Below are 72,089 nucleotides of genomic sequence, written 5' to 3' on the forward strand. Positions count from 1 at the left end.
GTTGCATAAATATGTTCACTCAGTAACTCTGTTCTCCCATTGAAGCATCAGGATAGCTTTCCAACCATGACTCTGCTCTTATTTTCAGTTTGTCTCAGTGGACCATCAGTATAAGCAAGCACAAATATATAGACAAATTTAATAATACCTCATTATTTTTGTCCAACACCGTTATGTAGACAGAAACAAAACAAAATTCTGTGAAATTAAACGCATTATAAGCACTGTAAATATAGGTATCCTCGGTTGCCCAGCACACAATTTAAGCACAAATGTTGTTCAAATAAGAGACTTCTTTTTACACGTTTGAAGCAGGCTTTTTCTCATGTGGACAAAAACTACCATGAAAAGACAGTTCATTTGAGATTGTATACATTATGGAGGGACACCAAACACTCTAGGAAAGCATTTTCAGTCATTTTTCTTCTCTTAATTTGTTCTTCAGAGCCTAAGCTCTATTGCTCTACTGACACCAGCCTCCATAGACATCGCAGCCCTTAGGTAGGGACAATGCTTCACTGCATGATCAGGCTCGTTACAGTAGTTGCATTTCTAGACAGCCATCGCAGCCTTCAACAACTCACATGTTACAACACTGTGATCATCTTCTTTGCAATACGAGCAGATATCTGTTTTCTTCTTTGGTCTAGGTTTCCTTTTGGGCTTGGTTTCTTTCTTCTTCTCATCTGTTTTTGCCTTCTTCTTTTGAGCATCTTCTCATTGCTCAAGTAAAGTCTTTCTTCTCTTAGACTTCTCCGTCGGTCGCCCTTTCTTCGGCACACGTGCTGGGTTTTGAAGCATGGGTACCTCCCCGATATCGTGTGCTATACATGTGTGGTAGCCGCTTATTGCTACTGCGTGGGGCAATCTGGTTGCTTCTTTCTTGGATGTTTTGGCTGTTGTTGCTTTGGTTCAAGTGGTGTTTGTAGCTGCTGCATTTGGGGATGTTTTTGCTGATGAGTTGGCCCCCTTTGATGCATTGTTGTTTGCTGCCTTCCCCCTGTGTTGTGCTCTGATGTTGATCTGGTTGCTGCTATTGCGCTTCCTGCTGCTCTGGTAGTTCCCCTCTCCTTGCTGCAAGTATAATGGGCTCAAGCGCATGAGCTGCATCATTTAGTATTTTGTAGGCAACATCATTGCTACAAGCTTGGGAGGCCAACCATGTGAATTTTCTGCACAACGAGTTGTACTTGAGTGTATTGTTTGAAGGGAGCGCGAAATCGAGAAGATGGCCGCTACCACCTGTTGGTGTTGTTGCTCGTTCTGACCACCTTTCTAGCAAGTAGTGCTGCGGTATAGCTTGGACATTGAGGTGGACCATTACTCTAACGATGTGTGCACATATGATTCCATTCATCTCAAAACAATTGCAGCTGCACTCAAATGTCTCTTCTGCCAGCACAACATTCACTGTAAATATCTTGGGGTCTTCATAGTAATTTGAAAAGAGCACAAATCTCATGCTTCCAATGTCAGGAGAAGGAACTTGGTTCATCACAAACCCTGTGGAGGCAGTCACTTCTGCTTGAAACTTGCCAAACACGTTGCGGGTGTAGAAACCAACCGCCTGACGCTCAATTCTGTACCGTGAGTAAAGCGGGGTTGTGGTTGCTGCGCCAATGAAAGCTTGGTTGTCCTCACGGTCTAGCATAGTCTCTTGCAGCACCTCATACTGCTGCACAAACCTCCACACCGAGTCATGAGGATTAAAAATGTCTTGAAGTAGGAGATTCACTACAGGAATTAGCTACTTTGCCGTCCGCCAAGGCAGACGGCAAAGGCATGGATGGCGGACGGCAAAGGCCTTTGCCGTCTGCCGCGGACGGCAAAAGGCGCCGGCAGAGATAGCATCGGTAAAGACCTTCGTTGCCGTCTGCTTTCTGAAGCGGACGGCAAAGGGGCCTTTGCCATCAGCGGCTGACGGCAAAGAAAGCCGACGGCAATAAATTCGTTGTTAGTCCGTTAGGTGGCTAACGGCAGTCTTTGCCGTCCGTGGCTGACGGCAAAGAGTAGGCGGCCTTTGCCGTCGGCCAAATGACGTCAGTTGAACATCACTGCCCACCAAGGCTTTGCCGTCCGCCACTGTAGGCAAACTGACCAAATGGGTCAGCTTCCAGGAAACACAGGTGGCTGCCACGTGGCTTCTTTGCCGTCCGCGGCGGACGGCACAGAGCCCGTTGCTGTCGGTGGCAGACGGCAAAGAGCCTGCATTGCCTCTTTTTCTGTTTTTTTAAATCCAACAATTTTCACAGCAAATATATATGACATATATATATATATATTTCACAGGGCTATTTCACAGCAAACATATGACATATCCAGCACATAAGTTTCATCGTACATACATATATAGTTCTATCCATTCATACATAGCAAGTTGCACATACACATTGTTCCATCCATACATATTACAATGCAAAGTTTCATCAAGATAGCAAGTTCCATCATAGCAAGCTAGAAGAATACTAGAAGAGAATGAAGGAAAAAACAAGCACTCCATCATACCAAGCTAGCTTCCATGAAGTGAATGAAATCTGCAAAATGGCAAATAAGAAAGTTAGAAAAAGGTGACTAGAAGAAGAAGACTAGAAGAAGAAGTATATGTCATTTATGAGCTAACTTAGGTGAAATGGATAACTTAGGTGAAATGGATCATTTATGAGCTAACTTAGTTGAAATAGATTGTTTATGAGCTAACTAAGGTGAAATGGATCATTTATGAGCTAACTTAGTTGAAATGGATCGTTTATGAGCTAACTAAGGTGAAATGGATCATTTATGAGCTAACTTAGGTGAAATGGATCGTTTATGGGCTAACTTAGGTGAAATGGATCGTTTATGAGCTAATTTAGGTGAAATGGATCGTTTGTGAGCTAACTTAGGTGAAATGGATCGTTTATGAGCTAACCTAGGTGAAATGGATCGTTTATGAGCTAACTTAGGTAAAATGCATCATTTTAGAGCTAACCTAGGTAAGATGGGTCATTTTGGAGCTAACCTAGGTATATAAAATGGGTCATTTTAGAGTTAACCTCAGTAAAATGGATCATTTTGGAGCTAACCTAGGTAAAATGGGTCATTTTAGAGCTAACTTGGGTAAAAATGGATCATTTATGAGCTAACTAAGGTAAAATGGGTCATTTTAGAGCTAACTTAGGTAAAATGGATCGTTTATGAGCTAACTAAGGTAAAATGGATCATTTTAGAGCTAGCTTAGGTAAAATGGATCGTTTATGAGCTAAGTAAGCTAATTATGCCATTTTTGACATAAGTAAGCTAAGTACATGTCATTATTGAGCAAACCTAGTTAACTAAGCATATTAGAGCTAACTTAGGTCATTTTGGAGGAAACAAAGCTAAGTATAGATCGTTTTAGAGCTAACTTAGGTAAAATGGATGGTTTTGGAGGTCAGTAAGCTTATTAAGTCATTTTGGAGGAAATAAAGCTAAGTCTAGGTCTTTATGCATTTGTTAAGCAAAACTCTAGAGAAACTTACCGTGATCATGGAGGTGTAGGAGCGGGCTGGCTCGTGCCGGTAGCTGGAGAAGGATCGTGCGATGCTTGTCTGGAGTTACGCTGCACCAAAGATCATTTCCAATGTCTCGTTAGCATGATGACACTCAAATGTTAAGACTAGCAAGTAATGTCCATTCAAATTAAACTCGCCATGGTCCCAGTAGCAATCTTTGGCATCGGCGGAGCGGTCTGACCGGACTTCTCGCACACAGACTGCACATTTGGTTTTGACGACTCAGTCATACTAGTTAGTAATGAGACAAACACTACATGAATGTTTTGGCTAATCTGCAGAAGAAACTTACCACAAGGAGCTCGTACATGGCCCTTGCCTGCATGTCATTCTGTGCCCTCTCCTCCTCCAACATCTTTGTCGTCCTCTCCTCCAACTCCCGCTGCCGCCTCCGCCAGAAGTTTCTCCGTTCTATCTCTCTCACTCTGTATAGCAGCCTGCAACACCACTCCTCGTTAGCATTTGTAATCATTGATGGAAGCGCACACAATGTACTGGAGAAAGATAGCTGAGTACGTATAACTAACCTTAAAGGCGAGTTGGACTGGCCGTTCACGAGGCCTTACCTCAGGAGCGGAGCTCGACTGGCGTGCCTTGATCTCCGGGAGAGTGCTAGGACAACGGATAAGTCCATCTCCAATGGCTATCGAGCCATGGGACCTCCCGCCACCAGCTATCATCACCAGCTCTGGATCAATGGGACCCTGGCTCGGGTTAAAGTCCTCCCCTTTCCTCGCCTTCCCCTGATCTCTATATTTCACGAGCTTGTCGTGGGAGGAGATGTTGGTGAAGTTGTTTGGATCATCGAGGTCAGACGGAGAGAATGCCTTGACTTTCTTGTAAGAGGCAGTATGGTCCATGGCATAGAGGTCGTACACCTCTGGCACCTTATCCGCCTTATTGTAGCGTGCCTGAAAGAGAGAAACAAAGTAAATTAGTAATTAAAGGGCTCAAGCTAGCATGATGAATGAATTGCATGAATCATGAAGCAAACCACATACCCAGTTCTGCCCGAACTGATATAAGTTGGAGCTGCCTTGATGGTGTGGCACACCTTCCATTTGGGCACGTTTGTCCTTGGCCTTGTTGTGGACGGCTAGCCATTCTTTTGAGCACCACTCATTGACCAACACCTCCCAACAATCCATCCGATCCGCACACCATCTCGGAGGCGCCTAAGTTAGCAAATAGAAACTTGATCGCTACGGCTATGAATTACTAAATGAAGGAAGTAAGTGCAAGGCCTTAAGAATTACCTTCATGTACTGCTCCTTACTCAGGAACTTCTCGCGGCACGCCGGCTTGGGCTTCTTGATACCACGCAAGGCGTAGTAGTCTCGAACAGCCTGCACCCGAGCCTCGTGCCGTAAGTTCTGTAGTAGGCGCTTGCAGACGTTATCGATAACATTTGCCACTTCCTCCTCGTATCCCTCCTCGCACCTGTAGAATGTCTGCAATCAAATGAGACAATATTGATTAGTAAAATTAATAACTAGCTAGTTGAACATTTTTAATTGTGTAAAGGAGAAATTACCTAGAACTTTCTGATCACCACGTCTGCCCTCGTGTCGCACAAGACACCGTCGATAATCTCACCCGGCGGGGCCGGGGCAGCCAAGTAGTGCTCCCAGCTCAATGCAAGCTCTGGAAGCCGACCCTCACCAGGCAACGTGACAAACCCCGGGAAGTTTTGCCGGCAAAGCACTCCAAGGACGGAGTTGGGCCGGCGGACTTTCTCATGGTGGTCCCAACCCCTGCAGCATGACAAGGCCAACGCATTAGATATTTGAAGAAACATGAATGCAGAAGGTACAAAAAGATTAAATGCACTTACCTCTCCCCATCAGGGAAAATCAACCACCTCTGCTCGCGGGTCGCCGGCACGGACGGGAGCCGTGTACAACCACGCTGGTAGACGGTGCCCCCCTCCTCCTCAATATCAGTCGTCTCCCCGCCATCATCAGCATGGCCACTTGGCCCCTCAGGCTAATCCGGCCAGGTACCCCATCCAGACGTGTGCTCGTCCGGGGTCTCGTGGGCTGAAGGCCCGTCGACCCGAGGCTCGTGGGCCGAAGGTCCGTGGACCGGAGTCCGTGTAGCCTCCTCCTCGGACGAGTCCACCCTAGCAGTCACGTGCTCGGGTGAAACAGCCGGGGGTGGCGGCGAGGAAGGCACCCTAGCAGTCACCCTACCTCCTCTCCCGCGACCACGTGCTCCAACTCCTCTCTTCTTCCCTCCCTTACCTCGTCCCCTGCTGGGCACCGCGGTCGACGAAGAAGGGCCCGGCGGTGTCGCCATACTGTCCAGCAACGCTCGGCGGAGAGGTGCGTGTGGAATGGAAGACCTCCCACCATGCGCCGACGAAGAAGGGGCCTCGGAACGCTCCGGACCAGCGCCCACCATCTTTCAACACCTATCATGACAAAGAGTAAACGAAATTACTACAACATAAAAAAAATACCGACATGAATAATAATATGTATATCACTTGCACATTTAAATCAAACATCGCAGCGATGAAACAACTGCGCAGTTAAATCTACCTGATCAACACAATTATATATGATGTTTTCCATAACAAAATCGAAAAATATATGACCTAACTCACACAAATATATGACCCCGTCGGCCTCTGGTGTCGTGGGTGTCGTGTCGGGGCCGGGGTGCCGTGTCGGGGTCGGGGTGCTGTTTCGGGGTCGGGGTGTCGGGGTCGGGTGTGGTGTCAGGGTGTCGGGGTCGGGGTCGGGGTGTCGTGCCGGGGTGTCGGGGTGGCGTGTCAAGGTGTCGGGGTCGGGGTCGGGGTGTGGGTCGGGGTGTGGTGTCAGGGTGTCGGGGTCGGGGTGTCAGGGTGTCGGGGTGTCGGGGTCGGGATGTCAGGGTGTCTTCTTCTTCTTCTTCTTCTTCTTCTTCTTCTTCTTTCCTCTTTTTTCCTTTTCTTCTTCTCTTCTTCTTTTCTTCTTCTTCTTCTTCTTCTTCTTCTTCCTCTTCCTCTTCCTCTTCTCCTTTTTCCTCTTCTTCTTCTTTTCTTCTTCTTCTTCTCCTCCTGTTCCTCCCTCCTCCTCCTCTTCTTTCTTCTTCTTCTTCTTTCTTCTTCTTCTTCTTCTTCTTTCTTCTTCTTTTCTTTCTTCTTCTCCCTCCTCCTCTTCCTCCCTCCTCCTCCTCCTTCTACTCTTCTTCTTCTTCTAAACTAAAACTAAAACTAATCTAAAATAAACTAAACAAAAAATAAAACTAAAACTAAACTGAAACTAAAACTAAAGTAAAACTATAACTAAAACAGAAACTAAATTAACTAAAAGAAACTAAACTAAAAAAAGGGGGGAGATCACTCACCTGCAGGGGATCGCCGGTGGAGGGGGAGGCGGCGGCCCGATGGAGGGGGAGGCCGCGGCGGGTGGGGCAGCGGCGGCCCGGTGGAGGGGGAGGCCGCGGCGGGACTGGGCGGGGACGGCCACGCAAGGAAGGGGGCGGGGCGGCTAGACGGCCGCGGCGCGGCTGGCCGGCGTGGAAGGGGCGGCGGGGGTGCGGTGGACGTCGGGGCGCCGCAGGGGAGGGGTGCGGGGCGACGGGGCAAGGGGCGACGGGGCGGCGGGGGGTGGTGGGGCGACGGGGCAAGGGGGCGGCGGGGTGGCTGGTGGCGGCGGCGGCGGCGGGTGGCGGCGGTCTCGTCAGGGAGAGAGGACAGAAACAGAGAGAGAGGGAGGGGGCGGGGTGGGGAGCCGTTAGTTAGGTTATCTCTTTGCCGTCCGTGCCCCTTTGCCGACCGCTTTTTTGCTCTTTGCCGTCTGCTAGCAGACGACAAAGAGGGGGCCGTTAGGTTTTTTCTGAGCAGCTCGTTAGTGGGGCCCACCTCTCTCTTTGTCGTCCGCCAGCTAACGGCAAAAATTCTTTGCCGTCCACTAGTAGACGGCAAAGAACTGGCTGATGGCAAAGACCTTCTTTGCCATCAGCCAGTTCTTTGCCGTCCGTTTTCTGTAAGCGGACAGCAAAGACCTTCTTTGCCGTCAGCCAGCAGACGGCAAAGAATTGGCGACGGCAAATAAGGTAATTCCAGTAGTGTTTAGTCCCTCTGACCTCCCCGTAGTGCTTGTAAAGGGGAAAAACAGTTCCGGAAGAACGTTGGAGCCCAGGTTTCACGAGTCTTCCACATGTTGCATAGATGCCTATTGTCAACCAGGTCGAAGCAATGTATCATGTGCTGCCAATTCTCTGCAAATTCATCAACCGTGTCAGAATCATTGATGCAAGTGTAGAAAGCTTGCTCAAAAACCTCATCCCTACTCATTATCCTGCCCAACTTCTCACGCGCTTTTCGTTGGACGTGCCATTTGCAGCATCTATACACGGTATTGGGCAGCACTTGAGATAGGGCAGTTTCCATGGCCTTGTCCTGGTCGGTCATAATGTTCAATGGGTATTCATTGTTCATCGCAAGCAAAAAATGCTGGAACACCCACTTGAAAGTTCAATCTGTTCATTTGACAGCAATGCACAACCCAGCAACATTGTTTGCAAGTGGTTGTTCACTCCAACAATTGGAGCAAACGGCATGTTGTATCGATTTGTGCAAAATGTTGTATCAAAGAAGATACAATCTTTGTACTTGGGGTACAATGCCCTTGTCCTCCCATCCACCCAAAAGAGTCCTGTGACAGAGTTGGTCTCCTTGTCAACTGTTTTTGCATAGTAGAATTGAGGGTTCTCAGCTTGCCGCCTCTCAAAGTACTGAATTGTGAAATCCATGTCTCGGAGGTTTAGGTTTTGTCACAGCTTGGACCGAAAGTTTGAAACATCCCTCTTGACATATGGTAGTATCCTGCGGTCTCCGCCACGCACCCTTCTAAGCATTCCCATGCACGAAAAAGTTGAGAAGTTTACATCATGCATAGTCATTATGAGATCCTTATCTTCTTCCAGGATTTTGCGGTGTGAGCGGTAGTAGCGTACAAGCTCCGCTGTGGCATTAGAGGGTGCGTATGCTCTGCAACAAAATGTGATACAGCCCATTTATTGCCTTTGATCCCAACAATCAGGTGAGCTTTGCAATCATGTCGCAGCAGCCGATTCTTTTGACGCTTGCTGCCGACATCCATTTCAAACCAATTCTGTTTGCTAGACGATGCTGCTCCCATTGAGATCCCTTCATAAGAAGTGCTACTGTCCCCTTTACTTTCCGGCTTCCCTGCGTGCACACACTAGAAAACCTTCTTGATAAGTGTCGGAGGACCTCTCTTTTGGCTTTTTTAGAAGCGCAAATGCATGTGCCAAAGCCCATCTTGAATGCATATTCATTGTAAAATTCTTTGGCATCATCAATAGAGTCAAATTCCATGCCAACATAGGGCATAAGCGGCTGAGATGAAATATCATCATCCTCTTGATCATCATCATGCATTGCAGCGGTTGAGTTGTGCCCGGCATATGAAGACATTCCTCCATTTATTGCAACATGTGGTTGTGCATAGCTCTCCTCACCTCCTGTCTCTTCACCAGCACCCTAAATGTCCAACAAAAGTCAATACATCAGGGATTTTAGTACTAGTACCATTTGTCTTCTATGCAACAGTATTGTAAATGCTCAATTATATCAGTTAGTAATTACCATTTCAACAGAAGAAGGAAGAAGCAAGAAGCAATCATGCACAATTTTTCAGTTCAACACTTCATAGTGGAAACAATGGTTTCTGGATTTTTCAACAACAACAATCTCAATCTACTGCACCACTGTAATCATCAAGGCAATGAAAACTAAACTTTTCTGAACTTCTTCATTTTTTTTTTTGCAGAAGGAGTTAAGTTAATGAAACTAAACTTTCTGAACTTTTGGTATTTTTTTGCAGCAGCCTACAGTTTTTGTTTCTGATATTTTTTTCAAATGCACCACTGGAAACATAATACTACTAATACTAATGAAACTGAACATTTCTGAAAATTCTTTCTGAATTTTTTTCATCGACAGTATACTGAAGCTGCATTACCAACTGAAGCTCCATTACTAACTGAATCTGCTGCATTACTAACTGAAGCTCCATTAAAATTCTTTAACTGAATCTGCTGCATTACTAATTGAAGCTGCATTACCAACTGAAGCTCCATTACTAACTGAATCTGCTGCATTACTAACTGAAGCTCCATTACTAACTGAATCTCCATTACTAACTGAAGCTCCATCAACAGTCAAATTACTAACTGAAGCTCCATTGCAACAAATAATGCAAGCATGTGCGCTAGGGGTTTTCTAAGGAACTTACCCAATATGCAGAGGAATTGACTGTAGCTGCGGATGGTGGTTTTTCTGGGAAGAACACCGCCGGATTTCGGTAGCTGCTCGCCGCAGGTGCTTCGTAGCTCGCCGGAGTTGGATCCGTCCACCTGGATGCAGCGGATCCATGGGAGGTTGGAGCTGAGACGGAGGCGAGCATATCCCTGTAGATATGTTGCGCCATCAGGGTCGATGCAGGGGTCGGGGGAGACGCGCTGCGATGATTCGGGGCAGCGGGGCATTGCCGGATGTCCTGCAGATGTTCAGTTTTGGCGGCGGAGCGGCGCCGGAGGGTGGGCCGCTGGGGGTGGGGGAGCGGCAGCCGTCACCGCCCGCGATCTGCGGGGGCCAGGTGAGGTGCAGTATGTTCCGCCTTTGTTGCGTTGCAGCATAAGCGTCGTTGCAACGGTTTGTCGATGGCAACGGCCGCTCCTGGCCCAGTTTCTATCTGGATCGGATGGCGGGGACGCGTCCGATCGAACGGCTATCGAGGCGACTTAAAATTGGCAGAAATAAGCTGACTTATTTGTAGCATCCGCCAAACAAATAGCACCAAATGGTCGCTACTGCTGAAAGACTGGTCGCTCAAAAAAATCAGAAAATCCCAAAAACGCAAAAGTTCAAAAAAAATCGGGAACTCAGAAAAGTTCATGCATTTGACAAAAATCAAAAAAGTTCACGATTTGGAAAAAAAGTTTCCACGAATATGGAAAAAAAGTTCATGAATTCAAAAAAAGTTCATCGATAATGAAAACAAGTTCAAATTATTTTTAAAGTTCAATAATTTTATAAAACTTCATCAGTTTTGAAAAGGAGTTAAAAATTTGGAAAAAAAGTCCATCGATTATGATAAAAAGTCATCAATTTTGAGAAAAAAACATCGATTTTGGAATTAGTTCACAAACTTTTAATAATATCTCATCAATTTGGAAAAAACATAAATTTTGAAAAAAGATCATGAACTTTAACAAAGATTTCATCAGTTTTGGAAAAGAGTTATTCAATTTTATTAAATGTTTCATCGCATTTGAAAATAATTTGTGCATTTTGAAAAGTAAATATAAAAAAGGAAAAGGAAATAATACAGAAAATAGAAAATAGAAAAGAAAAAGAACAAAAGAAAACGGGTCCAGGAAAAACCAAAATAAATTAAAAAAGCAAACAAACCGGCCGGGAAACTTCCCAAAACCGGAAGGGGTCTCTCCCGTGGCACGCATAGATGGGTCGGCCCAGGTAAGACTCTTCAGCTCTAGTTAATAAATTGCACGTTAACGGGAGCTGAAGGCGTCAAATAGGAAATGCCACGTCAATGATCCGGGAAATTGTTGGAAATTGAGCGAGCGCCCTTCTATACAAGAGGGATACACGCAACAACTGCTGCGTGAGTTTTCTGTCGGGTGCGAGTTTACAAAGCTTGCGGCAGACTTGTAGTCAGCACGTGTCGCTCCTATGGTTCCCTTCTCATTTTCTCCTAGCCACCATGCATCATACAGTAGGACCCATACAGTAATACTCCCTCCGTCCGAAAAAGGATGTCCCGTGCGTAATACAGTGCTTATTTTGTAAAAAGGCCCGCGTACACTCAAAAGCTATGAAAAAAGGTCCCCGTCTCCTTCCTTCGTCCCCCGACCGTCGCCCCCCGCCATCCCGCGGCCGGCAACTGACGTGAAACAAATGTTCTGCCATCAGGTATATAAATAGTAAAAGCGAAAAAAAGAGTCCCGCCACCTACTAAAATACTGACATCTCAGACTCACCAAGTTGTCAACGTAGTAAATAAACAAGTGAATTAAACAAGAAAAGGCTGTCACCGACAATTTCTTTTTTTTTTAGGTCGAGCAAATATAAACTGGGCTTGGCCTGCCCAGCCTAGTACAAAGAGCAGCTAAAAGAAGAGTACCAAAAGGTTGAGAGCCAGCTTCCCGCAAAGAAAAAAAAAGGTCCAGGGTCTTCCATCAGGCGAAGATCTTCTCCGGTGAGCGCTGCGGCATGGACTTCCCTGGTGAAGCTTTGCTTCGCCCGAGCCTTAAAGCTGCGCCCTGCCATGTAGCTTGCGACGGTGACCGTCGCATTCCCTGTGCTCAGCCGGACAGTCATCATGATCCTTGCTGCTGAACAGTGTTGCCGGTGTGGAGGGCAGAGGCCATTCAGTGGATGCCACACAGATTGGCTGGGTATTTTTTGCAGACTCGGTTACATCCCACAGGCACCGCTGCTCGGAAATGCAGGGATGGAACTGAACATGTCTTGGCCTGCACCACGCCTTCCACCCTCTGCTGACCAAACTCTTATTAAGCTGGTTGAAAGGTTTCTGCTTTGGCAAAATTTGCGCCGTATTCCTGGAAGAAGAGAAACAACAAGCCAAGCACTGAAACTCTGGAGGGCAAGACATCAATTTCTTGTTAATAATTAAGTTGAGATAGTGTTTCATGGAGCTTTTTTGAACATAATTAACAAGGAAGCTATTCTATACCGATCAACTCAAAAAAAAAATGGTTGCACAGGTAGTCTACCTCTAAATGATGGCACACATTATATGTACAAGCATGCAATCCGATTGAATCATACCTGACAGATGTGTTTCATGCTTCCAGGTTCACCTATCCACCAAGAGTCTGTCCTGAACTTTCAGACGTTCTACATAAGATGTGTAAACAAAAAGTTGTATCATCAGAACAATGACTTAGATGCCAAAGTGAAGGTAGTTATATGTGATACAAGAGTAGTTTTTATAGAATTTTACCTGTTTGGTGGAAAATGTCCATATAAATGATCACAGGCTGCACCGTGGATATTGTCGTATATACCAGCTGTGCCTCACTGTATACAGCATAGTGTTTTGGTACCAGACTGACCCACCGTTGGAAAAATACAACAGCAGTGAATCATGCTGGGACACTAAATCCAGCTATAACCAACTTCTTTCTCAGTGGCAGTTCTCCTAATTTGACTTCTTAGACTATCAATGACGCCCCATCTATTTGTTGATCCATGTACACTGATGAGGTGCAGATAAGGCATTTTAGCAGAAGGATTTATGGCGATTAACTGACTTGCTGCATGCTCTGCCAACTTATCATTGCCACTCAATCTGCAGCTACTCAAGAGAGAGGTCCATATTGCTGAATCAGGTTCAAATGGCATTGACTTAACTAACCCTTCGGCCTCCTCAACCATGCCTCTCCTACAAAATAGATCAACCATGCAAGCATAGTGCGTTATATTAGGCACAATTCCATGATCGCGCGTCATCGTGTCAAAGAAATGTCTTGCTTCCTCTAAAAGACTCATGTGGTTACATGCAGACAGTACACCAAGAAATGTGATATCATTGGGATCAACTTGTGCCCTCTTCATATTCTCGAACATTTCAATAGCATTTTCACCAAGGCTACTGAATGCAAATCCATGAATTATTGTATTCCATGTAACCACATCTCTCTTAATCATCTGATCAAAAATATTTTGGGCTGTAACCATTTCGCCACATTTGCAATATAGGCTAATGAGTGAATTCTGAATTGGTAAACATAACTCGAGTCCAAGCTTGATAGTTGCGGCATGAAACTGCTGACCATGAACAATCATAGAATAGTGTGCAAAACAGCTTATGAGGCTAGAAACAACTGACTCGCTTGGGCGCACATATGTTAATAGCATTTTCTTGTACATCCCAATTGCATCATCAGTTAAACCATTTTGAGCGAGCCCAGTAATTAAACAGCTCCAAGTTACTGAATCACGAGAAGGTGATTCATTGAAGAGCCTGTAAGCTTCAGTAGCCTCGCCTTGATGAAGAAAACCAGCTATCATCACATTATAAGTGACAACAGTCCTTTTGTTCATCCTATGGAAAAGGTCCAGTGCATCATCCAGATATCCTTCTTTCATGTATCCAAAGAGTAAAGATGTGCAAGACATTACATCTGTTTGGGGCATACTATAAAACATATCCCGTGCTTTATCTAGCATTCCGTTGTCTACAAACCATGACATCAAAGCAGTAGCTGCTTCCACGTTCTTCTCAGGCATCCTTGAGTATAACTCAGTAGCATCAGTAATTCTTCCATCTCTGATATAGCCATTAATCATCGAGTTCCACGAGACCTTATCTCTTTCAGTCATGGAATCAAAAAGTTCTCTAGCCTCATCAATCTTGTCTGCATAAATATAGCCACATATGATGGCATTCCATGAACCGACATGCTTTCTGTCCATTTTATCAAACTCCAATTGTGCTTCATCCATGTCCAAGGAGTTACAGTACATCGCAACTAATGATGCCTCGATAATCAGGTCAAGAACAAATCCACACTTCACAGAAAACCCATGAATGCATCTACCTCCTCCGATACTTTTCAGACCAGCATACGCATTCACAACCTTAACTAGAACTGCATTTGTCATTTCCTCCCCATTCCGCATCAATCTTCTGAACAGTTCAACTGCCTCTCTGAATCGCTGATGGTGGACAAGCCCTCCTATCATGACACACCACGACACAGAATTCTTCACGGGCATCGAGTCAAACAGCTCCAACGCCAGCTCCACCTCGTGCACCGTAACATAGCCCTTTACCATGGCCGTCCAGGACACGACATTGCGACCGGGCATCTCATCGAAAACCCTGCGGGCGTCTGCTACCCGATGGTTCATCACGAGGCCTGATAGAAGAGCATTCCACAAGGCCACATTTGGCGTGTCGACGTCATCAAAGACTCGCTGCAGGCAACCGAAAACCCCACAGTTGGCGTACAGGGTGACGAGAGAGGCGCCCACGAACACATTACCCGTGGAGCAGGACTTGAGCGCGAGGCCATGGACGCATCGCCCCAGCTCCAGAGCCTCCAGCCGCGCGACGGCGGACAGCACGGTGGAGAAGGAGGTGTGGTCCGGCCGGAGCCCGCGACGCCTCAACTCCAGGAAGGCGTATGCAGCCTCCTGGTGCGCGCCCTCCCGCGCGTGCGCGGCCATGAGGGAGTTCCAGGACACCACGTCGCGCCGCGGCATTCCGTCGAACACCTCTCGAGCAGCGCCCGGCCTGCCGGCCCTCAGGTGGGCGCCCATCAGCCTGTTCCCGGAAGCGATGCCCTTGTCGTGGGAGCAGCCACAGAGCGCGCGCGCCGCGTCCGCCAGCGACTTGGGAGGCCGGGAGTCCACCGTTCCGAAGACGCCGGCGCGCCGCGCCGTGACACGCATGCCGAAGAAGCTCCCGCGGCGCTGGTAGGAGGCGCGAATAGCAGTGTGCTCCTTTTTTTGGAGGAACAGCTTCGTAAAACAGCTCTTCATGGGCCGCGCCACGAACATGTAATGTTTTTTCTTTTTAATATAAGTATATCAAAATTTCTATATATTATCTACAAAATTTATAAATCAGATTTAAAATAGAAAGTGTTATGTGTTCACATATATGCGATAATAAATGTTCCTATATTTGAAAACAGTTGCTCACAAAATTAGAAAACCGATGTTCACATGTGTGAAAAAAATTGCTCTATATACTTCAGAAAAGCCATTCATGGAATGAAAAGCTGTGAACTGGATTTCCGCGGATAACAGCATGAATGTGGAGGAGATGCAAGCCTCATGACAGGCCACAAGGTTGGACCCGATATTGCAAAAGTCGGGCATGCGACTTACCTTTGTATGTGCTTGACGGGTGGCTCTGTGCTAGTTTCCATCAAATAAAAAATGGTTTATTACTCTCGGCTTCGGCGTTAAAGATGCACAGAAGATACTGAAAATTCGAGCATGCCAGGGTGACTTCTACCTTTTTGCCTTTTTACTGACCTGTAGGTGATGCCCACAGCCCACCTAAGATGATCGCGGAGTTGGATGAGGAAGAAATAAGCCGGGAACAAAATGTTTGCCTTCTCCAAAGAAAAAAAGCATACAAATATTTTGTTTTAACCATGCATAAGAACCGCATGTGGTCTATCAGGGAGAAGGAAAACCGGGGAAAAACCCCAAGGAGTACAGAATACACGACCAGATGATTTGAAGGAGAACCTCGGCAAACTCTTCCAGACACACAGACAAGGAAAGGAAAGAAAGAAAAACAAAGATTTTTATCCGATGAATCAATCAACTTCCTAGTAGGAAAAAAAAATCCCTTCAGGAATACCTTGGAGGCAAAGAGGCCCTAAATTCACACCAAGAAGTACACAGGCATGTAAAAACTTGAGGGGGGGCTGTAATTGCGTGGAGTTTATTACGTGCCCGCTGTTGGATTGGATGCAAAATTAAACGTCGCTGGCCTTCCCTGCCTTGCGCATGCCAGCCAGGTGAGGGGATCCCGATCCGTGATGGCGCGGTACTGTGGTTGCTGGTGCCTTGATGAGGATGCGTGGAGGAGGGAGCAGAGCAGGGGACACTGTGGCCGACGGCAACGTACCGCGAACTGTACGTACGTGACCGTGAGTGCACCATCGATGCCATGCCATGTGCGCGCACACACACGCTGACACGCACCTCACCAGCGTCGCGACTCGCGAGAGGCCACGATCGGCGTACATGGCCGCATCATCGATGCGTGAATTGAAGGCAGGCAGCCCCAAACCCAAACCAGCCCAGCAGCCCTGCCTGCCACCGCCCGCCCCAGCAGCAGTCGATGGAGAGGACGGCCAACGGTGCCGCCCGCCCGATCCGATCCGATCGTACGGGTCGAGTCGGCCGAGCCGAGGGAGGGGCCGGGGCGTCCTCCCTTCATTCTTCAATGATGACACCTACGTGCGTGCGTACGTTGATGCCCTCCACTCCACTGTGCATCCCCATGCCGCCGGAGTGCCGGGCACTGGTCACCCATAAAACCCTCCGGCATCGCCATCGAGTCCACCATAAACTCCTCCGTCGTCCCAGTAGGCCAGCACGGGGGGGCTCCGGCCGGCTCCATCATCAAGGAGGTTTGGTTCCTTCCACCGGCAGGCCCGGCACGTGGGGTGGGTCGTGATGGGTCATGGGCGCGCGCCGGGCGGTCAAGGTCGGGTTCGGGTTTGGGTCTGTTTGTTGCTGGCATGACACGACGGGCCAGGCACACCAAGTGCGGGCGGGCGGGTTTCCTTGAGCAGTTGGTCGGTCTGCGGCGTCGCCTGCGCACCTAACGCCAGCTGTTATCATCCCACACAGGCGGCTGCCAAAGTGGCATGCCCCAACACATCTGTTTGCTGGTGATGATTCCGCACCAACACATCCGGGCACGCAGTGCCTGACCCAATGCGTGCCCGCCGCCCTAGGGGTACCAGCTGCCGGCGCTGCGTCAAATCCGACGTCCAACCTGCGTGCTACGAACCACCACTCATGAGAGCGGCATTGCACATGGGAGCTTCAGTTTTTTTTCCCGAAAAAGAGACTAGGAACGCAGTCTTCACGTCTCCACCTCCAGTCATGCACATCAAGGAGCTGTGCTGTGGTCGTGTTTTCTTGTTCACCAATCAAAGCAGCATCGCAGCGACCAAACGCCAGCCAGAGCCAGCCAAGAGACAATCCTCCGGAAATTCACTGCGCCAGCTGCGCACTCTGAGACAACTTCAACCGACACCCCACAAGAAAGAGCCCGTCTTCTATCCCTCAAAAAAAAAAAACGAGCCCGTCTCCTCGGAGTAGCGAGCACAACATAACTAGGGTCAAGAAATAAAGCCCAGAGTAAAATCATTTGACAGAAACAACGACGGACCATTTTCAAGCATGGGAGGAAACGCAGGAGAGCTGCGCTGCGATTCGATTCAACCAACAAGACAAGAGAAGAGAGGGGGGTACTAGGTAGGAATGTACAAATCATCAGGCTGTTACAAGGGATAGGATTTCGCCTCCACACACACATCTGGGCTAACTTAGTACACAAATTATTTATCCATTTCGCTCGGCATCCAAACACATGTCAAAAAACACAAACAATCCCAGCCGCCGCTGCCTGCATTCTTCCTTCTTCACCAGTCAGCTCAAATCACTATCACCACACACAAGCCCCTGCCTTGTCCCATAGTCGAAATTCCACCATTCTCCATCCTCCAAATTACTGAAGTACCACCAGTGAAGCTCCTCGTTCCACCCAAGGCTCTCAAATTCCACCATCTTCTCCCAAAACAGTTTGAACAAGCTGCCACCATGTTCGTTGCAGTCCCCGAATCAGAATGTGTGTGTGGCATATAAGATGCAGGTTGGGCTATGCGGCTTGGCTTATCCCCGGCACAAAATAATTCCTTCAATCAACCATTTATCCCCGGCAAGATTAGATTTTGCATCCCATAAGAACCCATGCTTGCCGTATTTAACATCTGAAGCGGTTATGCACTCTCGACCGGGAACAACCCAAGGTTTCCTTCGCCATGCGCTCGCTTTGGCCGCCACGTTGTATGAGCCTTGACCACATCCGCTCCAGACTCCAGCTGGAGCAGATGGTCGCACTGGATGGCAGAGTCTGGGCTGCCATCCACGCATTCACCCGAAACGTTGGTAAGTGACTGCAGCACGCTATCACGGCAACACTCCTTCCTGTAATCCAGTGTCATGCTTGCAAGCTCATGCTTTTCCAGTATGGAAATCGGAGCACTCTGAAAAGGGAATAAATAAAGCTCAGGAATCTTAAGCAGCCTTAAGATGATGATTGGGAATGAGAACAATCATGTCTACTTTATGAAACACCAGACCTGATGCTCCACAATAATAGATGCATGAATCGTCTGGTGGTACCAGCAGAGTTCATGTATTCGGATAGCCACAACATTTTGACCAAACACTAGAGAATGGGGAAAATAAATTACCTCAAGGATCCATCCAATATACTTCACATTGTTCACATGTTGGTTCACGTCAAGGTCGCCCCACTTGGGCTGTTGAGGATGAAGGAGTTCCCATAAGAAATAGAAATATTATGGATGACACAGAGACACCAAACTGAGTGATGGTAATTAAGAATATCTAACTGACTTACAGTAAGCCCCTTCCTTATGAACTGCTTGTTGGCAGGGTCCACAACTTTGTTCCTTGGCTTAGCCAACTTTTCACCCTGCTCCTCTGTTATGGCGGAACGATCGTTAAAGTGCGGGCCTATTTCACCTCTAACTTCATCTGGCATTTTTGAAAGTCTTCTAGTGGTCTTATTCATCATAACCCAAACACTGCAAACAAGTGTCAAATGGGAAGCACAATTAACAGACGAAAAAGATGCTACAAACAGCACGAGTCAAAATGCAAACACATGGAATCCAAACCTTGTAGCTTTCAAGATTGTTCTGCCCGAATTGTAGTCACGGATATGCCAATCTCGACGCATTCCATTTTTTCCAGCAGAAGCCACCCATGTGTCAACTTGGACCATATCTTCCCTAAAATTTAGCACATGAAAATTATACTAGGTCATTTTTCAGCCTATAAAACAGCAAGTAAAGCTACAGAACAACTAGAAAACTACAAACTGAAATTGCTTTTCCTTTTCCGCAAACTTAAGATTCAACCTCTTATCAATTCAACAAATGATCGTTGCTGACATCAAAGGAAAACTGTAGTATCAGGTACACAGACTAATAAAAGTATTTAAGAAAAATTATGCCAATCTAGATCAGGAGTTTCGTCGTTTGGCAGCCCACAGCACTAATTGCATACGAACAAGTCATTTAATCCAGCAATAAAGGCAACTTTCTGATCTCCTGAGGCCCGGCCTCTTTTAATACGAATAACGAAGGACAAATGGGCCAGCACCACTTAATTTAGTAGCTTCGAGCATTTAAATACGTGGTCTTATCAATCAAACTAGATTCCTCTACCTTGCACACGGAGACACAAGAAAAAGATGATCGTTTATTCATCAAAAAGCAAAATCTACGTCTGTTACACTCAAGTGGAACGATCGATCTAAGGTGTTCCACACGTGAAACATACTCTGTGAGCAGAACTTCTGATTGCTAAAGAAGCATTCTAAATTCTAGCAAAAGCGAAGCAACAATCTAACACATCTGTGTAGGACAACAGAATCAGAAACATAGAGGGGGGAGTTTTTCATGTAGGATGATAAGCAGTACACATGAGCTTCTGATTGATAAAACAATCATTATAAATTCTAGCAGGAACTAAGCCTGCACTGCTGACATTATTTTTCATGGCATACATAAAATAGTCCTTAACTTGTATTGCCATTCCATAAATCGTCACTGTTTTAGCAATCGATGTGGTAAATAAGACCACAAAGTTGAGCATAACTAGGACATGATGTGTTGTTTGTACTAAAAAAGTGGGCTTAGAGCATGTTTGAGTGGTGCATAATCTCTCCAAATATATTGCCTGTACTTAACTATGGATTTCTCATAGTATGACGTAAGGCCAACTTAGTTATAAGAAACTTTTAATGGTTAATATGACAACCAACGGAAGTTCATATTGACAAACTCAAAAGGCAATTTTTGTACAATGTTATGATGCTAAATAGGAAAGAAATAAGACTAACTCCAGGTTAGCTAAAATAAGATGCAAGATACAAGTATGACTTCAAAATGTGTACCAAAAAACATGAGGAAAAAAAACTACTCCGGTGAAAGGGTGCACATCTATAAAGAATGCACATGAATAATTCAAGCTAGGAATTTGACTGGAAGTCTGAAAGTGAGAAAAAGAGAGAAGATTTGCCAGGAAAATGACATCAACAATTATGGCTTGCAGAAAGTACCATGAGGGATAATGCTCTACAAGAAGCTGAATTTTGCTGACAACCCAGATCAAGTTCCGTTTACTCATCTCAGGAGTAGCACCAAAACCATCTCCAAGGAGACCAGCAGTTTTCACATGGTTAAGAGCTGTTTCCTGCCAAAATTCAACTGGTTTTAGACGACTGGTGTGAACTGATGGCATCAATAGTGAAACGAGAAAAAAAATGAAAGGAATAAAAAATGGAAGCTGCATCCTGTCATTGTCTCACCTGTAAATGATTCATTAACGTCTCTATAGAAGCTGTACGATCTGCACCAATCTCGTAGGACCTAATCAAGAAGTTCTGCCTAAACACCAGCCCATCCTGGATTATTCTACCAAAGCCAAATGTGTCAACAAGCATGTCAGGTCTCTTGGGCTTCCAATCAAGCATGGTCCACTGCTTCTCTGCGGCCAGGAAGATGGTCGTGACAGCTGCAAGAAGCATGCTCCAGTCTGGCAGTTGGTTATAGAACGTCTTTGAGGAAGTGTAAGGCACTGTATCCTCCTTGTCTGAGCCTGTAGTCTTGAGGTTAACCTTAGAGCCATTGACCTTAGGAAGTGCTTGGGCCCGAGCCTTGACTTGCATGGACGCGGGAGGCGTGTTCGGCTTTGCAACCATCCCACGGACACTCAAAGACTCAGGTAATTCACCAGACATGTTCTTGGAGCCTCTGGCGGATGCAGCCGGGGAAGACCCCGGCGTGGGGAAGAACCCCGAGGCGACAGACCCCGCCATAACAGAGCCCTACTACAGCTTCAGGAACCAAGATTAAGCTCCAACCTGAAGGAAGAACGAACAAAAGGATGAGCAACAGGATTTATACATACCCACAATAGCTACGCCTGATTTCCCTCGTGGAGGAGAGCAGAAAGGAGACGAAATAAAATGTGACAGAACAACAACATTCACAAATAACAAAAGATTCCATGCAAAATTGAGATATATGAGGAACCGGATCCCGCTGTTCCTCATTTGGGGAAAAGGATAGGGAGCCTTAAATTTGCCCCATTCGAATCAATTTTCCAAACCTCCAACGACCAGACCCCGGAGACGGTCAGAGTCGTTGTTGACATCCAAACATCGTTTGTCATTGGGACCATGTTTGTAACCGAATTTACCATAACATAATAATCGCAAAACAAATGTCCCCTTCTCCTTGGAGCGCAACGGGGGAATCGACCCCAGAACGGGGACTTGTCCGCCGCTCGACCCCTATCCATGCCCACCCGTCCGTCCGTCCGTTCCACCCAAAACAAATCTAGAAAACATTACTAGTACATTGCCCCCAAATCCAACGCAGCCCGCACGAACCCTATCGCAGGAACCGAGGCGGAACGGGCCAAAACCGCGTTGTCGCATCGGGAAAAAAAATTCCCCCACCGCAAGGGGATGACGAGGATGCGGTCCGCCAGATCTGCCAAGGGAGCCCCATCGGGGCCAAAATGCGGAGCCCGTAACGGAGTCCCCGACGAAGGCGCCCGCCGCCAGATCGCCCGGGGAGGAGGAGCGAGGAGGAGGAGGAGGGGGAGGGGACTCACCGCGAGCGCGCGCTGCGCTGCCGCCGCCTCCGCGGGACGGACGAGGCCGGACCTGACGCAGACCCGCCGCCGGCTCCGGCGGCGCTCGGCTCCGCTCGGCGCGCCGGGAGAGGCGAGGTTGGTGGCGCCGCGCTGGGAGGGGGGCGCGAGGGTGGTGGGGGGATTCGTGTGGTCTCCGCTGCTTCCTCTACCTCGCCACCTCACACCACGAGAAGGAGAGAGAAAAGAAAAGGGATAGCGAGCGAGAGAGAGAGAGTCGGGGGCCGATGAGTTTTTTCCTCTCTCTCTCTTTGTTTGCGATGCGAGGCGGCCACGACGGGAGGGGAGGGAGGAAGCAGAGCCGTTAGCGCTCCCGTCCCGTCCCGGGTCGCCGTATAAATACGCGGCCCCGCGTACGGCTGGCTCACGGCACGGGCCCCGTATGCCTTGCGCTGGCGCTGCGAAAGGACGTGCGTGCCCCTCGGTGCGGTCCGACCGGCAGCGGTGGGGCCCCGGGCCGCGCCCTTTTTCTCCTTCTCCTTCTCGTAGCTGTCCGATGGTTCCTGCACCGCACGAACCTCCAATCAGCACGCGAATGGAAAACGGTGGGTTGAGAAAGCAAGGCTTCTCCCGGGACTCGACAGCTCACGCGACCGTGACGAAAATTGCTACGCCGCGAAAATTGCATAATTATAATAATTTAGAGAAGGCCACTGCGAATCAAATCACTGTAAGCATTTTTTTACAAAAATCTCGATGAGTAAGATCGATGTTGCCCTGCTATAATTCCTCTGGTTATTTCTCTGCTCTATCTGCACTCGCCCTTCCTCCCCCTTCCAACTCCGACGGCTTCGACCGCGGTGAGACAAGGGGGAGGGAAGCCGGCGGCTTGTGACTTGCATGTTCGTCATCCGATAGCCGAGATCAAGTCGAGCTCTTCCATTTTCTCTCTTGCTGGTCCACTTGGTCGCTTCGCTTGATTGAGTAGATGAGCAATGCTGCAAGCTTTCGGTGCTAGATTACCTATGGTGATTTGGTGCGATCTGGTTTTGTTTCCTTACACGTCGTTTACGTGAGCCCTAAATCTAGAGAACTTTGGCAATTTAGACCACCTACACGCGCCCGGGGAGCAAGCATTTTTTTTGCCAATTCCACTCAGATGTGGTCCTTTCTGACATCACACTTGCGTAGGCGGTCGAAACTACCCAAAAATCAAGCCTAGATGGGCATTTACGCAAGCTTGTAATTTATTTGTCGGTTATCGCCTTTTAGTGTTGTATTTATTGATGATCTGCAAAAAGAATATGCCTTCTTCTTTTCTCGATGGTTCATAAATAAAGACGATCGGACGCCTGGTGGCAAACACATTTTCTTTCTTCGTGAGGAAGAAAAGAAAGCGATCTCGGCCAAGCTAGTCTAGCCTTGTGTCGTCTACACTCCGCCATCGACTTCTTGGTCGTAGGTGGTGAGGGGTGTCGTCGGATCCGCACGTGTCAATCGTGTAGCTTTAGCTTTTAGGCCCTAGTAGCTTATGCTTTAGGTCATTCGACATATGGACTTCGATGACGGTGATGGCGGCCATAAATAAAGAAGCTCCAGATCCTTTCCCGACGAGGCGATCAATTCTATGGGCGAGGATGGATTTGGAAACTAGTCTGTTCAAGTGAGGATGGCGTGGGGACGACGACATCCTTGTGGTGGACTTGTGTCCTCGGGCTCCATCGTTGCGATGGTGTTTGCTTCAGTGCCGGCACGGAGCTTGGAAGGTAGTCCAGGAGTGGATGCAGATTGTGGTATGCATCGACAACATCTGGAAGATGGTGGACCATGTGCTAGATTTGTGTGTTTCGTGGCTACTGGGTGTGGTTCCCTCCTCCAAAGTTTTAGTCAAGCAGGGGGTGCTAGATCAGTCTTTGGTAAGCTACTTTGGAGTAAACTTGATCATACCCTGGACCGGGCTTGAAAAAGACCGAAGTGCAAATCCTAAGCCCAAGCCCGAAAGTATGTGCTTTCTCAAGCCCAAAAGCCCAGCCCAAATGCAAGCCTGACCCAAATGCAGTTTTCCAGTCTACTCACGTGTAAGCTTGAAACGAAGCCCAAAAGCCCGGCCCAAATGCAGTTTTTCAGTCTACTCACGTGTAAGCCTGACATGAAGCTCGAAAGCCCAGCCCGAAATGCAGTTTTTCAGTCTACTCACGTGTAAGCCTCACATGAAGCCCAAAATGTTGGGGATCATAGCATAAATTAAAATTTTCTACGCATCACCAAGATCAATCTATGGAGTTTACTAGCAACGAGAGGGGAGGAGTGCATCTACATACCCTTGTAGATCGCGAGCGGAAGCGTTCAAGAGAACGGGGTTGATGGAGTCGTAGTCGTCGTGATCCAAATCACCAATGATCCAAGCGCCGAACGGACGGCACCTCCGCGTTCAACACACGTACGGAGCGGTGACGTCTCCCACGCCTTGATCCAGCAAGGAGGAGGGAGAGGTTGAGGAAGAAGGCTCCAACAGCACGAGGGCGTGGTGGTGGTGGAGTGACAGTTCTCCGGCAGGGCTTCGCCAAGCACACGCGGAAGAGGAGAGGTGTTGGGGAGGGGAGGGGCTGCGCCTTGGATGTAGTGCTGCAGCCCTCCCCTCACCCCTCTATTTATAGGGAGAAGGGGAAAGGGGGGCGGCCCCTCTAGATGGGATCTAGAGGGGGGGCGGCGGCCAAGGGGGAGGTGGCTTGCCCCCCAAGCAAGGGGGGGGCGCCCCCCTTTAGGGTTTCCCCCAAACCCTAGGCGCATGGGCCCTAGGGGGTTTGGCGCCCAGCCCACTAAGGGCTGGTTCCCTTCCACCTACAGCCCATAAGGCCCTCCGGGGCAGGTGGACCCTCCCGGTGGACCCCCGGAACCCCTCCGGTGGTCCCGGTACAATACCGGTATACCCCCGAATATTTCCCGTGACCGTATGGTGACTTCCCATATATAAATCTTTACCTCCGGACCATTCCGGAACTCCTCGTGACGTCCGGGATCTCATCCGGGACTCCGAACAACATTCGGTAATCACATACAAACATTCCTTATAACCCTAGCGTCATCGAACCTTAAGTGTGTAGACCCTACGGGTTCGGGAATCATGCAGACATGACCGAGACACCTCTCTGGCCAATAACCAACAGCGGGATCTGGATACCCATGTTGGCTCCCACATGTTTCACGATGATCTCATCGGATGAACCACGATGTCGAGGATTCAAGCAACCCCGTATACAATTCCCTTTGTCAATCGGTACGTTACTTGCCCGAGATTCGATCGTCGGTATCCCAATACCTCGTTCAATCTCGTTACCGGCAAGTCACTTTACTCGTTCCGTAATGCATGATCCCGTGACTAACTACTTAGTCACATTGAGCTCATTATGATGATGCAATACCGAGTGGGCCCAGAGATACCTCTCCGTCATACGGAGTGACAAATCCCAGTCTCGATCCGAGCCAACCCAACAGACACTTTCGGAGATACCTGTAGTGCACCTTTATAGCCACCCAGTTATGTTGTGACGTTTGGTACACCCAAAGCATTCCTACGGTATCCGGGAGTTGCACGATCTCATGGTCTAAGGAAATGATACTTGACATTAGAAAAGCTTCAGCAAACGAACTACACGATCTAGTGCTATGCTTAGGATTGGGTCTTGTCCATCACATCATTCTCCTAATGATGTGATCCCGTTATCAATGACATCCAATGTCCATGGTCAGGAAACCGTAACCATCTATTGATCAACGAGCTAGTCAACTAGAGGCTCACTAGGGACATGTTATGGTCTATGTGTTCACACATGTATTACGATTTCTGGATAACACAATTATAGCATGAACAATAGACAATTATCATGAACAAGGAAATATAATAATAACCATTTTATTATTGCCTCTAGGGCATATTTCCAACCGTCTCCCACTTGCACTAGAGTCAATAATCTAGTTATATTATGATGAATCGTACACCCATAGAGTTCTGGTGTTGATCATGTTTTGCCTGTGGAAGAGGTTTAGTCAACGGATCTGCGACATTCAAATCCGTATGTACTTTACAAATATCTATGTCTCCATTTTGAACATTTTCACGAATGGAGTTGAAGCGACGCTTGATGTGCCTGGTCTTCTTGTGAAACCTGGACTCCTTGGCACGGGCAATAGCTCCAGTGTTGTCACAGAAGAGAGTCATCGGTCCCGATGCATTGGGAATAACTCCTAGGTCGGCAATGAACTCCTTCATCCAGATTGCTTCATGTGCTGCCTCCGAGGCTGCCATGTACTCCGCTTCACATGTAGATCCCGCCACGACGCTTTGCTTGCAACTGCACCAGCTGACTGCTCCACCATTCAAAATATACACGTATCCGGTTTGTGACTTAGAGTCATCCAGATCTGTGTCGAAGCTAGCATCGACGTAACCCTTTACGACGAGCTCTTCGTCACCTCTATAAACGAGAAACATATCCTTAGTCCTTTTCAGGTACTTCAGGATGTTCTTGACCGCTGTCCAGTGTTCCATGCCGGGATTACTTTGGTACCTTCCTACCAAACTTGCGGCAAGATTTACATCAGGTCTGGTACACAGCATGGCATACATAATAGACCCTATGGCCGAGGCATAGGGGACGACACTCATCTTTTCTCTATCTTCTGCCGTGGTCGGGCATTGAGCCGTGCTCAATCTCACACCTTGCAATACAGGCAAGAACCCCTTCTTGGACTGATCCATATTGAAATTCTTCAATATCTTGTCAAGGTATGTGCTTTGTGAAAGACCTATGAGGCGTCTCGATCTATCTCTATAGATCTTGATGCCTAATATGTAAGCAGCTTCTCCAAGGTCCTTCATTGAAAAACACATATTCAAGTAGGCCTTTATACTTTCCAAGAATTCTATATCATTTCCCATCAATAGTATGTCATCCACATATAATATGAGAAATGCTACAGAGCTCCCACTCACTTTCTTGTAAACACAGGCTTCTCCATAAGTCTGTGTAAACCCAAACGCTTTGATCATCTCATCAAAGCGAATGTTCCAATTCCGAGGTGCCTGCACCAGCCCATAGATTGAGCGCTGGAGCTTGCATACTTTGTCAGCATTCTTAGGATCGACAAAACCTTCCGGCTGCATCATATACAATTCTTCCTTAAGGAAGCCGTTAAGGAATGCCGTTTTGACGTCCATTTGCCATATTTCATAATCGTAGAATGCGGCAATTGCTAACATGATTCGAACGGACTTCAGCTTCGCTACGGGTGAGAAGGTCTCATTGTAGTCAACTCCTTGAACTTGTCGATAACCCTTAGCGACAAGTCGAGCTTTATAGATGGTAACATTTCCATCCGCGTCCGTCTTCTTCTTAAAGATCCATTTATTTTCTATCGCTCGCCGATCATCGGGCAAGTCTGTCAAAGTCCACACTTTGTTTTCATACATGGATCCTATCTCGGATTGCATGGCTTCAAGCCATTTGTTGGAATCTAGACCCGCCATTGCTTCTTCATAGTTCGAAGGTTCACCGTTGTCCAACAACATGATTTCCAGGACAGGATTGTCGTACCACTCTGGTGCGGAACGTGTCCTTGTGGACCTACGAAGTTCAGTGGTAACTTGATCATGATCGCCATCATTAACTTCCTCTCTAGTCGGTGCAGGCACCACAGAAATATTTTCTTGTGCTGCGCTACTTTCTGGTTCGAGAGGGGTCATCTCATCAAGTTCCACTTTCCTCCCACTTACTTCTTTCGAGAGAAACTCTTTCTCCAGAAAGGACCCGTTCTTGGCAACGAAGATCTTGCCTTCGGATCTAAGGTAGAAGGTATACCCAATGGTTTCCTTAGGGTATCCTATGAAGACGCATTTTTCCGACTTGGGTTCGAGCTTTTCAGGTTGAAGTTTCTTGACATAAGTATCGCATCCTCAAACTTTAAGAAACGACAGCTTAGGTTTTTTTCCAAACCATAATTCATATGGTGTCGTCTCAACGGATTTCGACGGAGCCCTATATAAAGTGAATGCGGCAGTCTCTAAAGCATAACCCCAGAATGATAGCGGTAGATCGGTAAGAGACATCATAGATCGCACCATATCCAATAGAGTGCGATTACGACGTTCGGACACACCATTACGCTGAGGTGTTCCAGGCGGCGTGAGTTGTGAAACAATTTCACATTTCCTTAAGTGTGTGCCAAATTCGTGACTCAAATATTCCCCTCCACGACCTGATCGTAAGAACTTTATTTTCCTGTCACGTTGATTCTCAACCTCACTCTGAAATTCCTTGAACTTTTCAAAGGTCTCAGACTTGTGTTTCATTAAGTAGACATACCCATATCTACTCAAGTCATCAGTGAGGGTGAGAACATAACGATAGCCACCGCGAGCCTCAACGCTCATTGGACCGCACACATCAGTATGTATGATTTCCAATAAGTTGGTTGCTCGCTCCACTGTTCCAGAGAACGGAGTCTTGGTCATTTTGCCCATGAGGCATGGTCCGCACGTGTCAAATGATTCATAATCAAGAGACTCCAAAAGTCCATCTGCATGGAGTTTCTTCATGCGTTTGACACCAATGTGACCAAGGCGGCAGTGCCACAAGTATGTGGGACTATCATTATCAACCTTACATTTCTTGGCATTCACACTATGAATATGTGTAACATCACGTTCGAGATTCATTAAGAATAAACCATTGACCAGCGGGGCATGACCATAAAACATATCTCTCATATAAATAGAACAACCATTATTCTTGGATTTAAATGAGTAGCCATCTCGCATTAAACGAGATCCAGATACAATGTTCATGCTCAAAGCTGGCACTAAATAACAATTATTGAGGTTTAAAACTAGTCCCGTAGGTAAATGTAGAGGTAGCGTGCCGACGGCAATCACATCGACCTTGGAACCATTCCCGACGTGCATCGTCACCTCGTCCTTCGCCAGTCTCCGCTTATTCCGCAGCTCCTGCTTTGAGTTACAAATATGAGCAACCGCACCGGTATCAAATACCCAGGAGCTACTACGAGCGCTGTTTAGGTACACATCTATAACATGTATATCACATATACCTTTGATATTGCCGGCCTTCTTATCCGCTAAATACTTGGGGCAGTTCCGCTTCTAGTGACCGTTTCCCTTGCAATAAAAGCACTCAGTCTCAGGCTTGGGTCCATGCTTTGTCTTCTTCCCGGCAGCTTGCTTACCGGGCGCGGCAACTCCCTTGCCGTCTTTCTTGAAGGTCTTCTTACCCTTGCCTCTCTTGAACTTAGTGGTTTTATTCACCATCAACACTTGATGTTCCTTTTTGATCTCCACCTCCGCTGATTTCAGCATTGAATATACCTCAGGAATGGTCTTTTCCATCCCCTGCATATTGAAGTTCATCACAAAGCTCTTGTAGCTAGGTGGGAGCGACTGAAGGATTCTGTCAACGACCGCGTCATCCGGGAGATTAACTCCCAGTTGAGACAAGCGGTTGTGCAACCCAGACATTTTGAGTATGTGTTCGCTGACGGAACTATTCTCCTCCATCTTACGACTGTAGAACTTGTCGGAGACTTCATATCTCTCGACCCGGGCATGAGCTTGGAAAACCATTTTCAGCTCTTGGAACATCTCATATGCTCCGTGCTGCTCAAAACGCTTTTGGAGCCCCGGTTCTAAGCTGTAAAGCATGCTGCACTGAACCAGGGAGTAATCATCACTACGTGACTGCCAGGCGTTCAGAACGTCTTGAGTTGCTGGGAAAACAGGTGCATCACCTAGCGGTGCTTCAAGGACATATGCTTTCTTGGCAGCTATGAGGATAATCCTCAGGTTACGGACCCAATCCGTGTAGTTGCTACCATTGTCTTTCAGCTTGGTTTTCTCTAGGAACGCGTTGAAGTTGAGGGCAACATTAGCGTGGGCCATTTGATCTACAAGACATATTGTAAAGGTTTTTAGACTAAGTTCATGATAATTAAGTTCATCTAATCAAATTATTAACGAACTCCCACTCAGACAGACATCCCTCTAGTCATCTAAGTGATACATGATCCGAGTCAACTAGGCCGTGTCCGATCATCACGAGAGACGGACTAGTCATCATCGGTGAACATCTTCATATTGAACGTATCTGCTATACGACTCATGTTCGACCTTTCGGTCCCTTGTGTTCCGAGGCCATGTCTGTACATGCTAGGCTCGTCAAGTCAACCTAAGTGTATTGCGTGTGTAAATCTGGCTTACACCCTTGTATGCGAACGTTAGAACCCATCACACCCGATCATCACGTGGTGCTTCGGAACAATGAACCTTCGCAACGGTGCACAGTTAGGGGGAACACTTTCTTAAAATTTTAGCGAGGGATCATCTTATTTATGCTACCGTTGTTCTAAGCAAATAAGATGTAAAACATGATAAACATCACATGCAATCAAATAGTGACATGATATGGCCAATATCATTTTGCTCCTTTTGATCTCCATCTTCGGGGCGCCATGTTCATCATCGTCACCGGCATGACACCATGATCTCCATCATCATGATCTCCATCATCGTGTCTTCATGAAGTTGTCTCGCCAATTATTACTTCTACTACTATGGCTAACGGTTAGCAATAAAGTAAAGTAATTACATGACGTTTCAGTTGACACGCAGGTCATAAATAAATTAAGACAATCCTATGGCTCCTGCCGGTTGTCATACTCATCGACATGCAAGTCGTGATTCCTATTACAAGAACATGATCAATCTCATACATCACATATATCATTCATCACATCCTTCTGGCCATATCACATCACATGACACTTGCTGCAAAAACAAGTTAGACGTCCTCTAATTGTTGTTGCAAACTTTTACGTGGCTACTATAGGTTTCTAGTAAGAACGATTCTTACCTACGCCAAAACCACAACGTGATATGCCAATTTCTATTTACCCTTCATAAGGACCCTTTTCATCGAATCCGATCCGACTAAAGTGGGAGAGACAGACACCCGCTAGCCACCTTATGCAACTAGTGCATGTCAGTCGGTGGAACCTGTGTCACGTAAGCGTACGTGTAAGGTCGGTCCGGGCCGCTTCATCCCACGATGCCGCCGAATCAAGATAAGACTAGTAACGGCAAGTGAATTGACAAAATCAACGCCCACAACAACTTGTGTTCTACTCGTGCATAGAAACTATGCATAGACCTAGCTCATGATGCCACTGTTGGGGATCGTAGCATAAATTAAAATTTTCTATGCATCACCAAGATCAATCTATGGAGTTTACTAGCAACGAGAGGGGAGGAGTGCATCTACATGCCCTTATAGATCGCGAGCGGAAGCGTTCAAGAGAACGGGGTTGATGGAGTCGTACTCGTCGTGATCCAAATCACCGATGATCCAAGCGCCGAACGGACGGCACCTCCGCGTTCAACACACGTACGGAGCGGTGACGTCTCCCACGCCTTGATCCAACAAGGAGGAGGGAGAGGTTGAGGAAGAAGGCTCCAACAGCACGACGGCATGGTGGTGGTGGAGTGACAGTTCTCCGGCAGGGCTTCGCCAAGCACACGCGGAAGAGGAGAGGTGTTGGGGAGGGGAGGGGCTGCGCCTTGGATGTAGTGCTGCAGCCCTCCCCTCACCCCTCTATTTATAGGGAGAAGGGGAAAGGGGCCGGCCCCTCTAGATGGGATCTAGAGGGGGGGCGGCGGCCAAGGGGGAGGTGGCTTGCCCCCCAAGCAAGGGGGGCGCCCCCCTTTAGGGTTTCCCCCAAACCCTAGGCGCATGGGCCCTAAGGGGTTTGGCGCCCAGCCCACTAAGGGCTGGTTCCCTTCCACCTACAGCCCATAAGGCCCTCCGGGGCAGGTGGACCCTCCCGGTGGACCCCCGGAACCCCTCTGGTGGTCCCGGTACAATACCGGTATACCCCCGAATATTTCCGGTGACCGTATGGTGACTTCCCATATATAAATCTTTACCTCCGGACCATTCCGAAACTCCTCGTGACGTCCGGGATCTCATCCGGGACTCCGAACAACATTCGGTAATCACATACAAACCTTCCTTATAACCCTAGCGTCATCGAACCTTAAGTGTGTGGACCCTACAGGTTCAGGAATCATGCAGACATGACCGAGACACCTCTCTGGCCAATAACCAACAGTGGGATCTGGATACCCATGTTGGCTCCCACATGTTCCACGATGATCTCATCGGATGAACCACGATGTCGAGGATTCAAGCAACCCCGTATACAATTCCCTTTGTCAATCGGTACGTTACTTGCCCGAGATTCGATCGTCGGTATCCCAATACCTCGTTCAATCTCGTTACCGGCAAGTCACTTTACTCGTTCCGTAATGTATGATCCCATGACTAACTACTTAGTCACATTGAGCTCATTATGATGATGCAATACCGAGTGGGCCCAGAGATACCTCTCCGTCATACGGAGTGACAAATCCCAGTCTCGATCCGAGCCAACCCAGACACTTTCGGAGATACCTGTAGTGCACCTTTATAGCCACCCAGTTACGTTGTGACATTTGGTACACCCAAAGCATTCCTACGGTATCCGGGAGTTGCACGATCTCATGGTCTAAGGAAATGATACTTGACATTAGAAAAGCTTCAGCAAACGAACTACACGATCTAGTGCTATGCTTAGGATTGGGTCTTGTCCATCACATCATTCTCCTAATGATGTGATCCCGTTATCAATGACATCCAATGTCCATGGTCAGGAAACCGTAACCATCTATTGATCAACGAGCTAGTCAACTAGAGGCTCACTAGGGACATGTTATGGTCTATGTGTTCACACATGTATTACGATTTCCGGATAACACAATTATAGCATGAACAATAGACAATTATCATGAACAAGGAAATATAATAATAACCATTTTATTATTGCCTCTAGGGCATATTTCCAACACAAAAGCCGGCCTGAAATGTCGTAGGAAAGCCGTACTATTAAGAGGGGGTCCGCTTTGGAAAGGTTTGGGTGGAATCATCACGTACACGTCTACTTCTTTGCACCGCCTTTCCGTTGGCTCTTTGGAGCATCCTCCGTCTTTTCATGTCTTTGCAATATGTCATGTTTGCTGAGTTGGGTCATGCGGTAGTACTGCTCCTAGGAGCGGTAGTACCGCAGGCCCTTGCGGTAGTACCGGCCTCGGGCGCGGTAGTACCGCAAGTGCCCCCGGTAGTACCGCTTCCTTGGAGCGGTAGTACTGTGACCTCCGGCCAAGCGCTGTGGCGGTTGCGGTAGTAGGGGCGGATGTAATTTTTTACATCCGCGCCCTACGCGGTAGTACCGCGCCAGCGGTGCGGTAGTACCGTGCGCTCTGGCCAGGCTCAGCAGCATGCGCGACAGTAGGGGCGGATATAATTTTTTACGTCCGCACCCCGCGCGGTAGTACCGCTCCTGGCTTACGGTACTGCCATGTCGGATTTTTGCACAGACTCCAACTCAGCGGAAGTTGCCACGGATGTATTTTTATATGTCCGTGCCTTCACTAAATCTGGATCATCCCTGCCTTGCGGTAGTACCGCAAGGGGGAGCGGTAGTACCGCGCCAGCGGTTCTACCGCCCTCTGCTTCTATGCATTTGGGTTGTCCAGGTTTCTGCTGCTCGGGCGGTAGTACCGCGTGGCCCTGCGGTAGTACCGTGTGCCCGTGTGGTAGTACCGCGTCCCCGGCGTGGTAGTACCGTGCTACGCAGGCTGAGTTGGTGGATAACGGTTGGATTTGTCCCTCCACTATATAAGGGGTGTCTTCTTCTCCGAGTTGACTACCTCTTCCATTTCTAAGCTCCATTGTTGCTCCAAGCTCCATTTTCGCCCGATCTCTCTCCCTAGCCAATCAAACTTGTTGATTTTCTAGGGATTGATTGAGAAGGCCCTGACAACCCACAAGTATAGGGGATCGCAACAGTTTTCGAGGGTAGAGTATTCAACCCAAATTTATTGATTCGACACAAGGGGAGCCAAAGAATATTCTCAAGTATTAGCAGTTGAGTTGTCAATTCAACCACACCTGGATAACTTAGTATCTGCAGCAAAGTGTTCAGTAGCAAAGTAGTATGGAAGTAACGGTAACGATAGCAAAAGTAATATTTTTGGGTTTTGTAGTGATTGTAACAGTAGCAACGGAAAAGTAAATAAGCGAAGAACAATATGTGAAAAGCTCGTAGGCATTGGATCGGTGATCGAGAATTATGCCGGATGCGGTTCATCATGTAACAGTCATAACATAGGGTGACACAGAACTAGCTCCAATTCATCAATGTAATGTAGGCATGTATTCCGAATATAGTCATACGTGCTTATGGAAAAGAACTTGCATGACATCTTTTGTCCTACCCTCCCGTGGCAGCGGGGTCCTAGTGGAAACTAAGGGATATTAAGGCCTCCTTTTAATAGAGTACCGGAACAAAGCATTAACACATAGTGAATACATGAACTTCTCAAACTATGGTCATCACCGGGAGTGGTCCCGATTATTGTCACTTCGGGGTTGCCGGATCATAACACATAGTAGGTGACTATAGACTTGCAAGATAGGATCAAGAACTCACATATATTCATGAAAACATGATAGGTTCAGATCTGAAATCATGGCACTCGGGCCCTAGTGACAAGCATTAAGCATAGCAAAGTCATAGCAACATCAATCTCAGAACATAGTGGATACTAGGGATCAAACCCTAACAAAACTAACTCGATTACATGATAGATCTCATCCAACCCATCACCGTCCAGCAAGCCTACGATGGAATTACTCACGCACGGCGGTGAGCATCATGAAATTGGTGATGGAGGATGGTTGATGATGACGATGGCGACGGATTCCCCTCTCCGGAGCCCCGAACGAACTCCAGATCAGCCCTCCCGAGAGGTTTTAGGGCTTGGCGGCGGCTCCGTATCGTAAAACGCGATGAATCCTTCTCTCTGATTTTTTTCTCCCCGAAAGTGAATATATGGAGTTGGAGTTGAGGTCGGTGGAGCGTCAGGAGGCCGACGAGGCAGGGGGCGCGCCCAGGGGGCAGGCGCGCCCCCCACCCTCGTGGACAGGGTGTGGGCCCCCTGACGTGGATTCTTCTTCCAGTATTTTTAATATTTTTAAAAAATATGTTCCGTGGAGTTTCAGGTCATTCCGAGAACTTTTGTTTCTGCACATAAATAACACCATGGAAAGTCTGCTGAAACAACGTCAGTCCGGGTTAGTTCCATTCAAATCATGCAAGTTAGAGTCCAAAACAAGGGCAAAAGTGTTTGGAAAAGTAGATACGACGGAGACGTATCAACTCCCCCAAGCTTAAACCTTTGCTTATCCTCAAGCAATTCAGTTGATAAACTAAATGTGATAAAGAAAAACTTTTACAAACTCTGTTTGCTCTTGTTGTTGTAAATATGTAAAGCCAGCATTCAAGTTTTCAGCAAAGATTATGACTAACCACATTCACAATAACTCTTAGGTCTCATGTTTACTCATATCAATGGCATAATCAACTAGCGAGCAATAATAATAAATCTCGGATGACAACACTTTCTCAAAACAATCATGATATAATATAACAGGATGGTATCTCGCCAGCCCTTTCTGAGACCGCAAAACATAAATGCAGAGCACCTTTAAAGATCAAGGACTGACTAGCCCGGTTCTGCACTAGTGTCATGTCGGTTTTCTTACGTCACTTGTATTTTGTTCTTTTTTTTGAACATCAGTACAGACACAAACGCTCATATACACGCGCATACACTCACCCCTATGAACGCACACACGCACACCCTACCTCTATGAGCACCTTCGAAAGACTGAGCCGGCATATCATCTTGAGATTTACGAAGTCACTGTAAGCTCCTCGTCGTCGACGGGATAGCACAGTCCCTCTAACCATCCACCACAGGTTGGTTCGCTTCTACTTTGATCTTTATAATATATAAATGAGACATGTATTACGATGAAAAAGAAAGATACGCAGACATTAACCCAGCAAGCATAGGTAGAGACCGACACCAACACGGAAGTCTTTCTTCTTTTCCAACATCGACCCCTCCCTCTTATCCGAGAAAACATATGTTTATGACAAGCTTCACTAAAATGAATTCGGTAGTGCAGCAGCTAACATGTGCCTTTCCTTTCCTTTCCTCCCCTAATCCCTCCTTATCCGTCCTTGCATGTTGTTTACCAATGATAGATAGCGCCCCATCATCCGCGGCGCTGAGGAGGCCTTCGCATTGCCACCCCGACCCCATGCATGGACACCGTCCGTTGCACTACGCACACCTGCGTACACGTACGTACGCCATGTCCCACACGTGTGTTAGCTAGCTACCGGCGCGCACGCTTGACCACGTTTCCTTCTCCCCGTTCTCGCCGGCCGGGAGAAGATTAGCTAGCTATACGTAGACCTCAGGTGATAATGGCCGCGTGTACGACTTAATTAATTAGGTTTCCGGTCCAGGTTAGCCGACGGCGATGGCTGTGGCTGATGATGAGGCTGAGCTGCCCTGGCCACCGCGACCTAGCCGCCGCCACGCACGAACGTTTCGGCTTTTGCGTATGCTGACAGGTTCGGGAGGAGGGGCAGTTTGGGGAACGGTGGTGGCTTCGAGAGAGAACGCGGGACAGGAGAGGGGTGATGGGTGTGCGTTGCCGCGGCTGTCCGACTGGTGACCGGCCACCCTAGCCACGTGCGTGCGCGCAGGCCCGTCCCGGTCCCGGCTTTCAGGCTGCCCCAACCAACTTCACCAAGAAACAATTTATTTTTGTGAGGGATACTTCACCCGATTAGTTGTAGAAAGCTCCCTTCCGCTTCAGCCATATACTTTTCTTATTAAGAATGCTGTTCTCCTTTTTTTAAAATAGCCGTGTGAAAATTTTAAATTCGTTGGGAATAGATAGAGGTGCTTGTGGTTCAGACGAAATAGGTTGGAGTTTAGATCAGATTAGTAGGATATGACTTGAATTAATATAATAAATCTAATAAATAAAAGAATAGTAACACGAGAATAAGGGCTAGCGAAGTTGACCGACATGGACAAAGAAAACCTAGCCGCCAATCTGCCTACCTCCCTTCTTGTTGTCGCCCAGAAGGGGGGGGGGGGGGGCGAAGGCTGATACTAGGTCACCGAAGAATTTGGTGTCCAAGCGCGGGCTTGGCCGGCGGCGTGCTCGCCCTTAGGCATGGATCTGACGTGCAACGACGTGGGCAACTTGGTTCATGTTTGTTCTATGTAGTCTACTCTATGCGCCTAGTTTGGGGCGGCAAGGCGGTAGCATCGACCCAACTTAGGAATAATGTCCTTCTCGCCCTATCTCTGTTTCATTATCGCCGGTGGAGGGTATGTAGAGATGTGTCTCCGGCGGGCCTTCCGGGATCTGGTCGGTTTTGAACTCTAGTGGATCCATCCAACACTCATGGCCTTCGAAGTTTTTACATGCCCCCGTTGACGTTTTCCTCTCCGGGGCGCGGATCGGGACCCTCGACACCAGTTCTACATCGATGGCTTCCTGACCATTGCTTCTACAAGCTCCTAGTTTCAACAAATTTGCTTCGTTGAGATGGAGGCCCATAAGAGGGAACAAGCTTTGCTCATGGCACATGGATGCAGGAGGAAGGAGACTTTCACACCCTCAATGAATTGGATGGGATTGTTTTCTTCTTCTGTAATGGTGTGTTTGTATTGACCTGTGATACTCAATATATTGACTTAGACCTTTTCCAAAAGAAAACAAATAGACATGTAACATGTCACCGCGGAAAAAGGTTGTATACTTTTTCATGTGAATGAAGCAAACACAAGTATACTTAACAACTACGGCTAAAAAAACGACTAAGGGCTGTCTTTTTTTTCCGGAGAAACTGCCGATCTCTTCGTCTTCAATCATGCCAGTCCAACGAATATCAAAAATAATAAAAATTATATCCAGATCCGTAGACCACCTAGCGAAGACTATAATCACTGAAGCGAGCCGAAGGCACGCCGCCGTCATCGCCCCTCCCTCGCTGGAGCCGGCAAAACGAGTTGTAGTAGACAGTTGGAAAGTCGTCGGGCTAAGGCCCCATAGGACCAGCGCAACAGAACAACAACCGCCGCCGATGAAGAGTAGCGTCGATCGGAAGGATCCAACTTGAAAACACACGAATATAGACGAACGATGACCAGATCCGAACAAATCCACTGAAGACAGATCTGCCGGAGACACACCTCCCCACGCCCACCGACGTTACTAGACGCATCATCAGGAAGGAGGCTAGGCGGGGAGAACCTTATTCCACCGTCAGAGAGCGGCCGTCGTCTCGTCTTCCTGAGCAGGACACAAATCATAATAAAACTCGAAGGAACATTTAAAAACGGAGCCCTCACACCCGGTAAGGGCCGATCCACCGTGCCTCCATGGCCCTAAGGCCACCGGAGTCGAGGCGGACCGACGGCAACGCCGACGGGGGTCACAGGAACACTAATTTCTTTAGGGAGACTAAGGGTTGTCTTTGATCCTTCATACTCCCTTGAGACATTTACTTTGGGACGAAGAGAGTATATACTACTAGGCATGAGCCAATCGAGTAAAATCGCCATAAGTATATGAGATTAGACGTCCGTTACTGGATTGTTCATGCATAATCTCCCGCACAACTCTGGGTAAAGCGTTGCATGGGTCTGGAAAACCGGGGATGAAAGCCCAATTGTTTTCTTATGCATGATTTGTTGCATTTATCATTGGGATGTCATGGTATACGTACGCTAGGGACCGGCCGGGCTTGCGCTGCACGGAATAGACAGCCATGGTCCAACTAAAGAAGGGCTAGCCAGATCCTAGATCGATCGATCGGAACCGGCCGGCCGGAGAGAATGAATGTGGCCAATGGCACCGCGCGTCGTGGCAACGGAGAATGAATGGCGATTTAATGGTGCCCACCAGTGCGTGCTCGCGTGATTTACTACGACCGTCCCATGCCTTCTGAACGACCTCGCCCATCAGTTTTCACCGCATCGATCGCGTATTACAAGGAAACAGGCAGGGGATCGGTCCTTTCTCAACTTCTGATCACCATTCACTGGTTTCGGCAAATTTCAATAGTGTGCATGTAGTATCATGTATGTACTTCCTCCGTAAAGAAATGTAAGGGCGGTTAGTGATCTAAATTCTCTTATATTTCTTCTAAATTCTCTTTCTCTTATATTTCATTACTGAGGGAGTACGTAATTACTGGAATAATTATGGTTCCAGTGATGGTGATCACTGCACTACAGCCTGGCTAGCTTGTCCCGGCAGTTCCCGCAAAAAAAAATAAAAATAAAAAAACTTGTTCCGACGAGGAAACGCAGGCTGGTCGATGCTGGAGTAGTGCCGCTAGCTAGCTAGCTAGCCAGCTTGCCCTGTGTCGTCGTGTTCCTCCGAGGACACGGGAGGTAATGACGCTGTCCATCGTATGCCCCGTACCGATCTTACTGTCACCGCGCGTGTCCGACTGTCAGTGCATAACTCCATGTCGTGAACACCAAGGGAGCCGTGTGTTAATTTCACGGGTGCAGACACCGTACGCGCCTAGGTCGATGTCGTCTGGGCACGTACGTACGGCATGTACTACCATATGCTCGGCATTGGAGATCACACGCGCCATGGTGGCTGGCATTGGCAGTGGCGGAGCCGGGTGGCATCGCAGTTCACGCCGGGGGCCTTGGACCCTTGCTCGGGCGAGGAAAGGCGGTGGAGACAGACAGACACGAAGAAGAAGAAAACCATGCGCACCGCAGATCACGCACCAAAGGGAGCAAGCGGCCGGGTCGATGATAAAATATGAGAATATTGTGGGTAGAGGCTGAGCTTCAGCATTTCCGAGGGTGGAGCTTGTCTGCCTCTCCGCCGCATATGCGTGGCCGTGCTCCTGTTGCTTGCCTTCTCTTCCTGATGCATGCAGGGTGTGCCGTCTACATGCAGAGAAAAAACGGGGTGCATTTTTCTTAGCGAAAGTGTGCCACATCTTCTTCAATTTTTTTCTTTTTGAGATATAATAGTGGACCGGCTTAACGAGCGAACCTCTGCGGGGAAGCATGGTGATTGCGAAAGCTTTGCATGGCAATTTGTGTTGGTCGAGGATGGCAAGTTTAGTTCGCAAGGATGGCAAATCCGCTTTAGTTCAATTTATTTTACCAGGATCTGTCGTGTTTGCAAACTAAATTTTCCATCCCCACATCGATATAAATTGCTGTAAAAAAACGTGTAATTCGCCATCCCCTCCTAGCAACCGTTGGCATAATAGAATTGCTGAAAATAATACTATTCATTTTCTGAAGACGTACCCTGAATAATGAGATTTTTTTAGACGGGCCCCACGCTTCCATTATGTCCACTTCCGGGCGACTTTCTCGACAACCCAAACTCCCCTCTAGCGGCGCAATTCCTATTGTCGCATTTCGTGGCAAATAGTCACTACTTCGCACAGGTGCGAGTGACCCAGCGAACGAGATAAACCGGTAGAATGTTCTACACAACCAGGTTTTGAGATACTTCTAGCACGTTCTTAACTGTATTTTTCTATTGTTTCTTTTACCGGTTTTGTTTATTATTATTATTTCAAAAAGTTCCTCTTTACTTTTTTTGGAAATTTCAAAATTGTTTCAAATTTCAAAAGATGCTCTTGCTTTAAGTTTTTGTTCCGAATTTCAAAACATGTTCCTATTTTCTAAAATTGTGCCCAGTTTTTTGAAAACATCGCGTTTTGAAAAATGTTCAGAATCTTAAAAAAATATTCGCAATTTAAAAATCTGTTCGTAAATTCAAGAAATGTTTGCAAATATTAGAAAAATGTCAGTGTTTTGAAAAAATGTTCATATTTTTTTTAAAAAAACCATGTTTTCAGAAAGTGTTCGAAATTTCAAAATAAGTTTGTGTTTCAAAAAATGTGCTCAAAAGTTAAAAAACCTGGTCGCTAAGGTAACACGGGTTCGCTAATGTACATGTCCAGCTCGCTAGCTCTCCACTCGAGCAACAGTTCATGGATGGGCCAGCCCACCAAGACGACCCCCTCTGTGCGGCAAACCTTCTATTTGATGCAAATAGCGTCAAATAGGGGGCTTCCTCTCGCAGGTCACACCCAGCACCATGCGCGAGATCCCTAGCCCAGGAATCGCAAGCTACAATCTCGTTCCTTTTTTCTAGAATCTTGTTCCGTTCCTTACTACGGTCAAACTGATACACATTTAAAAAGCTATGTTCGAAATTATTTTTGTGAATGTGAAAGCAATTTAATTAAATATTTTAAAAAAATTCTGCTATTAAAAACTGATCATGACATTTAGAAAACGTTCACACCATTCAATAAAACGTTCATGACATTTTAAAAATGTTCACATGTTTACAAAATACTTAATGTAAATAATAAAAAATGTTCAAGTAATTTTTAAAAATACTCGAGAAATTTCAGAAAACAATGATCGTGACAAATAAAGAATGTTCACCGATTAGTTAATCAGTATTAAAATTTTTCACCATGCATTCAAAATTATTTTAAAGTGTATTAAATAATACTCAATGTGTGTCTAAATTTTGTTTTAACCTGTATTAAAAAAATTGTTGAACATGGGTTTTAATTATTCGACATGTGTCTGAAAAGAGTTCAACGTGCTAGTTAATAGGTTTCTGATTTTTTTAATATGTATTAAAGTTTTTTAAGTGTGTATAGAAAAGTAGAATAAAAAAACAAGAATTAAAAAAAAGAAAAAGAAAAATGGAAACCGAACATGTATGACACATAGGAAAAAGGAAAGAACTGGACATAACCTTTCAAAAACTGTGGAGTAGGAAGCCAGTGTCGCCTGAAAGGACGCCTCTAGTGGTCCAGCTCAGCAGCAGGTTTTCGTATTTCTTTGATTTGTTTTTTCTCTCATTTTAATTTTTACTTTTATTTTTCTTCCGTGTTTTCATTTTTTTATTTTCAGGAAAATTCTATATACATATATTTCACATGAAAGGTTTGCAGTTTTGAAGATAATTATGCTGTGTTGAAAAAATGTTCATGCAACTTTAACAAATATCATTGAAAAAGATCAATGAGTATTTGAATTTTTTGAAACATACTCACTCCGTCCCAAAATAAGTGTCTCAAGTTTAATATAACTTTGTACTAAAGTTAGTACAAAATTGAGATACTTATTTTGGGACGGAGGGAGTATATTTGAAATCAAAGTGCAACCATGTTTTCAAAAACAAATGTTAAACATGTATGTGAAAAATGTTAAATGAACATAAAGTAAATCTTCCAGATATATACAAAAAATATACATTGTGTAGGAAAAAAGTAGACATGAAAACTTGTATCTAATTTTTTTTTATCATTGTATTTGAAAAAAGTTGAACGCGTATTGAAAAAAATTCTTTGTGGAGACGAAAATGCACAATCTATATGTAAAGTGTACACAAGAAAAATATATTATAAAAATGTTAATCATATATTTGAAAATTTTGAACGTGTATAAAAATAATGTTTCATTTGTATTAAGAAAATATACAAAATATATGAAAATAATAAACATAGAAGACGTATATGTAGGCCAAATATTAATAACGTATCTTAAAATTGGTAAACATGTATAAAAAATATTCTTAATGTATACAAAAAATGTAGACATATAAAATATATATTTTGAAATTTGTTAATCGTGCATTTTAAAAATGTTAAACCTGTACATAAAAATGTTCTAGATTTATAGGATTTTCTTTAATTTTGCGTTAAAATTATGTCATGTGTTGAGTAAGAATAAAAACGAAAAAAATACACCAAACTAAACTGAAGAAAGTAGTGGAACAAAGTGAATACCAAAGAAAACCAAGAAAAGATAAACAAAAAGGAAGAAAATTAGAAAAAAAAACCTGAGGAAACAATGTAGAACAGTCAAACTATTACTAAGTATTGGTCCTGCCAAATAGTGCCGCCCTGTAGGCGAGATGCAATATGTCTCGGTATGAGCGATATATAGCTCAGCCACCCAAAATCACACCAAACAATGCCCGCCTGATTGCTAATGGGCCATGGCCCGTATAGCATCCGAAAGACGAGCACTAAGATGGAATCGCTATAAGCGATTTATATTATTTCCGAATCAACAATCCTACATCTACGTAACCACGTACTTACTCTTACTTAAATTCCAAATTTAATCCTCTCCCTCACCCAGATTTTCGCGGGATGGGGCTCGGGCCACTTTTTTCAATCAAATCCTGCCAAGCAAGCTCTCACGTAGGTTACGCAGAATATTTATGTAGATGTAGCAAAACCCTTTGCGAATTTGAAGGCCATCAAGAATACAGTATACCGTGCAAGAAACTACAACCCGACAATATCACAATGATGCGATATGTTATCACACATGCAGTGCCAAAAGAGGAGTACATCTCCGCATATGCGCTAGCCTGGCAACGTACACATACTTCCAAAAGAAGTTCCCACTGAGTGAGATGCAAAGAACCATCATAATCGTGTCACAAAAGAAGTCCTCGTAGAGCATCGAGTTGTTCAGAAACCAGCTTACAGATCACGCTGAGCCTAGTGAGTTTCTCCGCATCACCATCTCCCACCTCCACCAACACCGAAGTCATCTCCATTGTTGTTAGGGTTAGCGATTCTGGAATTTGGGGGCGAGGGGAGTAGAGAGGAAGAAGATGGGATCTGGCCTTTTGTTGGTTGTACGGACGTGGCGTGAGGCATGCGCGGATTCCAGAAAACCCGAGGGTCCTTTTCGCAAATATCAATGGCCACATGGCGGCACCACATTACCCTACCGTAGACAAGACCATAGATGTTACATATTTGTGTATTCAACTACCGTATTGGAGCATTTCTCACCTTCAGGGGTGGTTATGATACGCGCCAATAAGTTATAGGATTAGCTTGTAATTTTCTCACAATTAACGTGTGGCCATCTGTTAGTGATTTCAGGTTCAATTTGGTGGTAACTCCTATTTATCAACCAACGCAATGGGACCTCTTTAATATTTTTGAGATTTCAAAAAGTTGCAAACTTTAAAAAATTATGAATTCATTTTTTCTTCAGGAAACCATAAACTCTCATGGATTCAAAAAACTATTCGTGATTTTTTTTAAAAATGTTCACATAATCTAAAAAAGTTCACGATTATGAAAAATACATTCTGGAAATTAATAAATCATGATATTCAAACAGCGTTTCTGAATTTGAACAAATGTTTGCAAATTCAGAAAATGTTCATGTTTTTATTAAATGTTCAAAAAATTCAAAAACTATGTGTGAATCACATAAAAAGTTCATATATTAAAAAATGTATGCTGATTCAAAAAATAGTCACGCTTTTAAAAGCATTTTGTCAAATATAATTTTTTTCATGAATTTCAAAAAAGGTTCCCCAATTTCAATAATTATTTTTCATTTCAAAAGCACATTTTCTGTTTTAAAAAATGTTCACAAGTTTCATAAAAGATGTTCACAATTCAAAAAATCTTTCTGAATTATAAGAAATGTTCGTGTATTCAAAAAGTGATCACAATTTTAAAAATGTCCGTCATTTCATAAAAATGGCCGAGAATTGAAAAAAATTGTTGATTTTAAAAATCTTCATGATTGAATAAGAAATAAATGAAATAAAAACGAAAATGAAATAAGATGAAAACTAAAAATAGAAGAAAAAATTAACATGAAACAGAAAGGAAAAATGTAAAGAAAAAAATCAAGAAAGAAGGAAAAGTGACAAAAGCAAAAGAAGAATAAAATCGAAATAAAAACACACACAAAAAAGAAATAAATTGGTTTTAGAAGGTTCCCAAAACCGCCAAGAGCTACTGGGCCCAAAATGTGCGTATAGGTACTTAGACCCGAGCATGGACAGCCACCTGAAAGCCCGACATCTAGGTCGGGCTTGAGCTCAGCTTTTCCGCCCGAAGGCCGACCCGTATGTCGAAGAAAAGCTCGAACAAGGCATACATAACTATTTTGTTAGAAATATACATATAATATATCATTTAAATATCCCAAATTTATTATTTTAATAAAAAGGTGCACTGTTAATTTGTTTCGGGCCGGGTTCGGGATTGGAATTTTGAGGTTGAGGTTTGCAAAGTGAAAGGATCGGTATGGTTGACTAGAGGGGGCGGGGGAGGTTGAATAGCAACTACTAATTTTAGCTCTTTTTAGCAAATTAGGGTTAACAACAAATAGGTTGTCTAGATATGCAACTAGGTGGACAACCTATATGATGCTCTCAACAACAACAACACTAGCAAGCACAAGATACAACACAATATAAGCTTGCACAAAGTAAATGTAAGAAGTAACCACAAGTGGAGTCGATGGAGAGGAGGATGTGTTTTCGAAGTTCCTTCCCTTTAGTGGGAAGTACGTCTCTGTTGGAGCGGTGTGGAGGCCACTAGGTCCACCGTATTCTCTTCATGCCCTCACACAATGCAAGATGTTGTGATTCCACTGGTGGTGCCCTTGAAGGTGGCGATCGAACCTTTACAAACAAGGTTGAGAGTATCTCCACAACCCAACACTACCACGAAGCTTCACCATAATGGATTTGTGGCTCTGAGGTGACCTCTTTCGCCTAGGGTGCCCAAACACCCACGAGTAACAAGATCCGCTAGGGATCAGTGGGGGAATGAAACATCTCTTGGTGGAAGTGTAGATCGAGGTCCTCTCAAGCAAAACCTAGAGCAACAACAAATTTTGTTGGCTAGGGAGGGAGATCGGGAGAAATTGGAGCTTAGGACAACAATGTACCTTAGGGGGAAAAGAGGTGGTCTTCTTAGCGAAGAAGACCCCCTATATATAGTGGGGGAACAATCCAACCGGTATCTGCCTCAAAGTTGTGCTCAAGCGGTACTACCGCTCAGAGGAGCAGTATTACCGCTAGAGGTGGCAGTTCCAACTAGTGCCTGTGAGTATGTAGATACAGGGGCGATAGTGCCGCCGAAGCAATACTACCATCCTCACCAGCGGTACTTCCGCATGGTGTCACAGAGCACAGTGGAATAACGGTAGCAGAGGTGGGTACAGCGGAAGTACCACCGAAGTGGTACTACCGCCTGCTACAACTGCGCTACAACCGTGGAGAGGAATGAACACTACTAGGAAAAAGCTTATAGGCAGACGCTTACTAGTAGCGCGGGTTTATACCCCTCGCTACTGCTACGAGGTAGGTGAAGTCCCCATATCCTCGGCCGAATCCCTCATCTCTCCCTCACCCTCCCCCATCTGTCCATAGGCTCTCCTATGGTGCTCCTGCCCAAGCACACCTCCTCCTCCATGGCGCCCAACGAGTTCACCTTCCCGCGTCGCTGGCGTCCAGGAGCTCACTCGTCTTCCCCCTCGCCTCTATGCCACCACGACGGAGCACCTCACCACCGACGACCATCCCCGCTGCTACCTCCATCTCCTTCCTCTCTCCCTCATTTTTCTTTCTCTCTCTCCCTCTGGATTGACCCACCCTCCCATGTCCTTGCCCGTGCAGGTCATCGCCATGGACGACCAGGAGCTCACTGCCTTGGCTACGAAGAGGAGCCCCACGCCGCCGCCTTGCTCGACCATGGATCCGGGCCCTCTACAGCCGCTGCCGCTGGATCTGGTCTGCCGCCACCCTTCAGCACCTCCGGCGACCCCTGCCGGCGCTGGATCAAAACATTGCTGCCATTGACAGCACGCACAGGATCAAGAATTTTTTTTGTTTTTGAAATTAATAGTAGTAGCGCGGGTAGCACCCACGCTACTACTAACGGGCGTAGTAGTAGCGCGGGTGCACCCGCGCTACTACTACAAGTTAGCTGTAGCGCCGTAGTAGTAGCGCGGGCACCCACCCTACTACTAGCTGTTTAACTCACGCTACTACTAGGCTTTTTCCTAGTAGTGGAAGGTTACCGAAGCTAGAAATATGCGGTAGTTCGTGCGGTTGTGGGAAGTGGTAGTACTGCTCAGGCGGTACTACTGCCCTACTACCGTACTACTTCTACTAGTTCCTCTAGGCTACATAGAAGGCAATGTGGTGGGGTATAGTACTGCTACCGCTGGAGCGGTACTACCGCCCAACTACCACTGAGACGAAAAAACATCACGGAACCCCAGAAATAGGCGGTTGTGTGGTACTACCGCCGTCCAGGGCGGTACTACCGCTTCAAAGCTTCCAAAACTCCGAGACAGAAAATAGAAGGAACTCTGAAGTTGTGGGAAGGGTATGTATACATGTTGATTCCACCCTAACCTTTCCAAAGAGAACCCTCTCTTAATAGTACGGATTTCCTATGACTGAATTCCACCAAAAAAGAAACGCCAGAAAGAAACCATCTTCACTCTATATCACCGAGGGGAAGATAACCGTCTTGTGCCATATGTGATAACATCTGAAATGCTCAATGCACACGGTTAGTCCGCAAATTGCATTGTCATCAATCACCAAAACCAACAAGGGAGAAATATGCCCTAACACAAAGCCCAGCCCAAACCAAGCCCGACCAGGAGGATGCCTAGGTTTAGCGGCAGCGGGGGGTTACGTGCTCGGTTGTTAACTAGCGGTCTATGCTCCAAATAGGATTCCCCGGCGTGATGGGATGGGATGAAACACGCACTCCCGCTCCCCGATGCTCCCTTTTGGGCCAGCCCATCCGCTGGGCGGGGCCCCCCTTTTTTCTTTCTTCTATTTCCTTTTTTAATTTTATTTTTTGCTTCTTGAAATCAAATTTAATTTCAAAACATGTTCATAAATAAAAAATATATTTTTTAAAAATGTTCACTAATTTGGAAAAATGTCCAGGATTTCAAGAAAATGTTTGTGGATTTAAAAAGTTCAAGATTTTCTAGAAATGAACATATTTTTGATTTTGATGAACATTTTTTTTGAATTCAATGAACTGATAATGGCACGAGCTCGGACACGCCACTGATTTGGCCCAATATTTCATCGCAAGACAATCAAATAGCAAACCTTCTAATCACGGGGTCAATCCATGCAACCTGAAGATAAGGAAACGAATCCGGAAAGCAAATTGGAGATGAACAACACACCTTTAATCTTGGCATGATAATCCTTGATTTCACAAGAACCTTCACACACACACACACCACCTATTCCTCTGGCGGCGCTACCGAAGTCCACCAATTTCCACGCTAGTTCATCGACGATTGCTAGTTACCTGCCGACAATCAGTGGGTCTGGATCAGGTAGCCCTAATCCAACGTTTGCATGGAGGATCTAGGCAGTTAGGAGGTCGGGGAGGGCAAGAATAAAGGTGTAGGAGAGGGGGAGTTGCAAGGAGAGAAGGGGTTGGGGGCGGGCTGGCACTGCCAGACCCGTCCAAGATAGATGTTGCTGATGGTGAAGGGAAAGCAAAAAACGCAGAGGCAGATCGGGAGGATGCGGAGGCAACTTACTGGGACCATTATGGCCCTGATCCAAATCTTGAAGATGCTTTTGAAGGACTCAATCTGCATGGCAAAGAACAGGAAAATCTTGATCTGTTAGGAGAGGTTGAGGAACTAATCAAAGAAGTCAGTTAGTTGGCACTTTTTAGGGTTCACAACTGTGCGTCCGTTCAGCCACACCACTGTTGGGGAACGTAGCATGCAATTTCAAAAAATTTCCTACGATCACGCAAGATCTATCTAGGAGATGCATAGTAACGAGAGGGGAGAGTGTGTCCACGTACCCTCGTAGACCGAAAGCGGGAGCGTTATGTTAACGCGGTTGATGTAGTCGAACGTCTTCACGTTCCAACCGATCCAAGTACCGAACGTACGGCACCTCCGTGTTTAGCACACGTTCAGCTCGATGACGTCCCTCGAGCTCTTGATCTAGTAGAGGGTCGAGGGAGAGTTCCGTCAGCACGAAGGCGTGGTGACAGTGATGGTGATGTGATCCACGCAGGGCTTCGCCTAAGCACTACGACGCTATGACCGGAGGAGTAAACTATGGAGGGGGCACCGCACACGGCTAAGAGAACTCTTGGTGTGCCCCCTGCCCACATATATAAAGGGGGGGGGGAGGAGAGAGGCCAGAGGCCAGGAGGGGCACGCCATGGGGGAGTCCTACTTGGACTACCAGTCCAAGTAGGATTCGCCCCCCACCTTTTCCTTCCAACGGAGGGGGAAAGAGGGAAGGAGAGGAGAGGAAGAGGGAAACACTACAAAAAAAAGACACATCCGTGACATTTTGGGCCGAACGAAATTTTTTCTGTCATACTTATGACACTTCTATGACGATAATTGTGACAAAACCCGGTATCATCATAGATGTGGTGGGCTCCTACTTCTATGACAAAAAATCATGACAGAAAATGGGCTTTTCGTCCTGGGCGGGCCGGAGACGCAACTGCATGACATTCTTTGGGCCGTCCATGACGGAAAAAAACCGTGGTAGAAGCGAGGGCGAGGAAAATATCAGGGTGTTCCCGGTTATGGTGGGTGGTCGGGGCCGAGCGATGCGCGTTTCTCTCGTACACGCACGCGCGTGGGTGTGAGGCGTTGGGCTCTAACTGAACCCAAGCGATTGCACTGGAGGCTACGTGTTACTGAACCCGAGCGATCGATCGATGGTTGTTAACTGAACCCGATCGAGCGATTCCTTCGCTACTGCTGAAGCTGATCGATGCTGCCTCTGGATGAACAGTGAGCGTTGCTGGGGGGGGGGGTTTGGATGAACAGTTCCCAGTGGGGGTGGATGAACAGGACCCCGTGGTGTTGCCTCTGGATGAACAGGACCCCGATCGATCGAGCCGGTTGCAGCTGGATGAACAGGACCCCGATCGATCGAGCCGGTTGCGGCTGGATGAACAGGACCCCATGGAGGGCTAGATGAACATGACCACCCCGTGGAGGGCTGGATGAACAGTAGACGGTGGAGGGCTGGATGAACAGTAGACGGTGGAGGGCTGGATGAACAGTAGCCCGTGGAGGGGTGATTGAACAGGAGCCCGTAGAGAGGGCTGGTTGAACAGTAGCCGGTGGAGTAGCGCGCGGTGGAGGCTGGATGAACAGGAGCCCGTGGATGAATAGTCGCAGGTGGAGGCTGGAGGAGGTCGACGGTGGATGAACAGTAGCCCGTGGAGGCTTGAGGGGGTCGACGGTGGAGATGAACAGTATCCCGTGGAGTCCCGTTTTGCGGTACACCACACCCCTCCCGATGAACAGGACCCCCGTTTCGACCGTAGCGCTCCAACACAAGTCCGTTTCCTCTGTTTTGCGGTACGCCACACCCCTCCCGATCGACAGGACCCCCGTTTCGACCGTAGGAGGTCTGTTTCCTCCGTTTTGCGGTACGCCAGACCCCTCCCGATGAACAGGATCCCGTTTCGAACGTGGCTGGTCGAACACAAGGCCGTTTCCTCCGTTCTGCGGTACACCAGGCCTCGTTTCCATCGGCTGTTCCGTCCAAGCCGGTTGGCTCCCACGCGTTCCGTTGCCTCCCGATGAACACGACGCATTCCGTTGCCTCCCCATGAACACGACAACGACGCAGTTTCTCCGTTCCGACCCAGCCATGTACACGAGTCCTGGCCGTACGTACGCGCGAGTAGGCGTTCGAGACCCCGCCCATATATACGTACGTGGCCGTATTTACTTTCTTGCACCCTGGCCGCTGTACGTATGTGTACATGCTAAGTGCGCGCCTCTACATCGACCAGTATGTACGTACATGTTCGCGACCAGAATGACAACGCTACGTACGCTTCGACCAGGTGGGTCCCGACTGTCAGACACTTCCTTCCGTGCGAAGATGTAGCTAGTGGGTCCCAGCAGTCAGGGGGCGAATCATTTTTTTTGCCCGGACGCACTTCCTTGCGTGCGAAGATGTAGCTAGTGGGTCCCAGCAGTCAGGGGGAAACGTTTTTTTCGCAAAATACGGTGGCCCGTCCGGTGGGTCCCTGCTGTCAGGTGGAGGAATAATTATTTTGTGCGTAATAAGGAGGCACTTCCTTGCGGCCACCGTGGACCCAGCTGTCAGCCTCTCCACGTACAGTACTCTTCCGATGGAAGTCGTTCCTTGACCACATTGACCACGCCGCGCCGAGAGCACCAGGGCGGTGGACGACGGCGAGGCCTAGGAAGGGGACGACGCGGAGCCGGGGAAGACACGGCAGTGGAAGCCCTCGCGGAGAGGAGTACGAGGGTTCACTGGTTTGGCTGCGGTGTGAGGCTGCCGTCGCCGCAGGGCCTGGCCAACGGTGGGAATATTAGGGGGCGGTGAGGTCTCCGCGGCAGCACAACCGGCCACGGGAGACAGGAGCATGCAGCACGACCGGCGCTGCTTTGGGTGGCTGGAGCAAGAAGACCAGAGGTTGAAGAAGCACTACGGCCGTTGGATGGACTTCGTTCGGTCACTGGAGCTAGAATCGTTCATATTGACTAAGTTGACAAAGCACTCCGTCCCCGTCAACTTAGTAGGCCCACAAGTCAGCCTCCCACCAAGGTGGGTCCCAACTAGCAGGGGGAGTATTCATTTTTTTGTGCGTAATAAGGAGGCACTTCCGGTGGGTTCGAGCTGACTGCGGGGGGAACGTTTTTTTTGCGAAATACGGTGGCCCGTCTGGTGGGTCCCAGCAGTCAGGGGGAAACGTTTTTTCACCAAATACCGTGGCCCGTCCGGTGGGTCCCTGCTGTCAGGTGGAGGAATAATTATTTTTCGCGTAATAAGGAGGCACTTCATTGCGGCTGTCGTGGACCCAGCTGCCAGCCTATCCACGTACATTACTCTTCCGATGGAAGTCGTTCCTTGACCACGTTGACCACGCCGCGCCGAGAGCACCAGGGCGGTGCATGATAACCCACAAGTATAGGGGATCGCAACAATTTTCGAGGGTAGAGTATTCAACCCAAATTTATTGATTCGACACAAGGGGAGCCAAAGAATATTCTCAAGTATTAGCAGCTGAGTTGTCAATTCAACCACACCTGAATAACTTAATATCTGCAGCAAAGTATTTAGTAGCAAAGTAATATGGAAGTAACGGTAGCAAAAGTAATATTTTTGGGTTTTGTAGTGATTGTAACAGTAGCAACGGAAAAGTAAATAAGCGAAGAACAATATGTGAAAAGCTCATAGGCATTGGATCGGTGACGGAGAAATATGCCGGATGCGGTTCATCATGTAACAATCATAACATAGGGTGACACAGAACTAGCTCCAATTCATCAATGTAATGTTGGCATGTATTCCGAATATAGTCATACGTGCTTATGGAAAAGAACTTGCATGACATCTTTTGTCCTACCCTCCCGTGGCAGCGGGGTCCTAGTGGAAACTAAGGAATATTAAGGCCTCCTTTTAATAGAGTACCGGACCAAAGCATTAACACATAATGAATACATGAACTCCTCAAACTATGGTCATCACCGGGAGTGGTCCCGATTATTGTCACTTCGGGGTTGCCGGATCATAACACATAGTAGGTGACTATAGACTTGCAAGATAGGATCAAGAACTCGCATATATTCATGAAAACATAATAGGTTCAGATCTGAAATCATGGCACTCGGGCCCTAGTGACAAGCATTAAGCATAGCAAAGTAATAGCAACATCAATCTCAGAACATAGTGGATACTAGGGATCAAACCCTAACAAAACTAACTCGATTACATGATAGATCTCATCCAACCCATCACCGTCCAGCAAGCCTACGATGGAATTACTCACGCACGGCCGTGAGCATCATGAAATTGGTGATGGAGGATGGTTGATGATGACGATGGCGACGGATTCCCCTCTCCGGAGCCCCGAACGGACTCCAGATCAGCCCTCCCGAGAGGTTTTAGGGCTTGGCGGCGGCTCCGTATCGTAAAACGCGATGAATCCTTCTCTCTGATTTTTTTCTTCCCGAAAGTGAATATATGGAGTTGGAGTTGAGGTCGGTGGAGCGTCAGGGGGCCCACGAGGCAGGGGGCGCACCCAGGGGGGCAGGCGCGCCCCCACCCTCGTGGACAGGGTGTGGGCCCCCTGACATGGATTTTTCTTCCAGTATTTTTAATATTTTCCAAAAAGATGTTCCGTGGAGTTTCAGGTCATTCCGAGAACTTTGGTTTCTGCACATAAATAACACCATGGAAAGTCTGCTGAAAACAGCGTCAGTCCGGGTTAGTTCCGTTCAAATCATGCAAGTTAGAGTCCAAAACAAGGGCAAAAGTGTTTGGAAAAGTAGATACGACGGAGACGTATCAGTGGACGACGGCGAGGCCTAGGAAGGGGACGACACGGAGCCGAGGAAGACGTGGAAGTGGAAGCCCGCGTGGAGAGGAGTACGAGGGTTCACTGTTTCGGCTGCGGTGTGAGGCTGCCGTCGCCGCAGAATAACAGGGGGTGTGGGTGAGTGGAGGGATGGCCTGGCCAGCGGTGGGAGCAGTAGGGGGCGGTGAGGCCTCCGCGGCAGCACAACCGACCACGGGAGGCAGGAGCAGGCGGCACGACCGACGCTGCTTTGGGCGGCTGGAGCAAGAAGACCATAGGTAGAAGAAGCACTACGACCGTTGGATGGACATCGTACGGTCACTCCAGCTAGAATCGTCCATATTGACTAAGTTGACAAATCCCTTGGTACGCGTCAACTTAGTAGGCCCACAGGTCAGCTTCCAAAACGATGCGCCCCAGATGTCAGGGGGAGGAATCATTTTTTAGGTGGGTGAAGCTAGAATATCCGAGATTGAAGAAGAAGCACGGCATCCGTTGGATGGACATCCAATGGCCACTGCTGCTAGAACCGTGTGTTGACTATAATAAGTTGACAAAGCCTTGCATACGCGTCAACTTCTTTTTTTAGGGGACGCGTCAACTTAGTAGGCCCACAAGTGTGTGGCAGAGAACTTATCATTTGTGATTTGTAAGAATGTACATCCCATTTTTGAATTCTAATGGAATTTACTACAACCCATTTACAGTTTGTTAAAAGTACAACCCATTTTCTAGCTAGGACAACGATTAATAATTTCAACCAACCGTTCAAGACAGAATTCAATAAAATTTCCCATATTTTGATGGGATCCGAAATATTTTTATCCCAAAATTTCTAGTCAGATTAAATATAAATTTGTATTACGTAAAAATCCAACGAAACATTGCGCGCCAACAATTAAAAATTAAGATTTTCAAAATCCATAAATAATATTTTATAAACTAATTTCATGTTTGGTGCATTTTTTTATAGTTACTGCCCAATTTTTATAATTACATCCCATTTATTATTTTTAAAGCCCATTTTCCTGTTAAGCCTAATGCATCCCTCCTAGGAAAGATTTGCAGCCCAGCGGGGCGGAGAATAACAAGTTGACCTTGCCTGGGTATTCCTAAAAAAAAAACGTATAGCTGGGCTAGCCATTTTCATCTTTAAAAAAATTAATATCTGGGCTGGTATCTGTCCTGGGCTAGACGGGCCACAGCCCGCCCAGTTAATACCCTGCTCTCCTCTCAACAACAACGAAAACATCGCCAAGAAAAACTCTGCAGTGCTCACGCCTCAAAAACACAAATACTGCTCGAGCTGCTTGGTCCCAGCTGTCGGCCACACCTTGTGCAATTCTCTCGTTTATATTGACTACATAGGTTGACAATGGTGTGGGACCGTGATGTCAGGAAACCAGGAGGAAGCAAAGAAAATATAGTTGTACATAATAAGGAGGCACTTGCCTATGTACGGCTATGGCCCTAGTGGGTCCCTACTGTCATCCAGTCAAAATAAAGTCATCTCTTGAATCCTCATGTTCATTGACCATGTTAACAATGCTCGGCGCCACGACGAGCGCAACAACTCGAAGGACGACGGAGAGGGCCTCGCGGGCCCTACAGATGGTCTGATACAGCTCCCGCTGCTCATTCAGGAAGCCAGGATCATCGGACTCCTATGAGCACCTTCGAGAGACTGAGACGACATGAAACGGTAAGGCCGCGCTTGGGAGCTCTGGTTTATTTCACACCTGTATTAAGATACAAGTGTAATTTACTCGTCATCGGAAACAACGCGTAAAATACAGGCATAATGAAACCGAGGGCCCGAGGTCTGTAAGTAAAACCGACGGGTTATGCGTGTAATTTGAGAGACCGGTGTATATTTTACTAGTCGAAATCGACCAACCAAGCGCTTCGCCCGAGACCATCTGCTTTTATTTACAAGCGTCAGTTTTACAAGCGGTTTTGGTTGGAAAACGACGATCCAATCATGGCCTAAGATGATGAGTTGGTCGGAAGATCATACGGTTTCACGTCTAACCTACCCGACTTGTCGTATAGGCTATGAATGAAACATAAGACAATGAACTTCTTAAGCACGGAAACAACAGAAGAGGATGATCTTCCTAACAAGCAAATCATTGGCATTAGATCGACATGCAAAACAATATGAAGCATTATTCTCAGGAGGCACGGTGAACAGCTCGTGATGCCGCATGCCACAACATTCCAAGCTCAACTTTGCAATCAAACAGAAGGCCTGGCATTACATAGAAAATACTCAGAACAAACTCTTAAAATATCTTGCATAAGTCAACATTCATGTGACTATGCATCTCAACAGAGTAAATATTTACTTCTGAACTGAAGACATGAATAGGAAAAAACGATCGACGTTGCTCACAGCAAAGGGCGTCCCACCCAAAAATATCAAATGCATGTCTTCTGGCTAACATCAATGAGCAAAAATTGACAAGGTTTTCCAATTCCAATATATTAAACTAATGTCAACTTTGACAAGCTTTTCCCATTCAAAATATGTAATGCCTATGATTGTGGAATGGGCAGGGCTTGTCATCAGTTTGTCATCTGATAGTCCGGTGGCTCAAGGTGACGACGAATGATTAGAGAACCATTTGATGTATTGTGCATGATGAAGTATTATGGAGGACACGAACCATCTGAACATTTTGTGCAGTTCCACTAAAATCAAGCTGAGCATCCCCGTGGATTTCGTATTTATATGCTGCCAGAAAACAAAGACACATCAGCACACACATGAATATTGGCCCCAGTGTCAACCCACCAATCGGTGGACTAACAAACTAAAAGTACGGTAAACAGATTACCATACCCAGATGCCCCATCATTGTTGCTTAGAGTGACATTGACAGACTTGGAGTCCTGTCCTGGCTTCCTGTACTTGTTTGGGCACTTTTTGCCCAGTGCACTCCACGTGTTGTAGAGTTTCCTATGCTCTCTGCAGACTAGTCATGTCACCAGTGTCTACTAATACTCTGTAAAGCTTCTCGATCATTCCTTGTGTAATGTAGTGCAAACAGTGACTGCTTCTTTCTACAAAGTGGTAAGACCAACTGGACCCACTAATGCAGCAGTTTGCCTTAGACACGTTGGCTCCTTTTGTGCAGTTCAACTAAAATCAAAGTCGGAATAAAACCGAGCTTTAATTTTGATATCCCTGTAAGCAACAATAGGTATAAGGGAAACAATTACTGAGAAATAACGGTTGATGACTTGTACTCCCAGAAGAAAAACATCTACTATCTACCTTATCTTAATAGGAAACAAAGCAGGAGAGTAGCAATTCTCAATTAGTGTGATTCATTCATATTAACAGAGACATTATCTTAACAATGCCTTGTTTCAACATGTATAAAGAACGACAAAGCAGAAAAGTATCATTCCTAAAACAATGCAACTGATTCATTTTAACAGAGACATTATCTTAACAATACCTTGGTTAAACATGTAGAAAGAACTGCAAAGCAGGATAGTACCATTTGTAAAACACTGTAACTGATATATAATAATAGAGACATTATCTGAACAATACATTTCTTAAACATGTACTCCGGCCGACCCCTAACAGAAATGGTACTCCCGCCAATCCCTAACAAGTGTTGCAGTTTTGACCTAAGATTCAGTAGTTAATTCTGAAGAAAGTCGGTACTGACCTTTCAAGACCAATATTTGAAACAACTCGTGAGGAAGACCTCAGAGAGATCTCAACACATATATGGAAATCCGGTCTCATTTTGTGCAGTTCCACCAAAATTAAGTGAAGCAAAATGTCGCAATAGCAACAAGTTGAATAGATATCCCTGTTTTAACAGAGGCAAAAAAGGAATCAATTACTGGCCAATAAAGGAGGATGAAACATGCGGCCACAAAAATGGTAATCCCGCCAATCCCTAACAAGTGTTGCAGTTTTGAAATAAGATTCAGTAGTTAATTCTGAGAGTGGCATTGCTTAATTTTACCAGCGGCATTAGATTAACAAAAAGCATAAACAGTTCCAGGGGAGAGTGGGCGCAACAACAACATGTGCTTCCATCTACTTATAAAGGGGGTGATGCAGAGTTTGTTGTAACAAAGCAACAAGCATAATGTCTGGGTTGGTCCCATTTTTGTTCACTACTTAATTGGAAAAGACAGCAATACAATAGCTTCAATTCAACATTTATTTAAAACAGTACCAATAGAAGTAGCACAACATCTCAAAACACACTGCACGATCGTGTGGATGAAGGCAAGTACCAACCTGTGATGACGCACACAAGATCACGTACGAATCTGCCAACACGAATAGGAAATCCAATCTCGTTTTGTGCAGTTACACTGAAATCAAGTAAAGTCGCCGGTGTGACATTTAAGTTTGTTATAGCAACAAGTTGAATAGATATCCCTGATTTAACAGAGGCAAAAAGGAAACAATTACTGCCAATAAAGGAGGATGAAACATGCGGCCACAAAAATAAGCATCTACCTTATCTTGATGGAAAACAAAGTATAGGACAGTAGCATTTCTAAAACGGTTGCATTGATTCATATTAACAGAGAAATTCTCTTAAAATAGTTCAGTAGTTAATTCTGAGAGTGGCATTGCTTAATTTTACCATCAGCATTAGATTAAGAAAAAACATAAACAGTTCCAGGGGAGAGTGGGCGCAACAACACCATGTGCTTCCATCTAATTATAAAGGGGGTGATGCAGAGTTTGTTGTAACAAAGCAACAAGCATCATGTCTGGGTTGGTACCATTTTTGTTCCCTACTTAATGGGAAAAGAGAGCAATACAATAGCTTCAATTCAACATTTATTTAAAACAGTACTAATACAAGTAGCACAACATCTCAAAACACACTGCGCGATCATGTGGATGGGACATGGGACATGCCAGCACCATGTGCGTCCACACGTATAAATGGGTGATGCAGAGTATGTAGCCAAGCAGCATATATGCGTTGGTCCCATATTTGTTCTCTTTGAAACTTTTTCCTATGTGAGGGCAGCAAATCTAGTCCTGCACAAATTACCCGACCCCCCAGTTTCTTTCCCTTTTCAACAAAGAGTTCGGTTCCTTACAGATGTGTGTACTGTGTTACCCCCTTTTTCCCTTTTCGACCAACAAAGCGGCTGGATAGCTAGTCTATACTACTTTCCCTCCCTCCTTTCCTCCCACGTCCTAGATTCATGCTCCACCCCACCGCACCCTTCTTTCCTCTTTGAACCAAGACCTAGATTCGACTACAGAATCGAAAAAGATCCGCATGCAGCTAGACCAATGACGGTTTTAAAGAAACTTATAACTTAGGGTCGTCGGGATGTGGCAAGGCGTGCGGCGGGAGGTCGGATATGCCCACACTACGTACGACAGCGAGGAAGAAGGGGTCGGTGGCCCTCCCGCACAGGTGCTGGGTGAAAGAGAAAAGCGCAGCCGGCAGTGGATTGCCTCCCTCGCCGAAGGCGATAGAGTGAACGCTGCACCTCCTCCCCTTCCCGGTGCGACGGGATCCGGACGCCTCCTTCGCCAGCTGTGAGGGGGGTGAGAGAGACAGAGGCCACAACACAGTCTTGTTTAGATCTGGTGAAGAGGGTGACAGACTGTGAATATAGCAAACCCTAGCAAAGGAACGCTGAGCCTCCAACGTGTATATATATGTAGTGCGGCGAGAGTGTGGAGAGTGCAAACCCTAGCGAACAAGCGCCGAGGCTCCAACTTATATATATACTGTAGTACAGACTGAGCTCCGGTGCCTTAACTACACCTGCTTTTGGCTGTATGACAGGTGGGCCAGCGGGCCAGCCACATTTTGGGCCCACCTGTCATAAACCCAAAGGCAGGTGCACTAAACTCAATGAAGCTGCATCCATATAGTACTCGTGTATACGACTAATATATAGTGGAGTGGTTTTCTTATTCTCTCCATAACAATCGTTTTAAATTGTGTAAGTACGAAATGAAACTCTTTATTTAACGTACCAGTGAAGAAAACTACTACTCCCTCTGTTCCTAAATATTTGTCTTTCTAGAGATTTCAACAAATGACTACATACAGAGAAAAATGAGTGAATCTACACTGTAAAAAATGTCTATATACATCCGTATGTGGTATTCCATTGCAAACCACTTGAAAGACAAATATTCAGGAATGGAGGGAGTACTTCCGATGAACTAACGATCCACGCGTCCTGGTCGCACTTCCTGTCCTTCACGTGCGGTACACTACCCTCCTTTAAGTGAACAACCACACATGCGCCAAATTATCGGAAATGTGTGAGAGTGTGTACAAATAAATTTCAATTATCGGAAAGGTTTGAGAGTATGTACAGTTTGCCCTCTCTAATAATTATGGTTTGTTGTATTTGGCCTAAACTTGGTCAAACTTTACAAAGTTTGACTTTAGTCAAATCTAATATGCGGAGTAAATAAAAATGGAGGGCTACTACGTCCATCCGGGTTTTTAGTCCACACCATTTGTTAAATCAAAGTTAATAGCTGGACAAATAAAATTACAGGGGGCTCGAGACAAAGTTGTGAGAAGGCTTAGAAATCAATACAAAACTTATGCTCTTAGTACCAACGTCGATCCTTCTTCGAGGAAACATTTGGTTCATAGCCAATTGTGTGATAAAATTGCACCAAGGTGAAAGACGACTGCGTCTCCAACGCAACCAAGGTGAACTGACGAAGGATATCATCTTTGTGGGTAACAAGCAAAGAGCACTGATGGAAGACAGCTTGTTTTTCATTGAAAATTGATCAGCTACACTAGCCAACGCAACCATGAGCATCGATAGGTCATCGTGGTGATGCATCATCCATTTGGCATCAAGTTTGGGTGAGGCACCTATGAAGTTCGACAATCCTCACTGTGGTTTGTTTCTTCTCAGTAGTCAAGCTCGAGGAAGGAAGAACCACATGGCAGAGGACAGTGAGGCGGAACAACAATGGCCATCCAATTTTGTGCAGTTCCACTAAAATTGAGGGAGACATGCCCGGGTATGGAGATACGCATTGCTGTTTCAAAAAATATAAAAAAGGGATATAGTGTTGTTACTTTGTTTTACAAGATTAACAATGGCATCTCAGTTGTCAATAAGAATTATGAAAAGTACACCAACAAACAGAAGCATCATGATTATCTTGATGGGAACTAAACCAGGATACCCGAGAAAAAAAACATTTCTTCATTTAACCAGTGATAGTATTAGATTAGCAGCAGCAATAGGAGCATATGGACAATGACCGCACAACCACCATGTGCTTTTTGTTGAAACAACATGTATACCTCCACCGAGGCATAAATCAGGACAACTTTTCGAGTGGCATTTCCTCTATAATAGTAGGTGATGTTGGACCAGCCGACGAACCCTAGCTACTATACATGGGGAGCTGGGGAGTAGTCGCATAGAAGAAAACCCGCATGCAGCGACCTGGGGAGCTGGACCAGTACAAGAAGTTATACCTCAGGTGGGCGAGATGTTGCTTAGGCGGGCGGGCGGGATCTGCCCACACGACGGCAGCGAACAAGGGCACGGAGGACCTTCGTCCGCGCCAGCGCCGGCTCCGAGAGGACGGTGCGCATCGGCTTCCTCCATCGCCAACGGCGACAACGTCAATGCTGCACCTCCTCACCTCCCGCAGCGGATGGCATTCGGCCGGATCTGTGACCACCGATGAGGAGAGAGATAGTGTGGACACTGTCATCTTGTTTTGATATGGAGAGGGTGAGAGAGCGAGACGCGAGAAAATCTATCAAACAAGAGGCTATAATGGAGTAAAACAATCTCTCCATAGCAGTGGTTTTAAATAGAATATGCGTGTTCCCGGAAAAAAGAAACGAAAACTGGCGGGCAATTTTTTAACGTACCAAGAAAGAAAACTCGATCAAAAACACGCCCCCGCTTCCAGGTCGCGAGAGTCGTCGCGCACACACACATAGACATAGACATGCATATCCGTGTTTACGTAAAATTCCATTTCCATTTCCATCTCCAATCATATTTGTCCAACTGGCACATTATTTATGTTGTTAATTATATATGCGGCAATATTAACGTACAACATCTCTTGTTTGCGGGCGTCCGGACCGCTGCCACGGCCGCTCCTGACCAACCCGAACCCTCTTCATCACCCGCGCGTGCTTCCCGCCCGAAACGGTTAGTGCCGCATTCATGCCTGGCCAGAGCGGACGCGACCTCTCACTGGCGCCGGCATTGAAGCAGCGCGCCGGCCGAGAGAGCGTCGCCCGCACCGCTTCCTGGTGCACGCGACTGCTCCGCGTTCAAAGGTCGCAATAGCCGGCCACAACATGCATGTAAAAAGTTCTTGGGAGTCCGTGCTACAGCTAGCTGTCCTCCCCCAACTCGTCAATCTCTTCCAGTAGTACTAGTACTCCATGGCGCGATCCATTGACAAGCAGGCGGGAAAGTTATCGTATACTCGGTTTGCGGTGAGTGCATGCCGAGCGACCGTGTGGGGTCGAGCCGTGGAGGAGGGTGAGACACGAATGCGGCAGACGTGATTTAAACATTGGTTTTGGTCGATGGCGCGATCCAACGAAACGAAACGTTGGTTTCTCTCCGTTTCCATTTTTTCTCCAGAAAAACGGAAACTTTCCACTCCATTTTCATTCCTACTCCAAGGTTGCCCCGTTACAACATTCCATAAAATACAAAGGAAAACTAACACACATGCTGATGCATCTTAATGATTCACAGATCATAGCCAATATTTACTTCACAACTAAAGACAAAAGTTGTGAGAGCGTGTACGCAAGAAAAACTACTGATGGGGTCACTATGACTTAAACCCTAAACAGGATTTAATTTCCTGGCCAGGTAGAACCTGTCGAAGGAAAGACGGCTGGCACCCTCGGATCATACGATACTTTTGTGCAGTTCCACTAAAATCGAGCTGAGCATCCTTGATGGCAAAGATATTGAAGAAGTGTGATTAGAATAATAGTACTGGCACTAGTTCATGAGACATAAACTCATCACAAGTAGAAGCCGGTAGAAGTAGAGAAAGATCGACATGGAGATGGAGCTACGTGGGGAGCTGCGGCAGTGGAGCAAGCCGGCTCCAAAAGGAAGATGGACTACCTGGGACGTCATGCTGTAGCTAGAAGGGCGGTTGGGACGCGACATCGGCCCATACCGCGGTGACCCCTGATTGGGACGCACCGACTGTGGATTTTCTCCCTCGCCGATGTCGACCGCGTCTACGCAGAACATTGTTCCCTTCCCCAAGTTGCGGGATCAGGCCGGATATGTGACCAGCGGTGTGGCCACCGTTGTTCTATGCTTGTGAAGAGAGCAATCCAATATAGTGGTTTAGGCTCCTGCTAGTGTATATATAGTGGTTTTCTTTTTCTCTCCATATCAACCATTTTATATTGCGTACGTGTCATTGAAGAGTGAAATGATGGTTGTTTCTTCCGACTAACTTACTGTGTGATTTGACTGGTCCTTTAGTGGCCCCTACACGTACTCCCCCTACGCGTATGCAACAGTCACACGTACACATGGACGCAAAAACGTGCGCGACGCCGTAATGCATGCATGTCCGAGCACACGACGGAACACACACGGTCACGCTCAAGTGCTCAACCTACACGTGCATGCACACACATACTCAGCCAGGGTGAGCTAGTGACCCTATAAACACCGGAAAATGTATATATTGAGCGCAATGAGCGTATTATGAAGTCCACTGACCGTATTTTTACAAATATACAGTGACAGACAGTGTATTTATCTCGTTTGAAATTAAGCCATATTAACCGGAGAGGAGGCAGTATGGACTAGCATTACTTCGCTGTGTCCCATCAACTTGCCGAACGAGGAGAAGCTTGCAGGATGCGAGAAGCTTGCGCGCGGTGGCTCGCAGGACAAGGAGAAACTTTTAACTAATGCAAGCTCTCCCTCGCTCAGGCGGTGGACGTGCAATAGTTAATTTGGTGTCAGATTGCCAGAAGCATACACTATACTAGTACTATTATTGTTCGACTTCCTGAAGAGGCGAACAACCAAGCGCAAAGTTTACTAGTACTAGTACTACTACTATAGTCTATAGAGGTATGTACTATACTAGTACTAGGAACCGGATGGAGGAGTGTCTGCACTCTTATTATATTTTTAAAATGTGATAAAGCAATCTTCAACACATTTGGTTCTCTTCGAGGGTTCTTGCATGCGATAATGGAAGTTGATTGCATGGAACACTCGCCACAATTCTCGCTTAGTTCTGGCTCATATCCTCTTTTCTTGTTATTCAGCATGTGAACAGGTCAGCAAACCTTGCGGCGCATCTTTGTGCGAACCATGCTTGCTGCACTTTGAATGTGGCCGAGAGCTGGCTTGATGAAACACCTCGCTTCCTACTTCTTTTTATGTGGGGTACCTCGCTTCCTAGTGACCAGTGTCTTGGCTGATCGTCCTAAGAATGCTTATATATGAATAGAGATCTCTCATTTACCCGCAAAAAAGATTAAGCCATATTAACCGGAAAGGAGGGAGTATGGACTAGCACTACTTTTTGGTGTGTCCCGTCAACTCACAGAACGAGGAGAAGCTTGTAGGATAAGGTGAAGCTCGCTTACGCCTTTTGACTAATGCACCGTACCCTTGCCCAGGCGGTGGACATGCATCAGTTCATTCGGTGTCAGATTGCCAGAGGCATACACTGTAGTACCGAACATGCGGAGTACCATCATTGTTCGACTTCATGAAGAGGCGAAGAGCCAAGCGGAAGGTTTAGTAGTACGAGTAGTACTACTACTAGAACCGCATGGTGGAGCCTCTGTACTCTTATTTTTTTAATCTCTGATAAAGTACACATTTATTCCGGAGAAGGGCGGAAAATGGCAGCCCAACATGTAATGATGATATCGATCAACCATGCTCGAATATATCTTGGCCTCCGTGCGAGCCCGTCTGTGTGTTCTCGCTCCTCGTCTCTCTCAAGGAACGACGGGTTGGACATTTTGCCGTCAATTGAGATCGGTTTGCTCACACTCCGGTCCCACATGTCAGTGATATGCCAAGAGGAGCTGCGTTGACCGACTGGCCATACGCGTAGTTGGTTTTGCACCTTCATACTACTCCTCCCTCCGTCACAGTTTACAGGGCGCGCTTCATTATGATGCATTTCTCTCAATGCATTTCCACCACCAGAGAGACTTTAGACGCGTTTGGTTTAATGCTCAATTAATTAGGGCGTGGTAACCGCAATCAAGTCCACAATTTTCTCTCGATGTACTACGGAGTGGAGTAAGTGCATGCATGTGTGTACCCGGGGTGGAAGCACTGCATGCATGTGTGTACGCATTATTTCCTCTAGTAATAGACGCCGTGCTATAACTACCAATGCTATTTTTCAGGCCGATCGCTAGTCGCCTTGGTCCCAGAGATTTTTTCTTTTTCTGAAGCGCGCTCTATAAACAGTGACGGATGGAGTAGTATGAGCGGATTCAAAGAAGAGCGTATTGATGGTTGCTTCTTCCGAGCAACTTACAGTGGGAAAGGTGGGGCTTATGATTTGACTGCTCATTACTCACTACTAATGCGGCGCAACGACCGGGCTGAGTCTCCCATGCGGCTGTGCACTACCCCCTCGGTTCTTAAATATACTCCGGAGTATTTGTCTTTCTAGAGACTTCAACGAGTGACTATTCAATATTTGTCTTTTTAGAGATTCAAATGGACTACTACATACGGATGTATATAGACATATTTTAGAGTGTAGATTCACTCATTTTGCTCCGTATGTAGTCACTTGTTGAAATCTCTAGAAAGACAAATATTTAGGAATGGAGGGAGTACACATACGAAGCAAAATGAGTGAATCTACACTCTAAAATATGCCCATTTGAAATTTGTAAAAAGACAAATATTTAGGAACGAAGGAGTATAATTTTGTGCATGGCACATGGACCCGGATGCCGAAGAGGCTTCTCGCAATGCTATCAAGCTTCCAGCATTTGTTTACATAATTGACGTACTATACAAATAATTTACCAGCGACATGAAATTGTACAATGGTGTGAGCTTTCATCTTTTGTTTCGTGTGTCTTGCCATCGATGCTCTTTCGGAAACAATAAAAAACTAACTTCCTTGCTAATGCATCTCAATTATTAGCAGATCAGAGCTAATATTTACATCACAACTGAAGACAAAGTTGTGAGAAGGTGTTAAATTTAAATTGATCCATGCTTTCATTGGCAGCAACGTCCCCCCAGCTCTATCTAAATCAACAAGGCATGTTGGGAAAAAAGTAGCTCTCTGGAGCATGCAACATTCCGATCATTTTGTGCAGTTCCACTAAAATAGAGCTGAGCGTCCTTGTTCCAAAGATATTAAGTGTGATTACGATAATAGAGGACTGCTGATGAAACAATAAACACACAAATAGAAGGCGGTCACCTTTGCAGTCTCTCTTAAGACTAACTAGCTGGAGAAGATTAGGCCCGGAGTTGGATGAGGAGGATAGAGCAAAACCAATCTCCCTTTGTGCAGTCGCACTGAAATGTAGAGACGTTGCCCGTGTGACATTTTGGTAGAACTGCACAAAACACTCTTAAGAAAAAAAGTGATTTGTGCAGTTCACCAAAAGGTCGCAATAGCAACGAGGTGAAATGGATAGCCCCGTTTGCAAAAAAGAGGTAGAAAGGAAACAATTACTGGCCAATAACAATTGATGACACATGCGACGACAAAAAAGAGCATATTCCTTGTCCTAAGGGAAGATAACAACACGGTTATGTTTGTCTAAAACGGTGTGAGGACGAGATTGCAATATGGAAAGTACGCCGGACGAGCTACGTTTTGGGCAAAGAACTATGGAAGATCCACATGCAGCGACGTGGGAAGATGGGCAGTGGAGCAAGGCCGGAGGGGATACCTGGAGGTCGTCGGGATGTAACTAGGTGAGCGGCGGCGGGCGGAATCTGCCCATAGTGCGGCAGCGAGCAGGTGGCGTAGGCCCTACCAAGCCGGAGCTTGGTCAGAGAGAACGGCGTCTACCGCAGATCGGGACGTGCTGCCTCGGCGCCGTCGAACGAAGAAACGATGCACGTCCTACCTTTCCACTGGCGGACGGGATGTGACCGGATCAGTGACCAACGGTGAGAGAGAGAGAGAGAGAGAGGCCACCGCAGCCTTGTGTGAGATACTCTATTTAAAAATAATGCGCCCACGCATCAAGTCGAATTTTGTTTCGTGCACACGTGGTACACGACCTCCGTAGGTAAACAACCGCTACACGCGTTCAAATTAGCACGTGGGCTGCCATTTCGTACAGCAATGAGCTCCACCATGTACCCGCGTGGGTGTGACTGGGCACGAAGCGTGAGTACATGCACAGTGCACCTATTCTCTTCTTGTATACGTACACCACCTACGTGGGGTTGTGTGAGAGAGATACAAACGTAGACAGATATAGTGTGTGGGTTCGTGAGAGTTTTTTTGGGGGGGGGGGTCAATCAAAAAATGTAACATATGCAATGTGTGTGAAATAGAGTCCTGGATATATCATATATATAGAGGGGGCGATCCACGAGAAGAGAGTGGAGGTATCATCGGCTTGAGGTGTCCATAGAATCGAAGAGAGGGATGATGTGTGTGTGTGTGCACGCGCGATCGATAAAGAGTGCCATCGAATTTGTGTGTGCCCACGTCTGGCCTACTGGAACGTGAGAGGGGACAGGTGCAGTTTGTCTCTGTGGCATGGATACCTACCTACGGCGCTCGACTATCGGTGTGTGGTGGGGGGGAGGGAGGCCTAATTAACTATAGAGGTACAATGGCTGGTATATGTGTGGAGGAGGAGAGAGGCCTACCTCATGTATTAAGGGAGATCGATCTACCTCATGTATTAAGGGAGATCGATCGGCATCCATGCATATGTGTAGGAGAGGGATAAGGTTGGGAGAGAGACAGAGCTAGAGTGTTGGAGGGGGTGGTAGTGGAGTTGCTTCTAACAAATGGTGGGATAGGCTTGCTAGACAACCGGAGGGCACGCCTGCAATATCAATAAGAGAGGGGATGGCTGCCTGTCTATGCACGTGCATGTGAGAGACGGGTCTGGAGGCATGCACGAATGATGAGGGGGGGGGGCAATATGGCTGTGGTAAGCAGACATAACTACATAGGAAGATCAATCGTCCTTTGTCAGAGAAAGGAGAGACATAACTTGTGAGGTACGTCGATCGATGGGGGGGAATAGTTAAAGTCGACCTAGGTATATGTTGGGAGATCGATCGGTATACATGCATGTGTGTGTTAGAAGCAAATGAGGCATGGGGAGAAGGATAGAGAGAGATGGATGCATCTAGGAGGTGGTGCGAGAGTCATACTATATCGAGGGGGAGGAGTGTGCGAGTACGAGATCGATGAAAAGAGTGGTGGGAGTGAGGCATGGACGGTGATAAGAGAAGAGGGGAAGCTTATGTTTGTGCTAGGCACACCTGGCTAGAGAGGCATATCGATCGATGTGTGCCGTAAAGAAGGAGCTGGGGGGCCTACACACACCATGGGTGAACGAACTAAAGTGAAAAGACGAATTTGCGCGATGGAGCTAGAGAATGCTGAGGGAGGGTGAGAGGGATGCGGGCGTGTGCATGCACGAGAGAAAGTTAGCGCTAGCTACAAAGATAAGAGGATTGTGTGGGTGTAAAAGACGAATATAGATCATACGTCATTATAAAAAGCGAATTCGGATATTTGAAGAATTTATCATAGTGTTTTAAACCGACGCATGTGTGAATATATATAACGGTGATACACATGGTGTGGTTATGAACATGTTATACTACATATAATATATTTTATCTCTACTCTTATAAAAAAACGGAGTTGTTGATGATGGTGTGCCTGCCATCCTGCAATATAGTCTGTCCGATTTATATCTGACGGATAGGAAGGAAACTCTGGCAATTTTGAAAAAAGATACCCACACCCCTCTCCATATTTGCAAATTAGGCCTCCCCTTGATCATGTTGATGTTCTGTGGAACTCATGGGCATCTTGCTAGTACTACGTATAATATATAGAACATTGATCATAATTTGGGCTAATGTGTGGCTTTTGCAGCTCAGGTCTAAATACTTGTCATAATGTAGGGGGCGGGGCACTATACTATGTGTGATAAACACGGTGTACACGTATGGAACATGGTTTAGATTATGAATATATAGTTAGTACATCAAATGTACTATTATTTGGAATCAACATCAAGTGTATTCAAAAAATAGAATTCGAGTTCATGTAGTACACATAGTTCATATCTATCTCTATAGTAATCATGTGGTGTGTTATTAAGGTAATACACGAATGACGGTTGAAGTTGGCAACAATCATGATTGTAGACCTTATTGAAATAGAGAAACGAATTCAAATTCAGTTTGAATTGCAGCGGTAGTATAGACATTTGGAATGCACTAAAATGTTGGTATGAGTAGGTTACATGCATTATACAACAAGCGAAAAAATTTGATTGGACATAACATGGATTCATACTCCCTCCTTCCATCTATATAGGGCGTAATGCGTTTTTTAAGACCACCTTTGACTATTGACAAGATTAATAGTACATGACATGCATAATGTGAAAATTATATCATTGAAAGAACCTTTCACAAACGAATTTAACGGTGTGCTTTGTGTAAGTTGCATGTCATATATTATTGCTCTAATATTTGGTCAAAGTTAGCATCGAAAAACGCATTATTCCTATATAGATGGAAGGAGGGAGTAGCTTTGAATAGCATTTTTATAGTAAAACGGGGCAAGACTCTCTCTTTGTGTGGTGTGAATAGTTTTATTTTTTTCATTTTCTTTTTGGTTGAGGGAAGTGCGAATTGATTTGGTACGTACAAGTACAATATTACACGTTAGGCTTGTCCCTAAAATTCAACCCGCGCCTTGTTATATCCCGAAAATTCAGATATCGTGCTCCCAATCCTGGCGCCTTCATAACCCGCGCCTTGCTATCCCGAAATTACAACGCGCGCGAAAACTCCCTCCAGCTGCCAAATCCCGACACGCAAAATCCCCCTTCTAACCCTGAGCCGAAAGGGCCGCTAGTTCAAATCGGTGGGGGGGGGGGGGTACTTTTGTAACACACCCTACATTTTGGACAAGCGCGTCCCTAAGTCATGGTTCACCCCCTCCCATCGCCTCCTTTTTGCCATTCGAAATCCCAGGCCGCCATAACCTCTCCGCTCCAGCCGCGAAACCCCACCCTCCTCCGTCCGCCACCTCACCGCTGCCCAGCCGGAGCCTCTTCCCCGACGTCGTCGTCCACCGCAACAGCTCAACGTCCCTCGTCCACCTCCCCGGATGAGGATCCGTCATCCATCTTGTCGTCCCGCCGGTTCAGCCGCCCCGTCCTCCACCTCCAAGGAGCTGCTCCGACGATTGCCTCGTCTATCGCAGCTGCTCCATCCCCACAGCGCCGCCTTAACCTGCTCCACCGGAACCGCAGCATCCTCACCGACTCCTTGGACGATGCCGAGGCCTACTCGGCGCCACCAAAGAGGTTGTACACTCATCGCATCGCACCTTCTCCTTAACTCGACCTCCCGACACCGACGGTGCTCCATCCCGCACCCCCATGGAGTGGCTACCTTGAAGCCGGCACCGCGGGCGACATCTCCACGGCGGCTCTCCCCCAGTGCGAGGCCCCTTCCGCGGTGGCGTACATACCAGCCGGATCTGCTGTTGCTGCTCCGGCTCTCGCTCGCTCGCGCTGCTGCTGCTACTCCGGCTCTCGCTCGATCGCTCGCTCGCCCAGCTGCAGCTGCTCCGGCTCTCGCTCGCTCGCTCGCGCTACTACTGCTGCTCTCCCCCTCGCTTGTGCTGCTGCTTGATGTCTACTACACAACCTTCTTCTTGTAGACGTTGTTGGGCCTCCAAGTGCAGAGGTTTGTAGGACAGTAGCAAATTTCCCTCAAGTAGAAGACCTAAGGTTTATCAATCCGTGGGAGGCATAGGATGAAGATGGTCTCTCTCAAACAACCCTGCAACCAAATAGCAAAGAGTCTTTTGTGTCCCCAACACACCCAATACAATGGTAAATTGTATAGGTGCACTAGTTCGGCGAAGAGATGGTGATACAAGTGCAATATGGATGGTAGATATAGGTTTTTGTAATCTGAAAATATAAAAACAGCAAGGTAGCAAGTGGTAATGTGAGCGTAAACGGTATTGCAATGCTAGGAAACAAGGCCTAGGGTTCATACTTTCACTAGTGCAAGTTCTCTCAACAATAATAACATAATTGGATCATATAACAATCCCTCAACATGCAACAAAGATTCACTCCAAAGTCACTAATAGCGGAGAACAAACGAAGAGATTATTGTAGGGTACGAAACCACCTCAAAGTTATTCTTTCGGATCGATCTATTCGAGAGTTCGTACTAGAATAACACCTTAAGACACAAATCAACCAAAACCCTAATGTCACCTAGATACTCCAATGTCACCTCAAGTATCCGTGGGTATGATTATATGATATGCATCACACAATCTCAGATTCATCTATTCAACCAACACAAAGAATATCAAAGAGTGCCCCAAAGTTTCTACCGGAGAGTCAAGACGAAAACGTGTGCCAACCCCTATGCATAGGTTCATGGGCGGAACCCGCAAGTTGATCACCAACACATACATCAAGTGAATCAATAGAATACCCCATTGTCGACACCACGGGGATCCCACGCAAGACATACATCAAGTGTTCTCAAATCCTTAAAGACTCAATCCGATAAGATAACTCCAAAGGGAAAACTCAATCCATTACAAGAGAGTAGAGGGGGAGAAACATCATAAGGTCCAACTATAATAGCAAAGCTTGCGATACATCAAGATCGTGACAAATCAAGAACACGAGAGAGAGAGAGAGAGAGATCAAACACATAGCTACTGGTACATACCCTCAGCCCCAAGGGTGAACTACTCCCTCCTCGTCATGGAGAGCGCCGGGATGATGAAGATGGCCACCGGTGAGGGACCCCCCCTCCGGCAGGGTGCCGGAACAGGGTCCCGATTGGTTTTTGGTGGCTACAGAGGCTTGCGGCGGCGGAACTCCTGATCTATTCTGTTCCTGGAGGTTTCAGTATTTATAGGATTTTTTGGCGTAGGTCTCACGTCAGGGGGGTCTCCGGGTTGTCCACGAGGCAGGGGCCCACGCCCAGGGGGTGGGCGCCCCCACCCTCGTGGGCAGCCCGGGACTCTCCTGGCCCAACTCTTTTACTCCGGGGGCTTCTTTTGGTCCAGAAAAAATCATCAAAAATTGACACATCAATTGGACTCCGTTTGGTATTCCTTTTCTGTAAAACTCAAAAACAAGGAAAAAACAGAAACTGGCACTGGGCTCTAGGTTAATAGGTTAGTCCCAAAAATCATATAAAATAGCATAATAAAGCCCATAAACATCCAAAACAGATAATGTAATAGCATGGAACAATCAAAAATTATAGATACGTTGGAGACGTATCAGCATCCCCAAGCTTAATTCCTGCTCGTCCTCGAGTAGGTAAATGATAAAAACAGAATTTTTCATGTGGAATGCTACCTAACATATTTATCAATGGTATCTTCTTTATTGTGGCAAGAATATTCAGATCCATAAGATTCAAGATAAAAGTTTAATATTGACATGAAAATAATAATACTTCAAGCATACTAACAAAGCAATCATGTCTTCTCAAAATAACATGGCCAAAGAAAGCTATCCCTACAAAATCATATAGTCTGGCTATGCTCTATCTTCATCACACAAAATATTTAAAATCATGCACAACCCCGATGACAAGCCAAGCAATTGTTTCATACTTTTGATGTTCTCAAAATTTTTCAATCTTCACGCAAT

At 46.5% G+C, this 72,089-nt stretch overlaps 3 protein-coding genes across 3 annotated transcripts; all 3 read right to left on the reverse strand.

Moving 5' to 3' along the window:
• Positions 1–1,033: 1,033 nt before the first annotated feature.
• On the reverse strand, positions 1,034–8,273 carry LOC141026791 (protein FAR1-RELATED SEQUENCE 3-like). Its single transcript, XM_073503644.1, has 3 exons — positions 7,988–8,273; positions 7,836–7,867; positions 1,034–1,675 (listed from the first exon to the last, which is right to left on the reverse strand). The coding sequence occupies exons 1-3, from the start codon at positions 8,271–8,273 to the stop codon at positions 1,034–1,036; spliced, it is 960 nt and encodes a 319-aa protein (XP_073359745.1).
• A 3,324-nt stretch (positions 8,274–11,597) lies between these two features.
• LOC109761213 (putative pentatricopeptide repeat-containing protein At3g05240) lies at positions 11,598–15,085 on the reverse strand. The gene is made up of 3 exons (XM_020320021.3): positions 12,536–15,085; positions 12,361–12,429; positions 11,598–12,131 (listed from the first exon to the last, which is right to left on the reverse strand). Exon 1 carries the CDS (start codon positions 15,079–15,081, stop codon positions 12,691–12,693), a length of 2,391 nt encoding a protein of 796 aa, XP_020175610.3. The 5' UTR covers positions 15,082–15,085; the 3' UTR covers positions 11,598–12,131; positions 12,361–12,429; positions 12,536–12,690.
• Positions 15,086–17,442: 2,357 nt separating this feature from the next.
• LOC109761208 (palmitoyl-acyl carrier protein thioesterase, chloroplastic) lies at positions 17,443–22,407 on the reverse strand. The gene is made up of 7 exons (XM_020320016.4): positions 22,012–22,407; positions 20,699–21,253; positions 20,450–20,583; positions 19,002–19,115; positions 18,722–18,908; positions 18,552–18,620; positions 17,443–18,341 (listed from the first exon to the last, which is right to left on the reverse strand). Exons 2-7 carry the CDS (start codon positions 21,206–21,208, stop codon positions 18,075–18,077), a joined length of 1,281 nt encoding a protein of 426 aa, XP_020175605.1. The 5' UTR covers positions 21,209–21,253; positions 22,012–22,407; the 3' UTR covers positions 17,443–18,074.
• Between the last annotated feature and the right edge of the window lie 49,682 nt (positions 22,408–72,089).

Source organism: Aegilops tauschii, chromosome 7, assembly GCF_002575655.3.
Source record: "Aegilops tauschii subsp. strangulata cultivar AL8/78 chromosome 7, Aet v6.0, whole genome shotgun sequence".
Lineage (NCBI taxonomy): Eukaryota > Viridiplantae > Streptophyta > Magnoliopsida > Poales > Poaceae > Aegilops > Aegilops tauschii.

Excerpts from the sequence above, each read along its gene's own strand:
- LOC109761208 (XM_020320016.4), bottom strand. The coding sequence starts at position 21,208 with ATGGCGGGGTCTGTCGCCTCGGGGTTCTTCCCCACGCCGGGGTCTTCC. Across the intron at positions 18,909-19,001 it reads ACAATCTTGAAAGCTACAAG|TGTTTGGGTTATGATGAATA; the intron begins GTTTGGATTCCA and ends ACTTGTTTGCAG. Across the intron at positions 18,621-18,721 it reads TCATAAGGAAGGGGCTTACT|CCCAAGTGGGGCGACCTTGA; the intron begins GTAAGTCAGTTA and ends CATCCTCAACAG.
- LOC109761213 (XM_020320021.3), bottom strand. The coding sequence starts at position 15,081 with ATGAAGAGCTGTTTTACGAAGCTGTTCCTCCAAAAAAAGGAGCACACT.
- LOC141026791 (XM_073503644.1), bottom strand. The coding sequence starts at position 8,273 with ATGGATTTCACAATTCAGTACTTTGAGAGGCGGCAAGCTGAGAACCCT. Across the intron at positions 7,868-7,987 it reads TGAACAGATTGAACTTTCAA|ATGCTGCAAATGGCACGTCC; the intron begins GTGGGTGTTCCA and ends TACCGTGTATAG. Across the intron at positions 1,676-7,835 it reads GCACGTCCAACGAAAAGCGC|CAGTATGAGGTGCTGCAAGA; the intron begins GTGAGAAGTTGG and ends AGGTTTGTGCAG.